Below are 72,089 nucleotides of genomic sequence, written 5' to 3'. Positions count from 1 at the left end.
CACGTTCAGTAGAAGTAGCTGACAGAAACTTTTCTGTGGTTAAGTTGCAATCTTAAGATCACTAGAAACTAAAGATTGGCATCAACTGTCTAATTTTCTAATTCAAATGTCAAATCTGACTTGTGTGGAAAAAAAACAAAGTTTTCTAGTTGCAACACGCTTCGTTTCAAGAAAACCCTTAAATACAGTGTGGAAACAATTTCCACAAAAGTGGTCACAAGAAAGCCCATTTTAAGGGAAAAGAGACAAGAAATATTTCGTGGTTATCAAAAAATTACAGAGAAAAATGGACAACGCTTGGGTAAAACGGAAACAGTTATTCGTTATTGTTTTGTAAGAGGGAAAACACTCGGCTTAGAGAATAATTGTACGTAATACACGTATAAATTTAGGTTTCCGACGGCAAAGTTTTTCACATTTTAAATATGTTATAGCTACCACGCTACCAGAATCAAATTTATAAGGCGGTATCTCCAATTGCGTGATAGTGATGAAGATTTACTTTTCATTTCCTTGGATGAGACATGGATATATCAAAACGGATCTATGGTAAAATTGTGGATCCATGATGATGACATCAAATCTTGTCCTCCTAAAAAAACTAGTGAAGGGAAAAGGTTAACAATTTTACATGCGGGTTCCTCTTTGGGCTTTTAGAGGGATGTGATTTTCTCCTTGATTCAAAAATAGATTCAGCAGATTACCACAAAACCATCACATTTTCGATGTTTGACATTTACTTACTTACATGTCACATTTTTGATACCTACTTTCTGACATCCCAGTTATACATTATACACTAGAACAATTATGTCCGCAGTTACACAGCTTAAAAAAAAAAGTTACCAAATCTAGTTACATCTACCGAACGTGAATTCCTTATATCTAAGTTTCGAAAGTACTCAAACAAAACATATACAACATACAAAACCACATTCAGTCCACATTTTGGAAGGAATATCGGATCCTCTGAAATATACATATCCATAAGATAATCTGCAAATCTTTGTATTTTCGAATTTTGCCGTTGTATTGCAGTAAAATCAAAGGCAAAACAGTCTACAACAGCAACCTAAAGATGGTAGATCAGGACGTAATTTGATCTTCGGCATTATAAAATCTACTCTCCTTGCACCATCGAAGCCAATTTATCTATACTCATTTTTCGACAAAGGATCAAAAACCGACCCTGGAAGCCAACTCGTATATACCTACTCTCTGTGACGACGAACTATCTTCCCAAGTACAACTGCCAGCGACATGTGTCGTTTGCGAATGCCAAAAATTCTGCAGTACTGAGAAGGCTGTTCGATCATTGTCGCTCTAACTGACACTAACGGACCATACAATTTATTGGTATACAAAACCGTCGTCCTTCTTATATCAAGCAAAAGTTATAAATAATAAAAGTGCAAAAGTTATTTGACAAATTTTATATAATAAAACCAAAATAGATATTAATATAATAGTATATTATTACTTAATCTTACTTACAAATCTTATATTATTAATCTTAAATAACCTAAATTGTTATTTCTCTTTAAAAAGTTCATGAAATCTTAAATTAATCAATAGCTAAAATCTAAAATATCTGTGTGTAATTAGATTAATTAAATATGAAATTGTTAAGAATGTGTTCCTGTTACACAATTATCATGGAAAGATGATTATTTTAACCATATATCCATTGTTATTCTAAGAAGGTTAGTCTTGTACTCATTAAAATTTTATTGCCCTATGAAATTGAAAAAACTAGCAACCGTGCGAATGACTCTAAATGACACTGAGCCAGGAGCAAGTAGAATTCTGAAAGGACATACTTTTAAAACTTTTATTTACTTTTTAAACATGTACAACTCGTATTTCAATGTAAAAATATTTGAAAGAGCGGTAGGTATATACAAGTTTGCGCACCAGAACTGGTTATTACACTGAAGAACTAATTATCAAGAATGACAGTCTATTACAATTTTCATGCAGACCACGATTTGGTTGAAAATAGAATACGAAATCACTACAAACCGACAACATTGCATTTTCCTGCGAACAATAATAACTATACAAAAGGTAATGGTGGATGCAATTAATACCAAAACAACGATATATCTAGATGGAGGCAATAATGAAGCTACAATTTTGACATTGTGTGAATTAGACTCACTGTTTTAGTCAAATTGCTTATTAGCAGTAAATTGCAATTGGAAACATAGAAAAATCAAAGAATATTTCTGTCGATTTCCAGTGGTTGTTGAGATCGCGCATGGAACTGGGTATGCGATCAATTTTTGACAGGTTTGTCATGAGTTTTACGAAAAGTAGAGTGCAGGATGGAGAAAATATTTTAATCCCCACATATAAACTGCGGCGGATTTTTTGCAGGGTCCGAGAAAGGTCTAAAATAAAGAGCAGCGTATGCAGGTGCCCAGCTACCGAATTGGATGTGTTAAGTACTGTGTTTAAAGATCTACACGATTTGTCCTTTTTTTCCGAAAAGCATTATTACGTTACACAGTTAGTCCATTGTAAACAATTTTTTTAGATCGTCAACGACAGGAAGAATTTTATTTGTATTACGGTTTAGGAGTGAAATTTGGTTTTATTTAATTTTACCTTAAAATCAAGTACAATTTTTATTTAAAAAAACAACAAGCTCTTAATAACATTTTTCTAATTTCGAAAGCGTAACGTTCTAAAATATCGTTCTAGTAAAGTTTCCGACAGTGTGTTGCGCAAATCTCTCAATATAATGTAATTGCTTCAGAGCAAGTCTTCGCATAATAGATGCTGTAATCTATACCAACGTAAATCTAATAACGATTAATATATAGAAACAAGTTTAGTATATATATATATTAATAAACCTGCGATGAAATGTGAAGTGATTCTTCACATTTTGTTCTTTACAAGAGCAAGCACGTTTTTTTAAATCACAAAAACACCTTATTTCCTCAGTGACGCGAATAAAACGTATTCCGTGTACAGGTGGAGTTCTGGTGTAAGGGAACAAGATTTGTGACCCGGAAGGTCCTATTTTTACTGCGACTCCTTTCAAGTTGGCCCGATAAAAGACTTTTTCTAGTATCTGAAAATGAATCGGCATTACGACTCTTCTGTAAACAACACACGATTCAATTTCGTCTTAAAGAAAAATTATGGTTTCAAATAAACTTGTATGGAAGCTTTTAAAGTTCAGGTTGACTACCTTATTCAAGTATTTTTAGCACTTTCTCAAACTTATGTATGCCTTCTTTTAATTAACGACATAATTAAAGGTAAGCATAAAAGACTCTGAAGTTCATTATAATACTCGCATTTTCGTAATTTTGTTGTGTAGTTTACTTTTACATTACAACATTCAATAGATACAGAGCGTGTTTTCGTGAAGGTATAAACTTAATTAAAGTTTTGGCTTGTAAGACTATATGTGTTACTACTTCTATTACTGTAGGCTTCATTGTTAACATAATGAGGTTAAATATTTAGGTTTTGAAGTGAAGCATCATTACAAGTTCGAAGACTTCTCGAAAGTGGAGTTGAACGTCCAGACATTAAAGCCACGTGGTCTTTATTACCAGATTTACTTTCAGTATTGCAGTTGTTACAGTGTCTTCACCACTTGGTGCAAACAATGCTTGCGCTGTAATAATAATAGTGTCTTCTCACTGCACATGTTTGTTACTAAAATCGCTCCTTCTAAGCACTATTAAATCGGAAAGCAGCAGCTGGAGCAAGTTTGATAGTTGTTTTCAGTCAATTTGTGGTTACACCGCTGTAACAACACTCTAAATAGATTTTCTTCTCAAAATGCTAATATTTTATTACTAAGATAATTACACACGAAAGTAAACTAAAGTACACGAAACAATAATTAAATTAGTTTGTACGGAAGTTTCCTTGCTTGAGGACTTTTCCTCGAATAAACGTAAAAATTTACTCCACAGAGTTTCATTTGTTTTCTCTTGCTCACGTTCTTCATTGTGTAAAATAAGATGGATAAGTGCATTACTTGCTTTGCATTTTCCAGTTTTTGCGTCATGGGTGTGACCCCATTTACAAGCGCATTGAAAACTTCCTGGTAAATTAAGGCACATCTCGTTGTTCGGGTCACAAGAATGGTTTCCTAGCACACATTCGTCAATATCTATGCATATTCCATAAAAGGAGCTCCATTGGAAGCCTTTTTTCGGACAAGAACAGCTCACATTCCATCTATTTAAAATTATATCTCTGAAAATAACTTCATATAAGTGACGCTAATTTATCAAATCCTAAAATCTAGCAACATTGCAACTGCTCTAATATAATAATAAAAAATTATTCACATAGTTATAAACGGTACTTTTATACTTTTATATGTATATATGCAGGCTATTCAGAAAATGGCGCATCAACTCATACTATTGTATTTCAGGGGCGAGTGAAGTTTCGTCGAAACAACCTACGACCATTTTTTATAAATTTGTATAATTTACTGATAAATATAATATAAAGTGCAAAAAATATACTTATTCCCTAATCAATTTTAAGGAAAATCTAATATAGAACAAAAATGTTAATGTTTGCAAAAACACATTTTTTAAAGTACTTAAAATTAATAATAAGATAAAACTAACAATAATTTGAATTACAAGGCATTTTTAAATTGTAGTGTTCATAATCTAAATAAGTACATAATTTAATCAGTAGAAATAATCGCTAAAATTGTTAACCAACATTACAACTTTGCAATGTTTGTTAACAATTTTAGCGATGATTTCTGTTTATTAAATTATGTAATTACGTTTTCGTTCAAATATTTTATAAAATGTGTATACTAATCTAGGCTAACGTATTTTCTTGCCACAGCAGTAAAATTTCCATTGCAAGCTCCCAGAATAGAAAAGATATCACAGCAATCACTGGTGGAATACATTTTTGAAATTAAACGACAGAATTGTTTGTTTCGTTGTTTTGTTTCCATTGTTTGTTTAATATCATTACCATGGTCAGACACCTCCAACAAAGGAAAGTATATCATTATTTTGCAGTGTTGCCATTGGTAGTTTACAGCAAATTTCAAGGATTTTAATTTTTTGTTCTCACCGTGTACAAGCAGATCTAAAAAATATGAATGCAATGATAAATTACAAGTATAGACTTATCACATTTTGCAAATTTTAGATTGGATTTACTCGACAAAACTTTTAGATGACGTCATTAATTTTTTGGGGTTGATACACAGATACATTTTGGTTAAAGAGTTACCAGTACCCATTTAGAAAATATGTACGCAGCCAGTCGCCCGATATGGACTTGATTGCAGTATTTCCTTAGTTTACGATCGAGAAGTAATATCTGTGTTAATTATGAAACAATTTAATATTTACTGTATCGTCGCTAGAATCGTCATATAAGTTTTCGTTGTGAAGTTTTTTTCCTTCGCCACAAAAAAAAAAAAACAAAATTTGTAGTTTTACACCTGCAATAAATTAAATTTTCATTGCTGCTAGAAATAATATAAGGAATGTGTGTGTGTTTTAACTGACCTGTTTTAGTTAAAAGCCTAATTCATGCAAGGAAAAAGAACAGCAGTTGAGTGGACCTCTCAAAAAATTAAAGAAAAGAAGAAAGTTTTCAATGTTTAAATATACAGGGTGATTATTTTATCTGTTCACGGCTCGATAAGTCTGAATAGGCAGCACATTTTACTTTCCATAAACGACTTCCTCTTAAATTTTTTATAAATAATGTTGTGAAATATCCTGTTTAATTGGGGTTGCTGCGGCAGCATGTGCAAGCGTAGTTAGGAAGAAGCGAATTCGAAGTTAAGTTGAGTTGCATTTCCTTTTCCGCGATTGCTAAGTATCGATTCAATCAAAATTAAGGAGGTCATGTCATTACTCCGCAACTATGGCCGGTCACATGACTATAGTTGTCAATATATAACTTTTAGCTCGCAACCTGAAGAGGTAGTAGTTGAAGAAGTAGTTGAAGTAGTAGTTGAAGAGTAGTTGTAGAAGTAGTTGTAGTTGTAGCAGACAAGTGATAATTGTAAGCAACACCCGTACCAGCGACATTTTCTTCCAATAAATTTGGTATACTGCCCAATCTGTTTCAATTGCCAACCCCTACGTGCAACAATAATAAATAACTTGTAGAGAATAATGACTGCACCAAAATTATGACAAAGTAATTCTAGCAGTCAAATTATTTTTTACTTTTGCCAACAATGTTTTTGAATTCCGAAAAAAAACCGATATGCATTTAACTTTAGGAAATATCGATGCTGCCGCTCGTGTATGTGGCAGACGATTCAATTTCTTCTAACTAAGCATTTAGACAACTTAAAAAAACGTTATGAGAAGTTAATCAATTTAAGAAACCTAAGTTAGGCGTTGTACAGTAATAACGCCAGAAAATGAAGCTGCCTTGACTGAAATTATAGAAGAAAATCTTCACGTGAGTTAACGGCACATCACAAGACAATTGCAGATTATTTAGAGTTGGGTTTGTAACATCTGCGGTAAATGGATTTCACCCATGCCATTTCAGGCATTCACGCGAAAGGATCGTGGTGTCATACAGATCTTCACACCCGAGATTCTAATTAGACTACATAGAAATTTTGAACGCAGGATAGCGCTGTGTGAAGAAAGTTAAGGTGAGCAGTTTGAGCACTTACTATAGCATACCTATTTATTTTATTTGTATTCGTTCTAGGATTGAATAAATTGGGCTCTATTGTGTTTGAATTTTGCCATTATTAGTTGCTTGACATCTTTGTTGTCATTTATTACATAATGTGATTTTTGTGTTGTTGCATTTACTAATTAAGTATGATTGCTAATTTAAAAAGAACAATAGGTTGATCAAAGTTGCTTATAATGTGTTGCCTACAGGAAAGTATTCAGGCCTGAACACATAAAATAATCACCCTGTACCTATATGAATAATTTGTCTCATAAATATATAGCTACACTGACATTCTATTTTAAAACAGAAATTGTAGCAAATTTTACGGATCTTGGCTTTTTTATGGAACACTGGTGTTATTAACCACTGGCTATTTTTAAGTCTTTTCAAATATGGGGCATCTGGGTACTGACAGGTGATTTACAAACCTATATATCTCCGAGTCAAGGTAACGACATTAGGACGCAGGAAATCGAATATTTTTTATGTAATTTCCTCGCCCACGTTTCGGCCGTGAAATACGAGAACCTGACTTGACATTTTCGTCTAATTTAGAGCATGAGAAAAACCCGGAAGGTAGATTTAAAAATGAGATAATTCCGGGTGGAGGCAACACCCGCATGTTGTTGTCGCTGGTAATAGTTTAAATACCCACCTAAAGTCCGTATTCTGAGAACGCTTCACGACACATTCTCGCTGACCCATAGGATTAGCTTCAAAGCAGGGGTTATCTGGCATGTTCCAGCAGTTTTCCGGCCTAGTCAGGTGCTCGACGGGACAGCAGGGATCCGGGCAAAAGCTGTAGAGGGCACAGGCGTAAGGGATTGCGTCGTTGGCACGATGATCTTCGTTATTTGGGCCGAAATCGGGGTCCAAACAATTGGCGAAATTATCGCATTTGTCCGAGAGATGTTCGAGGAATGGGTGGGACTTCATCGTGTACCAGCAGAGGTAATAACTTGCCGTGACACGCCATTGAAAGCGCTCGAGAGGACCTGATGGGTGTCTTATTTAATTAAGCAGGAAATGAAGCGAATAGTCTATAATTAAGAGACGATATGTATTATGCTGATAAGATTTGATGATAATAATTAGTAACTTATACTTAGTTACAAAACACTATTTTTTAAAGCACGATGCAAATAAATTGCTCTGATGTTAATAATTTCGTGTTGCTTTTTTAAGTCTAATACTAATATATCACAATTAAATTCATGTCTATGAACTAGCAGACCTAGAAATTGCAACATAAATTAGCTGGACAATTACTTTCTTCGCAGATATCTACAAATGTTAATAGTTAACAACATGCTTTTTATAACAGAGTGCAGTAATAGCATATTGTGATAGGAGTTTTATAAGAAGCATTTTGTCGCAAGCACGGTTTTAGTAAAGGAGTAAGTCCAACAAAATGTCTTATAAACGAGTATCATACAGTATTTTTTCTACTTTGCGCCTTTTTAAACAAAAAAGATGATAGACAGTTATAACAGCTAGCAGATAGCTCCTCCGTGTCGTAATGACAACAGTAAAAACATAAATTTCACTACGTTTAGTGAAATTATTATGGCACCTAGTGTATTTATTACGACACGCGATTGCGTATCGTAATAGAGTAATTTAAACGCAAAGTAGAGAAATAGTGTTACGGTTTCTAATTTTTTTAACAATAATGAGAATAATAATCAAAAAGAAAAAGTGGTATAGGTTTATTAAATTTATATAGCACACACATAAATCTGTTTAGAAGATGATTTTATATAAAAAAAAAAAATGATTTTAACTTGTCATCACATCTACTGATAAGTATTATGTGCTACTAAATTTTGGAATTTCTAATATGACATTCGATACAAAAACAAAAATTCTTTTAACTGATAAATTTTTATTTCGCTTCCTATTTGTTGGATCTGACCTAATGCCATGCCTAGATGAGCGAATATGACAGCGCACTGGAATTAAGGTGCCGAGTTGGTAAACGCCCGACCTAGACAAGAGTTGGTGTTTGGCAATCGAAGCCAGGTTCGTAGATAAATTATAAAATTTGATTATGGTAATTTTATTTTTAGTATGTTAATCCCTGTGTGTCCAAAGCTAAAGTTATGCTGTGTATATGTTTCAATTTTTATTTTTTTTCAAAATTTTGTGATAACGTTATACATTTTTTACTGAGGACAAATATATCACTTTTGATACACATACAACATAACTAACAGCGACAGTACTGTATTTTAAGAATTTATGGTACATTAGAGTATTACCAAAGCTTCAAAAAAGTGTACAAAGTTGAGTTTCAATATAAATCATAAATTTTAGTCTAAATTGTTTACCATAACCCATATGCGTAAAGTTACAAGTTTGGATTCATATTTAAACCACAGATAACGCAACATGTTACATTATAAATTGTTTATTATTATAATTTTTTTTTGCAATGTGTGAGTTTATTCTATACAATTTTTTTGTTTCGTTTTTAAAAGACCTTGTAGACGAAAAATAAATCGTAATGTAAACAAATTTGTCCTAATTTTTTTTGGATTCCTCAAATATTAATTCTGGGTTAAGCGGCCAATCCAAATAGTCTATAATAAATGAAAATCTTTTAGTAGCGTCTCGATGTAGCTTTAAGTTTCGACAAAGCTTCACCAGTTGCAAGTTATGTTTTAAAAAGCAATCTTGCCACTTAACTGAAGTGGTCTGTTCTGTCTCCACACCATCCCTACCTTCGAATGGATTGGCTTGTATGTCGTCTGCTTCCTTCATCTTTATACAGTCTTGGTTCACAATTTCTATTTGTTTCGAGTTATTCCTTACATTCCATTGTTGTTCATGAATAACTGCGGCAGTATCATCGATTCGTTTCAGTCCTGTGTTTTCCACTCGTTTTCTCAAGTAGTTTGCACATTCAATAAGAGATTCATCACAATACTTGTGTACTTCCCAATGTAGAGAACGGAGAGGTGGTCTGGGAAAGCTTCTACAAAATAAAACATAATTTTGCAAGTGGAAGTTAGTTATTTTTTAAAAATTACCAGAAAAGATTTTTACAATTTACGGTTCGATTAAACTAACAGCTAAGGTATGACAAAACTGGGTCCACTGACTAAACATGTAATAAACCGTCGTATTATACTCAAAGCAGTATGTTAGAGAGAATAATAATTTTAGTACCTATCAGTGTTAATAAATATCCTTTTGAAAAGGTATGTTGTAGTTAGAAATTAGAATAATGTTTATTGTTATTAAGCGCTATGCTGTGTAGAGATCATCCACCGTCACGGAATATAAAGTCAGCACTCAGCAGTGTTTTTTCAAATCAAAGAGTGAAATCTCCAACGATTTCGTTCTTGAGTTGCGAGTGTGTTGAGTTTTCGACGGATTGGAAAGGTACGGATGTCGAATCAGTACATATAGAGGGACCTTGAAATATTATAGACCTTGAGTGGATATGAGAAAATATTAATCTTAGCACAGCGAAATTCAGGATGATTTAAATAGCTTAGAAACCATGGAGAAAGGAAATTTATAGCAGGGTAGCAGGCAACGCTTCTAAGAGCGTAAACAGCAGATCTGTTTTAGTATCGATGAACAAAAAAGAAGGTACTTAATATAGGTATTTCATAAGGCCTAAGGTAGGCCTAGTATAATGTAAAACTACTTTTAAGTATGATACTTAGAGAAAATCAAGTTAATTTCATGAGTTTCATATTACAGACTTTCGGTATACAGACTTGTATCATATTTTGGATCAGCCGAGCAAACCTGGCCAACGCTACACAATCATAACAGGGCCATTAGATGACGCTTTATAGAGACTTAGTCGAATCTAATCGCGGTTTTTGATACGCAGTTCAATCTTAGACCAGTTACAACATTTCGGACTCGAATTGGACCGAACCGCTAAAATAAAAAAAAAATTAAACAATCTTGAAATTGAAGTATACTACGTATAAAAACTGGCGCCCGAAATCGATGCTGTTCCCTCTTCAAGGAGTTCTAAAGTGGATCAAGTAATTAACATGCCTTCAGGCCACATCTGGAATGTATAAGCGACGTCTGCCCGGAAAACAGGTGCCGCCAAACCTGCCCGCCACAAGAATAACTGACACGCCGACATGGCGATCAGCTCCGTTCCTGATCCTTCAGTAATGCCTTAAGTATGCATTATCCCTGAGGTGCCCTTCTGTACCTCACACCGGCGACTTCACTTTAGATACGTAGACCCAACTGACTATTGCAAAATTAAAAAAAACTGATATTGTAACGGCAGTTCCAAACTGGAGAAACCATTCTTGAAGTTTAAATTACATAATACTACATAGTTTGTTTACTTCTATATTTAAAGTCTGTCCCTTTTCAATGCTTTAATGCAACATTAGGTGTTTACAGTTTATATAATTTTCGTTTCTTATGTTCAAAGACAAATGGCTTTATTTACACTGCAATCAGGGGGGACTGTGCTGAATAATTGTGAGACTGGAATCAGTTTAAGGTTTCATTTGCTGGCGAAACAGCGTTTGTGTTTTACAGTCATCCGTGGAGTTCGTGTATTTCTTATCGGAAGAATGACCTACTTATAAGGCCATGATGATATGAATTCTACACATCGTATTGGTCACACATAGACGTTTTAAGTAAATGATATATTCATCACGTTCGATATAAATACAATACAAACATAATGGTTTTTTCTATGAATTTATTGTAATAGTTCTTAAAGTTCTGGTTATTGATTTGCTCAGTCGCGCACGGTTTAAGTGATAGTGAAATAGTCGAACACAATGACGTTTATTATATATTGCAGTTTTCTAACATGGGTTGACTGGCTACTTTAATGTTTTCGACGTTTTATGACCCCACAGAGTATGAAAAAAGAAAGAGGTTTCTTCTTTCTGTCTGTTGTCTGTCTGTGTCGATTTTTATTAGACAGATAGATCATTTTCGAAACTACTGGACCGATTGTTGTCAAATTTTGTATGTATTTTCAGAATATCGTGTAGATGGTAAAATGCGTAACTAAAATATGTATCTATAATTATCTCCATCAACAAAGTGATGGAATTTCCTCAAAAATTTGTAATTTTATGAAATAGCATACTCCTATACTAGTGGTTTATGAATTCGCATTGAGCCTTAATCACAAATACTTTACGAGGATATTTGTGCAATGTTTACTGCAGGTTTCATGTAACAATGTCTCAAGCACATGTAATACAAATGCGTCGTAGCTGTGCGAGGTAAGGCCTTGGACATGAGCAACTTGAGGATGAGCCCCACATTTTTCGCGAGTTTTTCGTTAAAGCTTTTGAACTAAATTGTTATATTGTGCAAATAAACTTTTTGTCTACTTATTTTAAAATAATCGAAACAAAGTTCTGGATTTAAGACATTAGATAAAACTTGCGCATACGTTTTAGTTGCGGCGACGACTCTTACGTGTCAATGCAAAAATAAGAACGTGTAATATGTACTTTTTAGATCTGCAGGCAATGTTGTTACTTAGGGAACGAGACTGTTTCACGATTAAGTATAAAAACAATTTCTTTCGGCTTATTATAAATTATTGTTAAAAATATTTTAAACAAGCATTACTCACATTGCACTTACAGTGAAACTTTTTTCATTTTGGGTTTCTTTTGAAGATTTAAAAGTAACTTTGCTTATTGGAATGTAAGCATGTCCAGAAGCTTTGGCTCAAATTGAGTGTGAAATGGTGAATTGATGTAAAACCTCTGCTGACAAGTTGTAACTCAAATTATGTCTAAACTAGTTAAAACTCACTGATTGTGTTCACCTCCAAAGCTATCGGGTTTCTAAAACATTTTTGTTTGTATATTTTCTGCAATTATACTCAAACGTTGTGCTACACAAGTTCAGCATTTGAAACATTTCCATTTATCTTTACTGTGTTATAATTTGAGCTATCAGCCTAGAAAACCTATAAGCAATGCATTTTCCCATCTCTAAAACGTTATTTAGCAGACGTAAAATGCACGGCGCTAAACGATGTTTTAACCATTCTTTCATAATCCGTGACTGTGGCCCTATTAAACACGGGCCGTAGATGCGTTTGGGCTCATTAGTCACGTTCTAAGTGCGTTCGGCAGTTTTCGTGTTCATTAAACACGGATTCAGTAAAAAACTGTCACTACTGTCATTTCAAACCGATATCTGGTATCGCTTAAATAAAGCGATAGTGTTAACACATGCGGATGCAAACATTACCGAAAAAAACATTTTGATAGGAACTCCACTTGAAATCGAAGAGGCAACGATTCCTTTTCGGAAGATGTTTTGTTCGCGTGCTTTCCAACCTTGGATAATTATTATCGTTTTAATTTGAAGTCGTAGAAAAAGCATAGTATATATGTAATACGTTTATAAACTTCTCTAGGCATCTGTTTTTTTTTTTAAATACTCGTTCTGATCGTGATTAAATTAATTATTATTAAATGAATTTTCATAATTTTTAGAACTTAGTTATTACATTCTATGCGTTCAAATTGGAACGAAGTGTAAATGTACTTGTTTTATAGTTGGTCTCTATAAATGATAGAAATAAAAGAGTGGGTAAGTAGTTTAATACTTACCTATAGTATTATAGCGACAAATAATAATAGTATATAAAAATTACCTGCTTTACCTTTTACACAATGGAATCATTCACCAAATATAAAATACATGAAAATATGAAATTTGCGAAAGAGGCAATTAGTGCGATTATTCAATAATAAGTTGTCCTGGCTATGGATTTGCTAAAATCTATCTTCTAATAGTTAAATTAACTGCTATTGATTTGTTGACCTCTGTTCCGCTGACCTAGTCATTAAATTTCTATCACAGTAACTGTTAGGTGTCCACGAAGCAACAAACGGGTTGTTTCCACCCTATCTTTACCTGTAATACTCCCTGCGCGCCAGTTTTGCATCTGGTTCGTATCTCCTGTCGTACTCATTGAATTTGTGTGCCCGTAAGTAATAAGCGATATCTCTGAGAGCTTCAGCCAGCCATAAGGGTGCGGTCGTATTGTCGTCGTGGGAAGTAAATGAGTTTGTTACCGTCGTCGGTGATTGCTGATCTTCAATAGTCGATGGTGTGCTTGTTCCGTGTTGACTTGTTGACGAGGAAACGCAATCAATAACATTAAAACGGAGAACGATCGCGAAAAAAGCACAGCGAGGAATTCCTGCTGACATTTGCACAGCTTTTGACAGTTTAATGCTTCGATTATTGGTTACTTGTTTTCGAGCTGTGGATATAAATGCTGCCGAGCAACATTCAAAATTAAAAAAAAAGTGAGTTTTTCTAGCAGCATAGTTTTGAGTTAAAAATTAGGCTTGATGTGTGTTTTTAATTACAGACTTGCCATAAAAAATGTGGACTTTTAATTACATGTATTGCCAGAGTCATACGTTTTAATTAAAACGAATTTGTAAGCAAATAGTTTACCCACTATCATAGTGAGCAGTAATAAATAATGATCATCGAGGTTAAAAACGTAAACAGATAATTTAGCGAAATTAGGCAAATTGTTATGTTTACCGGTTTCTGTCTGTTAAATACATACATGTTTACATTAATAAAAGTTGGCTGGTAGAAAAATCATATCTGTATCCTGCATGTAAAATCGGTTGGGTAATAATACCGAAACGTCAATTATCAACATTTGTCAAGGAATTGAAAAGCAATGAATGTGAAAAGCAATAATAAGTAACTTTACCGGTTTTATTTGAACTGTTTAATTCTTGAGTGGCTGCATTTTTAACATTTTCGGGCAATACGTCGCCTAAATCCATCATTCTTCTAATTCTGTTAAAAACAATTTTTTGAGTAAACAAAGAAATGTAACTATGACACCGAAATATATCATGCAAACGTGATTAACAAAATTTATTTATTTTTTAATTAATTTTTGGATTATTGGATTAAAATAGGCAGAAACCGATAAAATCTTGAACACATCACGGATATAAACGGTGCCTAACCGCCTTAGCTGTCTTACGGCTGCGGCGGTTATGGCACTATTTACATTCCTAGGTATGTTAATAGCTAATACGCGCAGGAAGTAACACAAAACATGTCTGATCGATTACACCTAATAATTTTAACATATAAGTATTACGTAGAATGCAAAATAGATCCAAAAATATTATACAGGGTTATTCAGCTAAGATGACCCATTTATGTTTTTAAAATAGGCAACCCAAAATACCGATTCCACCTGAACCTGGATTACAAAAAAATTTTTCAAAATTAAATTGTATCAAACTTTGCTAAATGTATAGAAGCGTCAGTCAACGTCAGTGTCAGAAAAACGCCTATGCATTCAACAACGAGAAACCGACATGATCCTTAGTTACGGACACGTTATGGAAAATGACACAAAAATGCTAGGCGTCCAGCACAATTGTATGCCCGAAGATACCCTGACCGTGAGGCCCCAACATCGAAAATTTTCAAGAGGATAGAAAATTCGTTGCGTAAGAAAGTGGTCTGTGGAAACGAAACCAGACTGGGACTAGCTTGGTTAATGAGAATCTCAATTTTATTGAGTGTGTTTTGTTCTGTGATGAAGCCAAAGTCAGCAATTTATTATAGTTGCATGACAGTCTTAAATTTATTGAATGTGTTTCGTTCATCTACCAGGCAATAAAAAAACACAATTTGCCCACAAAAATCTCTTTTAGATTCGGCAAACATCTCGGTTTTCTCGTTATTATAGTAAGAATGCATAGTCAAAGCTCCGGCTACTTTTGAAAGGCCGATGGAGATAGTATTACGAGGGTTAACCTGGAAAACATGTTTGGTAATGGGAAAGACATTTGAGGACCACTTGACCAACTTGGAAGAGGTCTTTAGCCGAATGAAGGAGGCAAATTTGAAGTTGAACCCGAAGAAGTCCCTCCTCTTTCAAAAAGAAGTAGAATTTCTGGGGCATACTGTTTCGGCAAACGGGATCAAGACTACGGGAACAAAGATCAATGCGATTCGCGATTGGCCAAGACCAAGAGATAAACACGAAGTCCGTAGTTTCCTAGGATTGTGCACGTACTACAGAAGGTTTGTCAACGGATTTGCTGATATTGCTGCTCCTCTGCACAGGCTGACGGATTTGAAGTCTCAGTTTAATTGGACTGCTGAATGTGAAGCAGCCTTTAAATGATTGAAGAACGCACTATGCTCTAGTCCTATTCTGTCCTATCCCCAATCATCGGGAATGTTCATCTTGGACACGGACGCTAGCAACATCGGAATAGGTGCTGTATTGTCACAGGTGCAGGACAAGGAAGAAAAAGTTATCGAGTACTTCAGCAGTGTACTTTCGAAACCCGAGAAGAACTACTGTGTTACGAGGAAGGAGTTGCTGGCGATTGTCAGGGCTGTTGAACACTTCCATAAGTATCTCTATGGACGCGAATTCCTGATTAGAACCGATCACGCAGCCCTCACATGGCTCCTTCAGATAAAAAATCCCGAAGAACAAGTGGCTAGATGGCTTGAATGACTCCAACAGTATCACTTCAAAATTCGACACAGGGCTGGTAAGCTCCACAATAATGCGGACTCTTTGTCGAGAAGACCATGTAAGAACTGCAAACACTGCGACAAGATCGAGCAGCGTGAAACGTCAGTCAACTGTGGTAGGACAGCAGTCACCGAAGACGAAGAATGGACTACAGCCCAGCTTAGAAAAGACCAAGAAGAGGACGCGGATATCGGGCCGTTGCTCAAATGGAAAGAAGACGGGCAGAACGGTCAGCTTGGTCGGAAATATCAGACGAGTCACCCTCTTTCGAGGCGTTATGGGCTCAGTGGGACTCCCTGTGTATCGAGAATGGATTGCTTAAGCGAGTTTGGGAGAGTCCGGATGGGAAACATACCATCATGCAGTTGGTTGTTCCGGCCATTAGAACAAAGGAAATACTTCGAGAGATGCACAACGGTGGCCCTGGTGCTCATTTCGGAATCAACAAGACGCTTTCTAAAGTTAGGGAGAGATTTTACTAGGTCCGTTGCCGAGAAGACGTTGAGAGCTGGTGCAAGAGATGTACGAGCTGTGCGGCGGCCAAGGGACCGCGAACTAGAGCGAGAGGGCCGATGCAACAATATAACATTGGTTCGCCTTTCGAAAGAATTGCAGTGGACATAGCAGGTCCTTTCCCGGTGACCGAGGATGGGAATAAGTACATAATGGTCGTCAGCGATTACTTCAGCAAGTGGCCCGAAGCTTATGCCATCCGGAACCAAGAAGCCACGATGGTTGCAACAACGCTGATTGACAACTGGATCAGCAGGTTTGGGGTCCCAATAGAACTCCATTCAGACCAAGGCAAAAACTTCGAGTCAAATCTATTCCAAAGGATCACTGAAGTACTAGGGATACGGAAGACACGGACTACCCCGCTGCACCCCCAGTCCGATGGAATGGTAGAACGGTTCAATCGTACCATGGAAGAACATCTTGCGAAGGTGGTGGCCGAGCATCGGAAAGACTGGGATCGACATCTTCCACTGTTCCTACTGGCTTATCGATCAGCTGTCCATGACACGACGGGTCAGACAGCGGCGCGGATAGTTTTCGGAAGAGAACTTCGTCTGCCTTATGACATCTTGTTCGGCTCTCCGAGTGAAGAACCAAAGGAGGTCATACATTACGTCGATGACTTGAAGGAGCAGCTGTTGAGCGGTCACGAAACGGTGCGCCACAAGATCCGGGTGGCGAGTGACAGAATGAAAACACGCTACGACCTTAAGGGTAACTCAGTAGGATTCCAGGCAGGGGATTTGGTATGGCTTTATAATCCTCGAAGTTGGAAAGGTCGTTGCCCGAAATTATCACCAGACTGGGAAGGTCCATATACTGTCGTGACGAGAATCAACGATGTCGTTTACAGAATTCGACGAGGGCCGAAGACGAAAATGAAGATCGTCCATTTAGACCGCCTCATGAAGGACAACAGGGACACCATCGACGTTTCTGATCGGGACGATCAGAACTAAGGAGGGGGCAATGTTACGAAATAAGCCCATACGCCGCCCCGGTACGACGCCTATGTGTCTTCTAGTATATACGCGTTGTTTCTCGTATGTAGTCTGACTCAGCGGCCGCGCGGATACAGCGGATGTCGGGACGGACCCAGAAGGAGTCTCGAAGCGGCACTCGAAAAGCCTGGAAGCGGAAGTCGCGAATACCCAATTCGAGAAAGAGCTGGATCTCCGAAATATGGATTTGAATAGAGGCCACCGTCGGGAATGACTCATTCATTATTCAGCTAGTGAAGTCAGCCAAGAGCGTCCAGTGAAATTCGCCGGAATAATTTCTGTACATAATCGTTACAATAGTTAGTCGTGTAAATACCAGTTATTAAGAAATAAATCGTTGAGTTTTACCTACGCCCGATTAATTATTCGCCCGTCAAACGTAACAATACAATTCAATTTTGAAACATTTTTTGTAATCCAGGCTCAAGTGGAATCGGTATTATGGGTTGCCTACTTTAAAAACACAAATGGGTCATCTTAGCTGAATAACCCTGTATTGTTCAATGTATCTGAGCAACAAAAAAAATTGCAAAAGAATAGCGTGAGGAAAAAGAACGGCATTATGTTAGACAGGTCTTTAAGGTCGCCCATCCAAATTTTATACTCAAAGAAGGGTTGAAATGACAATTTTCGTAATATAAATTTATCATTTGATCTTGATATAAAACAAATCAACCATTATAAAAAAGTTAAACAGGATCTACAACAAAGATTAACTAACGGGCAATTGATCCAATTACGATATCTCCAATTTCATAATCTTCCAAAACGTCAGAGGACTCCCTTCAAAAATGGATCACTTTTACAATGCTATTTGGTTAAATATGTTTTCTTTCATAGCGCTAACAGAGACCTGGGTCCACAGTAAGTAATATTAATAGTTCAGAACCTTGTCCAGCTTGTTATACATAATTCACCAAGCCAGACACACGAAAATTAATCAAAAATCTAGAGTGGTGCATTACTCGCAATCAGTAATATGTTAATTGCGCGTCCATTGACCACTCTAGAATCACTGATGTCTTTCTAACAATTGATATACAATTGACATAGTTGGTTCGAAAATTTTTAAAACATCTAGAGTTATCATATACCTTTTTGTGGTATACATCCTGCTCTCTACATCTGCAAAAAAATTCGAGTTATTTTTGGATCTCCTAGCTCTTAATGAGGAAATCTATGAGAATAATGTCATACTAATTGGGGATTTTAATCGACCATTTTACGTTCAAAATTTTAATGACTACCTACTTCACAGTATTATGGAACTTTAGTGATCATGTTTTGGATTTGGTGTTCTTCAATACCAAAGTTACGGGATCTAAATCAGACAGTTATCTAATAATAGAAGACAAACATCATTCTATCACCGAAATTCATTTTGATCTGTTTTGTAATAATAATGGTAACTAATTTCGTAGGCTTCCACATTCGGAGTCAATATATGATTGTAACTTATATATATAGAAATGAATCCTGCAGCAGAAATTTTTACTAAGTAGATTTACTCTCACTTCTCTTTACTGTATGAAACAATTTGGATATATTGTAAAACTTCTACGGGAGAAAATAAAATATCTACACGTGATTCCCTCACCGCAGCAGGTAATTTGATCTTCGGCATCGGAGCATCGGAGCCAAAATAATTAATACCTATACTCATTTTTCGGCCGACGTTCAAAAACCAAAGGAGGAAACCAACTCGTATGTACCCTTACGCAGATGCATCTAGCACCGTGCATCATGGACAGTGAGAGTTAAGCGCTTCACTAAGCTTAAAACGACAAAATATGAACAAATTAAAAAAATTACTTGTTTCTTAGAATATTTGTCTGTCAGTACTCTAAGTACATACGTGTATTTTAGGTTTACTTTTTGTATGCAATTTACTGGAAAATGCGACTCCAATTAATTAGCTGATAAAGCAACATCGCGTTTTGCGTGGGTTTACATTAATTTTGATTATGTCAGCCTGTCGGTGAAATCGCCAGATGGCGCTGTTATGGATTAATATAGTTGTATGCAATTCTACTAGAATTTTCCGACAAGACGGCCTTTTTTGTAAAGAATTTTCATTATAATGTTAAAAATGGCTTGTAAATTATTTTGATGAAATGTAAGATATTAAATTCAATCATGAAAATATTTGCATCAAACATTTTTAATTTAAATATGCCTCGTAGTTTTGATTTATTTATAAAAAAAACTACTATTGATTGACATCGCATTTGTCAGTTTCTTTTCACGATCAAAATAAATTAATTTTTGTCACTGATGTGATATGTACGAAATGGATGGGTGTGTATTTCTGGATAGTACCTATTTTCTTTGGGTTTCTAAAGTTAATTGTAATTTACTAATTTGATTGCTCTATCGTCTGATAATAATGGTTCAATAGCTGTAATGTTTTCGTAAGTGCTATCTATGGTCGTAAAGACATTGTCAATACAGTTTTTATTTCTAGTTGGAAAATTGACAACTGAAAATATATTGAATTCAGTCCAAGAAACATATAAACATCGCCGCTGGGTGGGCTATAGATATTAATAAAGACAATATTATAATTTACCAGTGTTACGTCAGATATGTCACAGTACATTTCGGAGGATAAATTGGATAACATTGGCAAGGGTTCACCCTGTATATATCTTTTCTAGCCAAAACGAGGGAGCCTCCATGAATGGACAAATTGCGAGAAAGAAAAGATCTTACTTTGTAGTTATCAATTTTCAGTTCCTCAATTTCGGGTGACCTAAGCCAGTACTCGGTAAGACCAGCTACTGAAATATCCTTTCTTTACTAGGAAATTTTCCAACTAAAGAATTTTTCTGAACATTAAAAATTAGATTTGGTTCATCCCGCAACTCTTTAAGAAGTTCATCTTTTTGCAGAATCTGGTACAAAGTATTTCGTTAGTAATCGGGTAATGGATCATATCGTTGTCCGATGATACGACAGGTCGTGGAATATTTTTTTTGACAGATTCAAGTTCGGGTGTGAAGTGGAACAGATTCCCACGTACTGCCACGCACTAACACGTACTAGGGGTTCAGTATGTTCTTTTAGAACACAACTTTAGGGGGTAGTTGACGAAAATACATAGCTTCATGCACCTTATAGGTCAACTAATCTGAGTGATTTATAACGGGTGTGGAATTGTTTTTGGAACAGGAATTTTACATGTAACAACAGAAATTTGAAAATATTAGCTCCCTTAATTATTTTAGAGCAAAACATTACATACAAAAATTCTAAAAAACAAAAAACCATGTCCAATTCCTTTTGTACTTAATTTATAAAACCTTATGGTATTGAAATAAAAAGAATTCGCATGGTAGAATAATACTATATAGTTATAAAATGTAACAGTTCATTGACAGTTCATTAATTTGTCACTAATTATACACCTTTTTTTCTTGCAAAGTTAATTGGCTAAAATGGTACTATGGCGGCTAGTCAGTTTGGAAAATTTCAGGAACTTTCGTAGCACTGTAGCCAAACTGACAAATTCTAGGATCATCAATAATCGAGAGAGTTCTACAACAATTTGAAGCGCAAGTTTGTGCTGTAAACAAATTCTGCAGGTGTCAACGGAATAATCCTGGTGCTAGTGTTGAAAAAAATTGAAGCTGTTCTTGTGTTTGAACAGTAGACTTTGTGTAATCATTGTAGTTGCATTTAAAGCATTATTTAATGTTTGTTTTAAACCCAAAATCGGAATAATGAATTTAACTAAATAGCCAAAATGTCAAAGTAACGACTAGTGTTACAAATCGTGATTTTTTTTCTTTTTATTTCAATACCATAAGGTGCTAGAAAAATATTAAATATTGATTTAGATACAGTTTTTGATTCTCTATAACTTTTGTATGTAACGTGTTGATGTTAAATAATTAGGGGAACCAATATTTTTAAATTTCTGTTCTGTTTATGTTCCAAAAACTACTCTGTACCTGGCATATCTGCCCATCGAAATTGTGTAGTAAGAGTTTTCTTACATTCCCCAGAATTAAATTTATCTGAACATTTTTTTCACCAAGTAGGTCGCAAAATGCATCATAGTACAGTTTTAGTCTACTCTTGAAATCGTTTTCGAAAAATGATCCATCGTCTATATATGTATCTAAATATGATTCCGATTTTTGACTTCAGCGATATGATTTTTGCTTTCATTTTTCAATTTAGTGGGTATTGTAAAATTTTCTAATACATCACTATTTATGTCAGATAGTGTGCAGTCTAATGGATCAACTTCAGGTTCATAAGTCAATATGATAGTCACTATCGGCTTCACAATCAGACGCGTTCTTCAAGGAGCTAGTGGCAGTTCCCGTAAAAATTGTCCGAAAAACCTTGGGACTAGGATTATAACCAATTTATCTTCACCGGAAAAACTGATTTTTTTTTAAACAATAACTACTATTTTAGTGTTCGTCAAGTTTTATAGTCATCGTAGTTAATTAATTAGTGTTGATTATTATCGGCAACCTTTTTGCACCCATTTTTTAAAAGTAATGGTGATAATATGTGTACAAATAAACCTGTTAGCAGTTGAATCTCCGCTTCTGTAAGTATTTAATAATGTCTTTACAAAGTGACAACGTCTAATAACAAATGCTAATATTTATGAAGTCCTTTACACGTGAAAACAGTTAGTGACCTCTTGTGTTAACGTTGCTAGCATGTCGCTGGCGTCAGTTTTGCCACAGTTAGTGAATTCCTTCTGCTGCATTAGTTAATATTGTTTAATGTAACTAACTTTGTAATAAATGAAAATTACTAATTAATGTATCCCCGAAATTATTACCCACAGAATTTTAGGGTAATCTGCTTAGTGATTTTGCTGCTGAGTTTTTCATTGTGTTCGACTGAAAAGAACTCGCAGCGACATAGAAGGTATGCGCTGCCTTTGTATTATCCAAGGGGTGGTTCATTCAAGGTAAGGTATTAAATACTACATATATCATTCTCACATACCTTTGATTGATCAGTTCACGAACACTTCAGTATACTTTGTTAGTGTGCATTAAATTTAACTGCATAATACATATTTAGATCAAACAAACTATCTACTTTAGTTGAGATTCTGCTTCGAATGTTTACTGCTTTTAGTACAATACAAAATACAAATTTAATAACAGTTTTGGTAAACCTTGACGCGTGATATGATAATATTTTATTAAAATTTGCTCTATTCATAAGGTTTTATTGTGGTGGAGAGTTTCTGGAGTGTTTTACAAATGATTAAATTTACTAAATAAAAATTTACACAGTATACTAACTAGTAAACGTTCCACGATTATTTGTTGTTGTAATATATTTATTGTTTAGATTGTATTTGGTTTTGCAATGCCGATCCCTCTTGGTTTGAAACAATCAATGGCTTGGGGATGGAACTTGCAGTTTCAGTACGTAGCACCCCAATATACTAACAACACCAGCATTTATCCACCTATTGTGGGCAGATCCAGAGAAAAACGTGACAATTTTGTCAGCGACAGATCCTTAGCTTATTCTGGAATCGAAGCTATTTTAAACAGGTGAGATTCTTGTATATTTGTTTATTTTTAAATTATATTAACATCAAAGTCGTAAAATCTTTTATTACTTTATCGGCTTTGGTTAGCGCTTCCTTTGTAATTGTAATTAGGAAGTTGGGTCAAATTACTGTTAAATTTCAGTTTGCTGTCGGTAGTTTAAAGTGCGTTAAAGAAACACTCGGCAAACTTTGTTTAATTGCACGTTTCGATTGGTTTAAGTTCGAGAGGGAAACTCGACTGAAATTACATCAGAATTACATGTCTACGATTAGCTAACATTGAGAGTTTAATTATTAATTTATAATGTAATATTTCCGATTTCTGTATTTGCAAATAAATAGGAAGCTTTATGGAACTCATATTTTGTACTTTTTTTCTATTTCGTACCTTTTTTCTATTTTAAACCAAAGGTTGTAAATTTTAAAATTTGGGGAATTTTGTCGTGGTTGGTACAACAAATGTCAGAGTGTAATATTTGAAGTTCAAATTTTCACGATAATAAATAATTACTAACAATGTGCGAAGCTGCAGAAAATCTTATGCCCCGAACTGCGGAAAATTACTCAAAGTAGCCCCTGATCTATTTGTGCCTGGCATGTCTAAATCTAACATTGTTCAGCTGGTCCAGGTTTCATGGGTCAAGTTAAGTGAATCACATGGCAGTAAGTGATGAGGCTATTTTCAACAAAATACATCGACCCGCGCGAAAAACGAGCCGCCTTATATTTTTTTGAATATAGTGCTTTGTCATGCTTATTTTTGATTTCGTGTCCTGATCAGCATGTTAATTGAGACATCTGGGAGCTGGTCCCCGTAGACAAACAAGTTAAAGAGATCAATTTGGCATTGAGAAATCGCCACACAACTACTGTGGAATTAAAAAAGGAATTGCAGAAATGGATACTATTACAATATTTGCTTAGCTTACATCAGTGGCCGCTCGTGACCTTTTGAAATGGGGGGACACAATTTGAGTGATGAGTTAAATATGAAGATATAAAACAGGTTGTTGTTACCAATTTATAGACGAAATTGTGTGACGGAAATAAATACCAAAATACATTCAATCAAAATAATAAAGTATTTCTTCACATACCTTTTTGCCTTCGGTCACAATTTTACGTTCATGGCATCTAAATGTTCATTTTGGACAGTTATAGACGTTCCTTTAAAAACCGTTGTTTCTTTCAAATGATCCGATAAAGTCCAATTCAGCAATAAAATCAATCAATTTTGTGATTCCCTACTTTTGTCATGTCCACGTAAAGCAAATTCAAACACTCCACAAAATTTTATGGACATTATCAATCGGCGTAATATATGGAGATTTTTGTCGACCCTTGCGTTATGTGCCCGAATATTATTAATACAAGTGGTGTGTAGTTGTTTGCGAATGTCTGTATTACCGAGAGATTATCCAAGAATATTTATCATACGTGTTCGCGCAGAATGAAAATTAAAACCCGCGATAGTAACTCAATGCTGCCGAGCACGGTCGGAACGGGACCGCAGTCCAGGTGAATCAGGCGGCTAAAACGTGAGGTTTCCACATCAGCGTAGTAAACAAAACGTCCAAATCAGCCATAATTCAGTCTCAGTTCCCAGCTTTTATTAGCATTTCATCAGAAATAACATATCATACATCCAAGACACCTCTTTAGATGTAAGTGAATGTAAGTTTTGATACATTTTATACAAGTGGAGCGAGATAAAATAGTTTTGATAATTATGACACAAATTTCCCGATAATTTTTTAAATATTGAAAATTATTATTTTGCTATGTACAGCCGCCCTTGGCTTACATTAAGGAAGTAAAAAGGACAACTAAAATTTTTAAGAATTTTTACTTTGTCAACGATAGCTTTATTTTTGTCTTGACATCTAAAGGATCAATTTCAAGGTGGCCATCTGTCAACTCACGCAACATGCAACAACGCAACTGAAGTTTGCGGCATGGACTTGCGTTAACAGTTTTTGTGCAATTTCAAACTCAAAATTTACGTTAATGCTAAGAGAACGCATTTACGACACCTTAGCTCTCTCGGTAATCTTTCTTCACTCTCACCATCACTTTTACTGGAATTTTCGAATACAGACAGCAATACCCACCAACACTTGCCGGGCGTCCGTCATTTTTTCGAGTTATTGGAGGGAAGTACAGCAACCACTTGCGTCAGCTAGTAGAAGTGCCGCAACTCGATGCTACAATTTGCAGTTGGAAAATTAAGTGTTGGTTGACGCAATGAGGTTGCAAGTCGGTGCTGCAAAGTTGTGTTGCAGCAGTATATCCTGGTAACTTCTTACAAATAGTTTCGTTATATTTTGTATTGCAGATTGTCGATCTTTTATTTTTCCTTGTAACTGTATTATACTCAATTTCAAGAGTGCTGTACCCATTCAATTATAAGTAGCTTCCTCGTTATACCACCTTTTAGTCTTCGCCTTTTTTCTTTTGTATAAATTTGCAACAATTTATATTTCTCTCTTTCTTTTATGGGCACCCTAGAAGGTCAATCAGGTTGACAGTCTAGCGAAAGAATGACAATTTGATTGATCGTGTTAGGGCAAGATTAATGGATTAATGAATGTGACTGAAAGAATGACAATCTGATAGATTCAGTTAGATTGACATTCCGATTGACCGTGTAGGGTGCCCATTAATATTTTTCCTTTGTGTCAACGTCTACCCTTATCTTGTCTACTTTCAATTCTCCCACTGCTATATTCCTAAGATTTCCCGCGCCACTGTTTTAAATTTTCAAAAATTATTTCTTGTGTTCCAAATTAAGTGTCCGCTTTCTAAAAAAAAGCTATTTTTTTAAACAAAGTAAACATTAAGTTTTTATTGAAGAATTCTTACTATTACAATAAATATAACATCTTATAATAAGTTTTAACATAATATTGAAATTTTCTGAAAATTAAATAAATACTTTAAATTAAATAATTGAAATACTAAATTTTGAATTGTATTTTCAATTGTTTTCATTTATTGCGTTGTTGTTCTACATTCCGTAAAGGCAATATAAAGAGAGACTGCTTAGAATCGATTTCTCCAGTTTTTTTTACCTCACATCTGCATTTATTAAATGTTAATAATATAATTAATAGTATTAATAATCCTAATAATATTTATTTATCCAACAGTAGCTTTACACTACACAATTACAGGATAAATGTTATATTCCACAATAAACCAAAAATACATAAATAAAATATAAATTATAAAAATGTTGCAAAAGAAAAGCTGCCGTCTTTCATGCTATTTAAATTCGACTTATTTTTCGTTGAAACCCACTCCTATACCCGCGGATTGCTTAACTCCGGCGCTTAATATTCCGGTTTACACTTACTTCAAAGCTTTTTTTTGTATTAAAATGTTGAATTTGAACTACACCAAGTAAGTTTTGAACAAACCATAAACATCTTCATTCTTCATCTTTAAAAATGTAGGTAATATTTAACAAGATGCAGAAATCGGATACTTATTTTGGGACAGGAGTAATTAAACTGCATGTCATACAACGATGAATGTTGATTGTTCAGTTCATCTAAGTGAATCATTGATAATTATTGTTATAATTAGTACTATTTGGGACTATAATTTCGCAGCAACGTTTATTGATATTCGCTGACATAATTAATGTATTGTAAGTGTTCGTCTTGTTATGTACTCTAGATATTCCCATACATTAGAGCGCTAGTTTGGGATTGAAATTATCGTGTAAGTGAAGTAGATGTACGATTCAAAATAACATCATAAGTAAATTACTTTTGGATATCATTTTTTCAGATATTCTCCATAATACAAAATAGTGCTTATACAGGGTGCTGCATTATTGAACAATGCATTTGTGCAGGTAAACGAGGGATATTGGTCAGTATTGTTTTTCAAATCGTTGCATTGCCCCCATTCAATATAAAACGCTTTAAACATCGTATTTTAAAATTAGGGCTTAGTCCAATTTGTCGCGAGAGATTCCGTCTCAGTTCGACGATCGCGTCCTTGGATTAGCCATGGAAAATTGTACAACTTACTGATTAAATTAGCTTTTGAAGAACATGCAGGCCTTCGCTTTTTCATCTAATCTCAGTAGAAGATTGCATTTTAATGACATTTTAATAATAAAAACTCACTGAAATCGACGGTACTAGCAACATAGTCCCATGAAATATTTTGTGCAATTTGTCCATTTATTCCATTTAATTTATCCTATTTACAATAATCAGCATACTTGTTGTTCAGTGATTTCTGAGTGAGAATCGAGGAATAATTTCTAAATTAAAAACTCATATTTTACATCTTAAGTCAGTTTTATTCGGCAAAATTTTAAAAAAACTTCAGCAATTTTTTTGGAGGAATAAACAGTTATTTTGTTCTAACAATCTACTATGCTTACAATAACTTTAAAACGTCTGCAAGATATTAGAGCATTCGGTTTTGCAGTTTCTGATTTATTCAATAAAATAAATTGGCTCACACATATTTTTTTTGAGTCACCTGTATAAGCCAATCCAAAATATAATATTGAAACGATAAATCACAAGTATGTTATATCATATTTTGCACATTTTAGATAGGATTTATTAGACAAAATTTTGAGGTGACCTCATAAATTTTTTCAGGGGATCAGTGAATATATTTTGATTAAAAATTTGTCATGCTTATGATAACTTTAAAAGATCTGCAGGATTTCAAAGTATTCTGTTTTGCAGCTTTAAAATTAAATTTCAAAATGATGTTATATAAGTAGTTTTGATCTTTTTTTCCAAAAATGTGGAGTCATAAAGTATATGTGTAGGACTGTGTAATTTATTCTGCAAATAGTTCCCGCACTCTACATTAAAAGCTGATATGATCAGAAATCGTGATGAGTCTAAATAATAGCACGCAGACTAATTTTACACAGTTATATTGGGTAGGTTAATACTGCGGTATTACTGCTCTGACACAGCTGATATTACTTAGTAGTAATTTTTGAAAGTAAACTCCATCACTCACTGAATTAAAGTACTTTTTTGTGACTTTTGTTTATGGTATAATGTTAGCGCAATCGAGGAAGGTCATACTACCAACTAGCCTAATTTCCAAATCCATTAAATTTAATACTGAGTAAAATAATTTAGGGTCAGCCATTAAATTCTTGATGGCCACTTCAGCCAGCTTATCTGCCTTCATTTCGTGATATGAAATTAAAATCGTGCACCAAAGCCACAACTTCGTAACATCAAACCAAAATTAACGTAAAGTCAACATTTCAAGATTGAATGTTTGTTTGTGATAACTTAGGTAACGCTGGTCCTAAAAAGACTGTTAGCAGGTCTTCATTATTGCTATAAAATTTAATCATGTTGAAAGAGGCATCAGATTATATTTATTGAGCTAAAGCTAGTTAGTTGAAAGAAAATGAACAATATTGGAAATTTGTTTCATAGTGTATTTTTTTTATACCGCCACATACAAATACAGACAATGGTTTGTGATGTCATTAAAGTGATACTATAAAATGGCGAAGAGAGTTTTCAGACACAAATGGTGAAATAACTTGAAAGGAAAAGCCGTTAAACTGAATTTGTCGAAGGAGAGTAAAGTTATTATTTTAATAAACAACAACTTTAAAAGGCATAGGTAAGAAAATGTTGCACAATTAAAATGTACAATTTTACTAATCATTTTTTTGAAAATATACCAATGAAATCCAGCGATTCCATTTCCCTGCTATATTTTTCTATGTTTACCCTCATGAAAAATTTGAAAAAAGGAAGTGATATTATTAACAACATGCAAAATTTAAGACTAGTTTTAACGTTAGCCATAGAATTTTACGTACTTACTAGAAACTTTGGATCTGTTTTCTGGCAGGAATTTTTAAGTGAAATTTACCAAAATCTTGAATTGTAACACACTTTTAGCAAAGCTCAACTTTGTGGAGGTACTTGTATGTTTTTCTGTATGGTTTATTTATCTAAAACAGTTATAGATATAATAGGTCACATTCTACAGAGTTTAATTCTAATTACAGTTGTTTGAATAATCGTTGCACTTGAAGCACTCGAATAAATCTTATCGTATGCTACCCAATAACACTAATCTGTTCATTCGGAGGGCGGAGTCATTAAATCTTTTAGCGACTTTCGATTGGGCCAATCAATTTGTAGGCCGGGTTTAAGGTGCACATTTTGCATCATCAAGGACATAATCCATATGCGGGACTTCATGTGCGCCTTGCGTCATGCACGATCACGTAATCAATATGTATCAAAATAATTATTTGCAAACAATATGCAACGAGTTTAATGTATTTTTTAATAATTCTGTAACTATTTTCTTCCGTACGATAAATTGAATTGAAATTGTCTGATAAAATACTACGTTAATGTTTTGCCAAAGTTCACTTGAAAAAAAAAAAACGTATTAACACGACCCACAGCTTTTACCACTTAAGTGCCAATGGCCAAGGTTAAAAAACATATGTTTCCAGTGCTCCGAAGACCTGCAGATTGACATGAGTTTAATATGTATCTTGTAATGTTGTATACAGGGTGTTCATTTTATCTGTTCGCGCCCGCATATTTCTGCATAGGCAACCCATTTTACGTTTCATAAACAGCTTTGATTAATTTTTATTTTTACATAATTATGAACGCATAGATAGGAATGATCAGAACCAAAATTATAACAAATTATTTGTTAGGCAAATATTTTCAATTTTCGTTTGCTTTAAAATGTTTTCGAATTCTGAAAAAACAGACATGCTATTAATATTGTGAAAGTGTGCCAAGAATTTTGATGCTGCTGTTTATCTCTCCGCCAGGCAATACCTATCCCAATAGAAGAACTTGAAAATGAGAATTTGGGCAATTCAAAAAAAAAAAAAGTTAGATTTCATCCATACCGAGTGGTAATTGTCCAACATTTAACAGAACGCGATTTTATCCGGTGAATTTGTAAGGGCTCAATTACAAGACAATCTAGATTTTTTATTTAACGTTTTGTTTACGGATGAAGCCACATTTACCAATAACTTGTGTGTAAACAGACACAACTCACATTACTATGCCCAGCAAAATCCCCATTGGTATCAGGAAAAGCAGTTTCAAGAAGTTTTCAAAGATAATGCTTGGTGTGGAATTGTTGGTAACCACGTCATTCGTCCACATTTTTTTAAGGAAATTTAAACGGACCTATGTATCTAAATTTTTTAAAGAATATTTTACCTGACCTGTTGGAAAACGTAGAGCTAGACATACGAAGAATAATTTGGTTTCAAAATGATGGAGCTCCCGCTCATTATCAGAGAGACCTTAGAAACCATTTACACAGAGCGTTTGGACCAAGACTTACTGCTAGACAAGAAGAGTACGCTCGGCCTGATCTAACGCCCTTGGATTTTTTTTCTTTGGGGGTGAAAATAGTATATTACATATCGAGGGTGATAAGAAGCTAATTACGAACGAAGAAGTTTGTACAGGAGCGAGCGTAGCGAGCGAGTGATATATGATGTGAATTGTGTCATATACTGATATACCTGATCCATTAATAAATTGAGTATTAATTTTTTCAATTTTGTCATTATTTGGCATTGACATCTTTGTATTTTTTTTGTGATTGCTATGATTGCTTATTAAAAAAAAATAAATTGGACGAAGTCGTCTGTGGGGAGGGTGTTTCAGAAGCAGAATAAAAATGACTAAAACAAATTTTACAAAAATGTTTTTTGACAGAACGAGTATTGCATAGAAAGTTTTCTCAGAAAATGTAATCGGGCTAAAAGTAAACCTTATAAAAAGTTTTAGCACAAAGTGTTTTTGCGTGAGATGGGAAATCTGTCAAATGTACGAAGACTAAACCGTTTTATCGTAGGATCCATTTGAACGCAGACCGGCCGTTTTCAGAATATCTATAATGACCGATGCACCTCATTGGCTGATGAATGATGGATACATCCCGCCTATCTGTCGCTTGAGAGCGGCAGGGCTTTGACTGTTATATTGCCCGTCCGTGGAAAAGTAATAATCAAAATGAAATTCTTTTGTATTTTTTGAAATAACGACATGAATTATTTTGTTATATTAAAGAAAGATATTGATAAATGTTAGCTTCCACAACAAAGTTTAATATAATAACAGTAGTGACAGTAGTATCATTTATTCGTTAATATGCTTTATAATGGAACCTCAATTCCAATTTCATATCTCAATTTTATATTCAGTTTAATAAAGATACAAATGACAATTCATGTTGGTTGCTATGACGTTTTTTCAAACAATTTCAATGTCTCCTGAAAAATACCTAGTGTTCTATTTTGTTTCCATGAGATCACTTTATGGAACTGTCATCGCCAACTCCATTTATATCCGCTAACGCGTATATCCAATGGAGTTGGCGATGGTACTATAAATCGGGTAATAATGAAATCGTATTGTATTGTAACGGATTATAATAGTACATTATGGAACTAGTGGATGAAGTTGAATTTCAACGGCGAGAGTGATTTTTTCACACGAGCGAGTGCAACGAGTGAGTGCGAAAAAGAAACTCGAGCCGTTGAAATTTCTTCATCCGCGAGTTGCATATACTATTTTTTCTAAGAAATTAGGAAATAAATGTTTGTTTATGGTAGGTATTTTATTTTTGAAATACATTAACTGTAATAGAACAATTTGTGCAATTATCACCAATAATATTTACACTTTTATCGTAAGTATTATTTGAACTTGTATCTTTGTTTAAACTTAGTTGGCTGCTTCCTGTATCAATAACTGCACTTGTATCAGATTCGAAAATGCCGCATTGGCAGCATTCAAAATTTCTTCAGAAACTTCGTCAGTCTCACTCATGTTCATTGTTTTCACTTGTGTAAACTAGCAGTATTAAACGTCAAACACTAACGGGTCGTCCAGCCTAGGCGTCATGATTTTCGAAGCGCGCGAAGCGGACGGTGCGGTCGGTGCAGGCGATACGCGACACGTTTCGCTAGCTGCGAAACGCTCAGGCTGGACGACCCGTTAAAATCGTAGACGGCCGAGTATTTTTCCACTAGAGGGTGAAATGAAATTTCATCCACTGCCAGCGATGGGAAAATGACAAACTTCAACCTTAATGAGTAGAAAAACAAATTTTAGTGTGTCAAAAGGCAATTAGCAGACTACTCGACCACAAAATATGTTTATGTTTTTAAATTAAGTATTAATATACAAGGTGAGTCAATAAGGGCGTTCTTCAATATCTCATACATTATTTATCAATCACAAAATTGACCCATATTTGAAAACACTACGGATTCAACATGAAACGGCGTAATGGTGAAGACTAAGTATAAACAAGGGGTTATTAAAACAGTGTGGAAAAAATCGCCAAACTTATTCAAAATTTATATTATAAAAGGTTTAACAGACCCCTTTAAAGATGTGGAATTTATATCTTCGTGAAATGCTAGAAATATAAAGCGCAAAATATTACAAAATGGTGGCGCTACTGGATATGTAATCCGATTTTTTCGAAAACAACACAACTGACTGAACGACAGCTGAAAAAATTACCAAGTAAGCGGAACAAAAATAAACCGTGCTTTTCATGATACAATGTAGATATAGATAAAAGAATCAGCTGAGAGAATCGGGACGGATAATATCAAAGTTAAAAGGACAAATCAATCTGCAAGATCATCTCTAGTTTCTCATTTTGCCAAGGCAATTATTAATGATAAAATTTAAAAAATCATAGGCTATTAGGTAACAAGTTTCTGAAAAACTGTCGCATTATTTTCAATTTATGCTTACTATCTTCTCATATTAATAATGAAAATTTAAACTTCAAATGTTAGAAACCGACATTTGTCGTACCAACCGGGACAAAATTCCCCAAAACTTTAAAAAATCTAATTTTGTTTTTAAATGAAAAAAAAGTTGTGAAGTAGAAGAAAATTGCATAAAATACGCGTTCCATCGGACATTTTAGCAATTATCCCTTAGGAAACTCATCTGATAATGACTCGTTTTCCAATTTTGGGATTTGGCCTCGAAAATAGCGTCTTATGAAACTTGTTTTTATTCCCGAGCGTAAGCTAAGAAAGTATTGTAATCGAGTCAATCGAGTGGTTGGCTAATTTCATATTTTTTCGATTGGTGATGAACTCGTGAGGCACAGAGTACAAGAAAATAGGTCCCCGTTTCTGTCTCTCTGTCTGTTTGTTTGTTTCTTTGATTGTTGTAAAAGTTCTGTCTTTTTATTAGGAATATCATGTAGATGATAAAATCTTAACCAAAATTTGTCTAATCATCCCCACCAACAATGCGACGACGTCATCTCGATATTGTACATAGTAAATGGGTTTTAAATTGTATAGAACAACGTACTCCAATACGTGTAGTTTACGAATCCCTTAAGTTTTTACCCAAGACACCCAGATTTTTTGGAAAAAACAAATAAAAATTATATAAGTAACATTTTGCAATTTAAGTTTGAATCCACAAAACCGAATGCTTTGAAACTTTGTACACATTTTAAAGTTATCGTAAGCATGGTATTCGAAATTGATACGCATTGTCTTTGCAAAAGTATTGATGACGTCATCACAAAATTTTGTAAATGTGAAACAAACGCGTAGCACGCTTCTTTACATTTACTTAATATTACACACTTTACATCTTTATTTAACTGATAGAGGTTCTCATAAAAAAAAATAAAATTCGTAGAATCAAATTTTGTAATTTTTTGAAAAAGCAGGATATGTTTTAGTGTACTTCAGGGGCGAGGGAAGTTCTGTCGAGATGACGTTCTACCAATTTTTTAATATACTACTTTTAATGTATGCTAAGTACCGTACAAGTTTCGTCTGTAACTTTTTTTCTATCTGTAATAGTAATAATTAATTCATAAGATATCGAAAACTTCGTGACTCACCCTGTATACGCATCTTACTATAACGTAAAATATTTATTAAAATGTAATAATATACGTATTATATTTATACCAAGTTTACAAAAATTTTCAGTTATTAAATTAATATCTAGTGAGTATAAAAAAATTAAACACTTGAAGTTCTTGCTGATTTAGTAAATGATTGATTAATTAACTAGGACCGGCACATGTTAACTAATTAATTGTCGATAAATATGACAAATTATAAAATTCGGTTTACAAAATACTTAAAATGTTATAGAAATTACTCCATTAATTAAGAAAATATCTTTTGTCTATCACTCAGTGATGGATATTAAATATCTGTATATTAGACTAATAACACCTTAGAAGTTATGATCACCCCTTTGTGATCAAAGTGAGGGCTTCCATGCCCATAGCCCTCACATACAGATTAATTAACAGCAGCTAAACAAATTACATACAAATTATAAAACTTGACTTACAAACAGTTACAAATATCATATTGCTTACAAATTATAAAATGTAACAAACACGTAAAGTAAGTTAAAAATGTTCTATAATAAATTCAATTAAATAATTAAGGGTCTGGGGGTTATTACACAGAGATGTTTCGTAGACATACCTATATTAGTACTACAATCGTTATAAAGAATGCGTGTTTTAATTATATACACTGAGCGACAAAAAAAACCGGCCAGACTTAAATACTTATTTTGCAAACCCAGTTTAAAAATCATATTTTAATTAGTGATTGTTTTCATTTGTCTCTTTTTTTAGCTAATTGATACGTCCTGTGTCAACGGTGAATAGTTCTTTAAATAAAATAACAATCACTAGTTAAATTAACTTTCAAGCGATTTTGCGAAATATATCAGGGCGACCTTTTTTTTTTGTCGGTCAGTAAGTATGTAACACATTAATACACTTAGGTATCGGTACCAGTAAAAAAAATGGAAGTGATGGTAGATGCCATATTGTACCAAAACTTATATTTACTAATTAAATATGTATTCATTTTATTTACATCCGAGTAGTGATTATTTGTTTACCAAATGTAATGACAATTTAATTATAATTTTTATTACGTTTACATCCACAATAATAACACTAACACCACTTTATTTGTATGCAATTAAGTATCTGATGTACGATTATTTTAACGCCTAGTTTTGGTGTTTAAAAAGGGGGTGTAGATTTTTACCAAATTACTGGTGTTCCCGTAATATACGGTAGGTACATATATTATTAATTATGATAGACTTAAATAGCAGTTGAAATGAATGTCCGATAAAGAAAACATTTGTGGGTTTAGTTTCATCTTCCTTGAAGGTCGTTACCGTTACCCAGGGTGCATTCCATCCACCCAGTGCTTCGCTATTGTATTCGCTACGCCACGGGATTGGCTGATTACCACCCACTCCTTTTTCCATTTTTGGCCCACTCGGTCCAGGAACTTTTCGACAGCTGGAGCGACGCAAGTTAAAACTTTTTGATCTGTAAACTTTCCATTTTCAGACATTTTAATTTTTTTTACATTCTAACCGATGAACTTTCTAATAAATGTTATTTTACGGAAATACATTTATGGCACAATCCCATTCTACTACAATACTTTTTAGTAAAATTTTATTTAGACAAATATTTTTCGTCCCTACACGGGCCCCCGTCTGGGAGGTGTTTAATATGTTGGCTATGTAAAAATTGTCAGGCGTGAACAGATAAAATGAACACCCTATCTGTTTACATTTTTCTATTTATATATTTCTACATGTTAAGTTATATTATATATATTTCTTTTGACCTTTGGTATAGCAATAAACATGTATTACCCTTAGATCATATAATAAATAGATACCAATAGTCAAACTGAAAGCTGTGACTAGACATGAAGCTATCTGTTGTCGTTTTCTACGTCAAGGGGAGTAGTATAATGCTATCCTTGTGTGATCACCACATCTTCATCTTTGTTATGTGCATTTCATCTGTATATGTCTATTTCACTTCCATCCTTGTACCGCACCAGCGCAACAAATCGCTTTTGACAGATGTTTCTTCTAACCTCTCTTTCGAGTTGTTGTACAAAAACAATTTTAGAATTTAGAACAAATATCCTATTTTAAGTGATGTAATCATAAAGGATCACAATTGCTGCCCAATAATTTACTATTACTTTCATTATCTACTGTGAATTATTTATAAAATCAACATCTTTCGTACGAAGTTAGTTCAGACATACTTCTTAAAATTTAGGCGCGCAAAATTCAAATAGTGATCAGGCAAGGATAGCTTCATTGTAATCCCTCCATGCACGAGAGAGATGTGTGACAGGAGGATGTCGTCACAGGCTCTCCTAGGGAAAGAACACGGCATGGTGGTATCTATTTATTATATAATCTAAGCTATTACCCTATTTGTCCTCGTCGATAATTTTGTTAGAAGTTTTGGGTTTAATACTTAAGATAGTTGTATGTGAAGTTATGTATGAATAGAGATCAGAACTCTTGCTTTGTTTTGATAAGACAAAAGTGGCAATAAAAGGCACTACGGGAGCAATTACTTTTAAATTTAGAAACTCTCCTTCTAACTAGCGCCCTACTAATTAATGCATACAGCTAATCTTGTAAATCTACAGCCTTGCATTTGTGTAACTACAAGCGTGGAAAAGAATGCGAAAACCTAAGAAAAGTAAGCATAATCCAGAAGAGTAAACCGGGGAATATAGGTGCTGCAAATAATTTAAGTTTCTGTACCATTCTAAGATTTTTTTTTCGTCACTACAAGCTGTCTCTTATACAGCGTTTAGGTTTCTAACGCAACCTAATGACTAACGTGTTTGATTAGTGTAAGTCTAGGACAAAATTTTTACTTTTAGATCTTAAAAGCTATTAAATCATGTACGAAAATTTATATCGTGAATTATACTCGTAAGTGATAGTCATTAGGATGCGTTTTAAAATACAGTGGTAGTAATTATGTCAAAAGCGTTGTTAAATAAAAAAAAGAAATAGGTTCCATGCGCGTAGGTTTGCAAATATGTAGACCCTTCTGTTCTAGTCACCTTCGATCTTCCTAAAATTAACTGAGTGTTATATGTATGATGTCTGCACTGATAGAGTTGTTTTTATGTTAAATGAGTAATAAATGACAGAAAGTTGCAGTTCTAAAATTTGTCAATAGGATTAAAAACAGAGACAAAGATTTTTGAAATCTTTGGGGTTTGACACTTTTTCAATTCGGATGAAATTAACTTTCTCTGAATTTTTAATTTTGAAATCCATTAAAGAGATAAAAGCACCAAAGCTTCCTTCGTTTATGTTCATTACAAGATTTACGAAATCTCGCTAGATGTCATAATTATTTGAGAGACATGGGGGATGGAGATGTATATTGCTGTTAGAGATTGTACATACACTGGGGTACGGGTAAATGAAACTGCAAATCGAAAGAAACCTAAACAAATAAGTCCTTAAATTTCATGAAACGTCGCAGAAAAATATAATTTGCAAGTCCAATAAAAGACTGAGAGAGACAATTAACTATCTTTGAACGCCTAAATAAATAAAATAATATACAACTTAAACATGAAAATAATTAACGATGGAAATATAATATTATGGAGATTCTTTAGACAATTGCATCGAAATATCATCGAAATGTAAAACATTATTCCTGTCCTGTGAATAATGTTTTGTCTCCATACGTAATTATTAAATTCGTTCCCAGATTTTTTTTCACAGATTAATAATAATTAAAGTGCTAGAGACGTTTATCCAAACGAATTACAATTTGTATCTAATAAAAATCAGGGAAATCTATGTAGGTACTTATTAATTTTATTTATGAGCAGAACAGTAACTATGCTCTCACAGCTGTAGATCTGGTCTCAGATAAATCATTTTAAGTATCGTAATGCTATTTATGTTATATTCAGTTGTTGTTACCACAATATTACTGTAACAATAAATTAATTTCTGTTTTATCGAAATACTAGGAAACGTCAAAATTAATTTTGTCCATGTTCATTGTTCTTCTTATCTTCTCTTTAGTTGGTGTTCTTGCCACTATTTTGCTTTTTTGAAAAATCTGTCTTCCTTTCTATAGGGAGTTATGGTGGTATGGTTTGCTACTCTTACGTCCTTTTTCGTCTTCTTCACGATTCATCTGGTTTCTTCTCTCTCCTTTCTTACTTATCCTAGTCAGTACTAGGGGGTACTAGTACGGGGTTGTCCCACTTCAACCGTTCGGAGGATTTTCCTCTCTAATTAGGGTTGTAGAGAAAAGGATGTATATCTCCGATTCTGTAAGCAAAAAGCAATTCTTTAATTTTATTTTGGTTAATATGTACATATATGTATATGTATATGCATATATGTATGTAACATATTATTATACTATCCTCAAACATATTTGGCGTTTATGACTTCACACCAATTTGACTCCCATTATAATTCAATAGGCCGTCACAACCGTATGTCTTAAACCCGCTCACCGATACCTACCTGAAAAGACCTTTTCTGGTAAAAGCACAGGGCAGGACTGAGTTTTGCATTTACCGACAACTGCGCCTTTCGAGTTTTTTATTTTAAGTTAAAACAAAGTAACTTTGTACTCAATCATTTTTTATTACAGCACAACTATTTACTTATTAACTACTACTGCTTATTTATTGATCGAAATAGTCACTGTCATCATCACTCGACTCTTCTAAATTAATAATTAACGGTGTTATCAATCGTGCCCTGTACTGGTCTTCTTCTTTTGTGGAATGTCGTACACAATTGGCCCACATTTCGGCAGTTATTTTGGAAGCTTCTTCCCTAATTATGTCAATTGTTGCACTATTAAATTTTGGTGCCGTATTATTCCTTCTTATATTATTTTTCATTTGCGACCAGATTAGTTCGATGGGGTTAAATATACAATGGTACGGCGGAAGTCTAATCACCCTAAATCCACGATCTCGCGCCATAGCATCTATTTTATATTGTTTCTCAAATTTTCGAGTGTATAACACTTCTAATAATTGTGTCTTTGTGTAATTTTCTTCAAAGTATAAATCATGTTCTGTAAGGAAATTTTGAAATTTGAAAATTTTAACAAACAAAATTACTCTGAGTCCGGTCCTTCGCGTCTCGACCGTCCCTGGCACGTCGAAAAGGTCTTTTCAGGTAGGTATCGGTGAGCGGATTTAAGACATCCGGTTGGGACGGCCTATTGAATTATAATGGGAGTCAAATTGGTGTGAAGTCATAAACGCCAAATATGTTTGAGGATAGTATAACACAATATTGTTTGATACTCCTAACATTTTGAGATGATTGTCATAAATTAAATCTACACATTGAGATATTTTGGTGAGGCCAAATCAGCCGTCGTTTTAAAGACATTTCATATTATTTGATACATCCTAGCATTTTCATTGTACATAGATTTACTGATAATCGTTTCCAAGTACCTAGTTTGACCATAATAAGTTAATAAAATGGTGGTCGATAAAATCGCACCATTTAGCAAATGCTTATGTACTTAAGTTGTAAATAATTTCTTAGTTTCGTAACATGAATTTAAATATTAAAGATTTCGATTAACAACTCATCTAATATACAGTGTGATGTTAATTTCTTATTGTTTACAAAGTTATTATTAAAAATCAGACATGAATGTATCGTTTTCAGCTGGTATTTATATTAATATTAACAATGCTAATTGATACTAGCGTTTCGTTTGTTATTTATTAATTAACATTTATTTTGTTAAGAAAGTATGTAGATACCTGTTAGCTGGATCTGGTACAAGACAAGGATCATGATCAGTGGCGTAACAATCAAACTACGGGCCTGTGTTCTACAACACTGTGGGGCCCCTAATGAACAGCGATATAAAAATATTTAAAAATACGAGTATAATGAGTAAAGTATGAGTAGATTGCAATTAGGGCTTACGTTTTATTAAAATCATTCTACCTGAAACACTGAATTAAAATAATTAAATACAATAATTACCCGAATACATATTATTAAAATATATACAATTATACATATTAGAAACTAGCCGACCCGGCAAACGTTGTTTTGGCATTTCTAGTGAATATTTTGGTAGTTAAATTAAATTAAAATAAATACATACAAATATAATTAAACTAAATTATAAATTATAAATAAAAATTTATCGTACGACAATGATTATATCCAATAACCATCTTGCAACCCTATTGCGCATCTATGGATGAAAGCAAAGATACTCATATTGTTATTAAAAAATGGAGCTTGGTGGTAGAAGGGTCAAAATTTAGCGTTATATGTATTTTTTGATGCCAAATCTTAAAAAAATAAAAATAACAAATGTTGTCTAAAAAATAAAAAAAAATTTGGGGGGCCACCCTTATCACTTAGGGGTATAAAAAATAGTTTACTAGACCTACCGAATATACACAAAAAATTTCATAAAAATCGGTCAAGGCGTTTCGGAGGAGTTTGGTTACAAATGCTGGGACACCAGAATTTTATATTAGATTATTTTAGAACAAATTTCATTACCATAAAAAAGGTTATACTGAGTCGACCTTAAAAGATAGACATATGCTGTCGCGGATTTTTTTTTTAGAACTTTTAGAAGGGAACACTTCCATCATACATGATTTTTATGTAACTTTAACCGTTTAAGCAGCGTAATAAGCAACGGAAGCTGTCAAAGGAGGAATAATTTTCCCGTTTTTCCGATTTTTTTTATTGCTGCTCCTCTCCTATTAATCGTAGCGTGATATCTTATGGCCTATAACCTTCTTCGATAAATGGACTATCTAACACAAAAAAAGATTTTTTGAATTCGAACTAGTGGTTTCTGAAATTAGCGCGTTCAACCAAACAAACTCTTCAACTTCATAATATGAGTTAGTATAGAAGTATAGATAATAATGCTCATTTTTTTTAATCTCAAAATTGTTTTCTTCTTGCTTTCCAATGGGCACAAGTTGATACAAAATTTGACACATCTAAGCTTCTAGCAATTTAATTTCCAATTAAGAGATTCAGTGAAGATAATCTGCATTGGCCCATTATGTTTCTTAAAAAATGTTTAGTCATTTTTAATTTCGAAAAATATCTTTCCGCTGAAGCCATCGAAAGTGGTATTGTAAGAAAAGTGAAACATGCTGTGATAATTTCAGTGAAACTAATGTAGGTAGGTCATTCTGTAATAATTTCTCAGTCCAGTTTTTTTTCTACTTAAAAAATTGGTTGTAACATACATCAGATATATTTTATTATTCCCAAAAAGCACCACAAGTACAAAACTAAAATTTTGAAAATACGAAAGTTTTCATAAAACACAACTGAAACAGAATTTTTTTTCACGTCTTATTACAGCAGTTTCACTGTAGATCTGAGGACAACATTTAAGTATTTTGTTGTCTTGCATCATAAATTAGTCATACTTTTGTCGGAAAAAGATTCGTAATTTACTACATGGGGTGTTAGATTTGCCACAATGGGATTGCGACACTGCGACAGGTTTATTAGAAACAGATGCTGCTGCATTTTCGACCGCCGGTGCCGATCGCTAAAACCCTGAGTCTAATGATATTGAGATGCCGCCAAAAGTCCAGCCCTTTCCAGCAAAAAATTCGTAAATAGCAATGAACCATCCATCCTGGGATTACCGCACATTTTCGAATTTTTTAGTTCAGGATGTAATTTGGGCAATAATATAAAAAATCTAATAAAAAAAATGTACCGTGTTTTAATTTTTTTTTGTCTTTGAATGATTTTTGGAAAGATATACGAGTACCAGATAGGATGCTTTTGCATTAACTGCAGAACTGTCTCAAAGATGCCAGGATTGTCTCTTATTTCATTACACCTCTCAATTATCTGATTACTCAAATCTTCTTTTCCACTGAATTAGTGCCCCCTTACGTTTTAAAATGGCCTCATAAATAAAATCCAAAGCATTTAAGTGTTTATTTTTATCGCCTCGTATCTCCGAAACAAAGCGTCTTTCTGAAAATATTTCAAAGAAAAAAATGTTAAAATAAGGAATAAGCCTTTCAATTTTTCTCGCATGTTTTCTAAAGAGCCTATAATATTAAGTGGAAATACTTGCTTCCTTCCTCACGAACTAAACGTCCGATTTCTCTGCCACAAATTAAAAAAGTTGGTTGAAAGTTGTTTCGATAGAACTTCCCTCGCTCCTGAAATACAATGATAATTTTTTTTGAGTGTCCCTGTATACGCAAATCCAAAAAATATTAATGGGATGATAAATTACAAGCACAGACTCATCATATTTTGTACATTTTAGATAGTAATATCTGGTTGACCGAGTTTCACTCGGCTCGTTTGGTAGTATTAGATCAGATTAGGACAGATAAATATGCGTATAGTATGCATTTTGAAATACACGCGCTACTTAAAAATACACATTAAAAAAGAAATTCCATAAGCAGTCTTTGTTTTAAACACTGGTAAGTGACATGTAGAGATTAAAGAACAGAAAACTGGAATTATTGTTTGACATCTCATTTGTTACCCAAGTTTTCTCTCTGTCGTTCTTTTTTTTCCTAATTCTCTCTCTCGACTCTAGAAAAAGGTCACAACCACATTCTTACTGCCAGAAGAGTTTCGCCTCTGGTGTGGTTAACATACTGAGTTACCGTGCTCTTTTGTGTTATTCCTAATTTCTCAATCTCAACCCTGCTCCTGAAGATGCCATTTACGAAAGTGTGCGAAACGTTGAGCCCAAAAACTCAAATAACACGGTCCCATCCCCGAAAACGATCACATTTTGACACTGACCGTGGAACCTCTGAAATGAATGCTTGACAAAATAATCTCAATTCAACACACTTTCGTGTGCCTTTTATCCGCTCACTGTTTAGTTTTTGGTAAATTTTCTCACCTCAGGAGGTGAATTTCAACGTCCTCTATACAGTGGAGTATGTTTCTGTACGTACAATTGAAGATAAAAAGATACGTCAAACGTACTGTCAGACTGTCACCCAAACTTCTCTTATAAAACAATCTCGTGTTCGTGTAGTGTCATCTGATGTTGCCTAGCAACAAATATAATTCACTGCCTGAAAATTGCTGAAAATGCATGAAGCTGTAATTTTCAGAAGTTAAAACTATGATGAATCGATTTCTTGACCCAAAAAACCCCCAACCTGTAAATTTCATCGAAATCGTTAGAGCCGTTTTCGAGAAACCCATTATATATATATATACAAACTTTGCTCGTTTAATATAATAGTATTAGATTTATTCAGCAAAATTTTGGGGTGACGTCATTAATTTTTTAGGGGGGAGGAGCAGATACATTTTGATCAAAAATTTAGCATGCTTATGATAACTTTAAAACATCTCCCAGATTTCAAAGCATTCGGTTTTGTAGTTCCTTATTAAATCAATAAAATAAATTTACGCATTCATTAATTTTTTTGAGTCACCCTGTATATGCAAATCCAAAAAATATGAATGGAATGATAAATGGATGAAAGTGCAGACTCATCATATTTTCTACATTTTAGATAGGATTTATTCGGCAAACTTTTGAGCTTACGTCATCAATTTTTTGGAGGGGACAAGCAAATATATTTTGACTAAAAATTTATTATGCTCTTTATAACCTTAAAACATCTGCAAGATTTCAAAGCATTCGGCTTAGCAGATTCAAAATTAAATTGCAAAATTTTGTTTCATAATTTTGATTTTTTTTCCAAAAATCTGAAGGTTTGGGTAAAAACTCTATTCGGAGTAATGAACTACATGTTTAGGACTATGTTATTTTATACAATTTAAAACCCATTTGCTACGTACAATTTTGAAGTGACGTCATCGCATCAGCGGTGGGGATGATTAGACAAGTTTTGGTTAGCGTTTTACCATCTACATGATATTCCTAATATAAATACAAAATTTCACAACAATCGGCCCAGTACTTTCGGAGATTATCTGTCTAATAAAAATCCGGAACGGACAGACAGACGGACAGACAGACGGAAACGGGAGACCTATTTCTTCGTACTCTAGGAGCCATGAAAGGTCGAGAAAACGTAAAAGTAGAGAGTCGGGCGACGGACTCGATTACAATACTTCCTTTGCTTACGCTCGGGAAATAAAAAATTAGTATGGCTCATTGAGAACATAATAGTACATTATTTAATCCCGAAATAGTGACATTGTTGATATGCACTTCTTATTTACCATAGATATTTTTACTTCCCGAGCGTAAGCAAAGGAAGTATTGTAATCGAGTCCGTCGGCCGACTCTCTACTTTTACGTTTTCTCGATCTTTCATGACCCCTAGAAGACGAAGAAATAGGTCTCCCATTTCCGTCTGTCTGTCCGTCTGTCCGTCTGTCCGTCTGTCCGTCTGTCCGTCTGTTGTCACGGATTTTTATTAGACAGATAATCTCCGAAAGTACTCGACCGATTGTTGTGAAATTTTGTACTTATATTAAGAATATCATGTAGATGGTAAAACGCTAACCAAAATTTGTCGAATCATCCCCACCACTAAAGCGATGACGTCACTTCAAAATTGTACATAGTAAATGGGTTTTCAATTGTATAAAATAACATAGTCCTACACATGTAGTTTACAACTCTGAATCGACTTTTCACCCGAAACGTCCAGATTTTTGGAAAAAAAATCAAAATTATAAAACAGCATTTTGAAATTTAATTTTTAATCTGCTAACCAGAATGCTTTGAAATGTTGCAGATGTTTTAAGGCTATAAAGAGCATCATAAATCTTTAGTCAAAAAATATTTGCTTATCCCCTCCAAAAACTTGATGACGTCAGCTCAAAAGTTTGTGGAATAAATCATATCTAAAATGTACAAAATATGATGAGTCTGTACTTGTGAACTATCACTCCATTAATATTTTTTGGATTTGCATATACAGGGTGACTCAAAAAAATTAATGAATGCGTAAATATATTTTATTGATTTAATCAGGAACTACAAAACCGAATGCTCTGAAATCTTGCAGATGTTTTAAGGTCATAAAGAGCATAATAAATGTTTAGTCAAAATATATTTGCTTATCCCCTCCAAAAACTTGATGACGTCAGCTCGAAAGTTTGCCGAATAAATCATATCTAAAATGTACAAAATATGATGAGCCTGTACTTGTCATTTATCACTCCATTCATATTTTTTGGATTTGCATATACAGAGTGACTCAAAAAAATTAATGAATGCGTAAATTTATTTTATTGATTTAATCAGGAACTACAAAACCGAATGCTTTGAAATCTTGCAGATGTTTTAAGGTTATAAAGAGCATAATAAATTTTTAGTCAAAATATATTTGGTTATCTTCTACAAAAAACTGATGACGTCAGCTCAAAAGTTTTCCGAATAAATCGTATCTAAAATGTACAAAATATGATGAGTCTGTACTTGTGATTTATCATTCCATTCATATTTTTGGATTTGCATATGCAGGGTGACTCAAAAAAATTAATGAAGGCGTGAATTTATTTTATCGATTTAATCAGGAATTACAAAACCGAATGCTTTGAAATCTTGGGAATATTTTAAAGTTATTATAAGCATGGTAAACTTTTGTTCAAAATGTATTTGTTCATCCCTCCTAAAAAAATTGGTCTAAAGAGTTTAGACAGTACTTCCCTCGCTGTCGGAAACTTGACGACTGCATGCCTATTGTGTTTTTTTTCTCATTACATTTTTGTAGTGGGAATTTAAAAAAAAATTGCGATGACGTCATCAACATTTTTGCAAGGACACGTGTATCAGTTGGGATAGATGTAGTGTAATACTAAGAATAAAATTATTATATTCTCAAATTTTCGGGAAAATGAATTGGGTCGTTTGAATATTGATTTGTAATAATCAATAAAATAACGAAACAATTTACTCACGTATACCTACGTATCAGAGGCAACTGAAAATCGTGTATGTATAAACATTGTTAATTTAAGATGACAGGCGTAACAGCATACGTGAGAGCCAAACACAGAAACTGTAAACAAAACGACCGTCGGTTTTATTGCTTCGACTTCCGCTTATTATATAAAACATTGGGTTTTATTTTAATTCTTGACGGTGAAATTCACAATTGGTTGATTATAAACATGTCTATTTCACATTCGCGGAATCAAGTGAACGCATAAAACAAATGCAGGTCTGTAATGTTAAAGTCGATGTAAATAAGCGTGCTACCCTTATGTTTCAACCGAGTTTTTCCTTTAACAAATTTTGTGTCTACCAAATTGGGTTGGTTGGGGTGTAATACTAATAATAAGTGTTGCCTTTAATTTAATCAATAAAATAAATTGACTTCATTAATTTTTTTGAACCACCTCTTAAGAAAATCTAAAAAATATGAATGGAATGATAAATCACAAGTACAAACTCATCGTATTTTTTGCATTTTAGATAGGATTTATTCAGCAAAATTTAAGGGTGACGTCATCAATTTTTTTAGGAGGGATGAACAAATACATTTTGAACAAAAGTTTACCATGCTTATAATAACTTTAAAATATTCCCAAGATTTCAAAGCATTCGGTTTTGTAATTCCTGATTAAATCGATAAAATAAATTCACGCCTTCATTATTTTTTTTGAGTCACCCTGCATATGCAAATCCAAAAATATGAATGGAATGATAAATCACAAGTACAGACTCATCATATTTTGTACATTTTAGATACGATTTATTCGGAAAACTTTTGAGCTGACGTCATCAGTTTTTTGTAGAAGATAACCAAATATATTTTGACTAAAAATTTATTATGCTCTTTATAACCTTAAAACATCTGCAAGATTTCAAAGCATTCGGTTTTGTAGTTCCTGATTAAATCAATAAAATAAATTTACGCATTCATTAATTTTTTTGAGTCACTCTGTATATGCAAATCCAAAAAATATGAATGGAGTGATAAATGACAAGTACAGGTTCATCATATTTTGTACATTTTAGATATGATTTATTCGGCAAACTTTCGAGCTGACGTCATCAAGTTTTTGGAGGGGATAAGCAAATATATTTTGACTAAACATTTATTATGCTCTTTATGACCTTAAAACATCTGCAAGATTTCAGAGCATTCGGTTTTGTAGTTCCTGATTAAATCAATAAAATATATTTACGCATTCATTAATTTTTTTGAGTCACCCTGTATATGCAAATCCAAAAAATATTAATGGAGTGATAGTTCACAAGTACAGACTCATCATATTTTGTACATTTTAGATATGATTTATTCCACAAACTTTTGAGCTGACGTCATCAAGTTTTTGGAGGGGATAAGCAAATATTTTTTGACTAAAGATTTATGATGCTCTTTATAGCCTTAAAACATCTGCAACATTTCAAAGCATTCTGGTTAGCAGATTAAAAATTAAATTTCAAAATGCTGTTTTATAATTTTGATTTTTTTTCCAAAAATCTGGACGTTTCGGGTGAAAAGTCGATTCAGAGTTGTAAACTACATGTGTAGGACTATGTTATTTTATACAATTGAAAACCCATTTACTATGTACAATTTTGAAGTGACGTCATCGCTTTAGTGGTGGGGATGATTCGACAAATTTTGGTTAGCGTTTTACCATCTACATGATATTCTTAATATAAGTACAAAATTTCACAACAATCGGTCGAGTACTTTCGGAGATTATCTGTCTAATAAAAATCCGTGACAACAGACGGACAGACGGACAGACGGACAGACGGACAGACGGACAGACGGACAGACGGACAGACAGACGGAAATGGGAGACCTATTTCTTCGTCTTCTAGGGGTCATGAAAGATCGAGAAAACGTAAAAGTAGAGAGTCGGCCGACGGACTCGATTACAATACTTCCTTTGCTTACGCTCGGGAAGTAAAAATTGATGACGTCACCCTTAAATTTTGCTGAATAAATCCTATCTAAAATGCAAAAAATACGATGAGTTTGTACTTGTGATTTATCATTCCATTCATATTTTTTAGATTTTCTTAAGAGGTGGTTCAAAAAAATTAATGAAGTCAATTTATTTTATTGATTAAATTAAAGGCAACACTTATTATTAGTATTACACCCCAACCAACCCAATTTGGTAGACACAAAATTTGTTAAAGGAAAAACTCGGTTGAAACATAAGGGTAGCACGCTTATTTACATCGACTTTAACATTACAGACCTGCATTTGTTTTATGCGTTCACTTGATTCCGCGAATGTGAAATAGACATGTTTATAATCAACCAATTGTGAATTTCACCGTCAAGAATTAAAATAAAACCCAATGTTTTATATAATAAGCGGAAGTCGAAGCAATAAAACCGACGGTCGTTTTGTTTACAGTTTCTGTGTTTGGCTCTCACGTATGCTGTTACGCCTGTCATCTTAAATTAACAATGTTTATACATACACGATTTTCAGTTGCCTCTGATACGTAGGTATACGTGAGTAAATTGTTTCGTTATTTTATTGATTATTACAAATCAATATTCAAACGACCCAATTCATTTTCCCGAAAATTTGAGAATATAATAATTTTATTCTTAGTATTACACTACATCTATCCCAACTGATACACGTGTCCTTGCAAAAATGTTGATGACGTCATCGCAATTTTTTTTTAAATTCCCACTACAAAAATGTAATGAGAAAAAAAACACAATAGGCATGCAGTCGTCAAGTTTCCGACAGCGAGGGAAGTACTGTCTAAACTCTTTAGACCAATTTTTTCTAATTTAATTCACATCATGTTACGATAACAGCATGTAATAAATATTGTTATTATTAATATTAATATTATTATTATGTTATTTATAAATTTATCTCCCCTATATCCAACAGTTACTCTTAAGCGGCGCATTTACTTGTACAAAACTTTTTTGTTGTACTGTAAGAATAGTTTTCAATTTGTTCTAGAAATGGCCTTAACGGACGTGCATGTCTTCTCCGCAGCATTTGCGAGAACGCGATGGATAGTCTCAATCACGAAGCTAATGGACTCTACGGACATCTCCTTCACATAGCCTTAACGTAAGATCTCGAGTGTTATCGACAAATTTCAAGTAAACTTCAAGTTTGTTACAAATAGGTTTCAATTACAGACCAGACTACGGTGACGGCAAAACGGATCCAGATCTAGATCCGGTATACTTAGAGGCGAAGAAAGCCGGAGAGTATGGTGTTAATTGTGGCTCTTTATATCCAGATTGTGAAGACGGAAATGGGCTGTTGGATATGATTTCCTTATTAGATGAATAAATTAGTTTTACCAAGTCACTAAATTATTCTTTGCTTGTTAAGTAAAAACTGGATTTAATTTCCTTTGAGTTGCTGAAATATTACATCATAACAGTAGCCTCAAAGAATAAAATTTCCATTTAATTTTGCTACAAGAAGTTGGGCGAATTTTTATATTATTTCAATCAAACGCAAATTTCAAAGCTTCAACCATATCCTACACTTTATGAATAACTCACGGCTATAGCCAGCTGCTTTATATATACCTACAACAATATTTGTCTTGAAAAAATTTATAAAAATTATACAAGCAGATGGTGCTTTCTCTTTGTCTTGTAAAGTTTGACTGTGCATTTAGAATGCGAATAAAAATGTTTTTATATCACGCTGCGACGGAGACGAATTGCACTCAAACGTGACTGTGGAAATTTTATAACTATTCTAGGACTTGTAAATTCATTGTAAAGAACTTTGTTTCATCAAAATGAAACAGTTTTTAAAGCTGCTTGTAAAGCAAAAATAATTTAGTAGTAAATAATTCTGCAAACTAACAAGAACCTCTCTTCCTCGAAAGTTCAAGTTTCGTAATAACACTATCAATATTTTCTCGTTATTAAAATTTAATTCCTAGTTAATAGTTTTCTCTTAAATTTTCATGAAACTTAATTAAACAAATTTAAAAGTTTTTACTAAACTTTAATAAGCTGAAATAGCGACTGCAAAGCAATTCATTTTCATAAATAAGCGCTGTTTCCTAGCAAAGTACGTGGATTTTACAGGCGTTTTTTCATGCTTTTCAATTTTCCCCTTCTCAATAAAATCCTCAAATACACTTCGTCGAGGATAGGGTTTAAACCTTTAGAGTGACACTGTGGGAGATACAATAGGACCAACAGCGACCGGACTGGTAAAGGTTTGAATAGGCACCCTTATTCGTAATCGGACATTTCCCACATGTCTTAAGAGGCCTTATCTCTACACAATCCCGATTTTCGCATTCCAAGTTTTATCGATATTGGCACACGAACAAAACAGGCTCAGATTTAGAATTTGCTCCAGTTATTACCGTATAACAGCCCATTGCATCCATGTTTATTTTATTTTGTTGGTTCCTATTAACATGTTCTTTTAAAAATAATATTATAACGGTAGATGTAAATATTTTTGTAGTATCATTTTTCTTTAAAATGAAACACTATGTTTAAAACTGATGTAACGCCGAACGCAGTACAGTTTGCATCCCGTTTGGTGTTCCCATTTTCACTTAAAAAAAATACAAACATTATTGATTCGATATTTTGTGTCCAGCAAAATCTTGACGTGTAAAGATACGAAAATAAGACAGCTTGTTATTATTATTATTAATAATATGCCTTCAATAAATGTATCGGTCTTGGGATACTATAATAATATTGAACATTTACAATTAAAATATTCTTTGGAAGGATGTATATCATACAGAGCTTTGAATAATTTCAACACAGTGATCTGCATGCAGATGGATTATCATCAATTCCAACTGCGTATAAGGTCTGATTGATGCAGGTATCGAAGGTCAATCACGGATTGTTGATACGAGTACAAGTTAGTGGATTTGCTACCATAGTCGACGGTGCTTGAATCGAGAAAGTGGAAGTTGTTGCTTTGTCGGTGAGCTTCTTGTGGTTATACATCGGTGTGTCGACCAATCGTGTACTGGTTAAGCGGTGTATTGCTGGTTGCCTATCACAAGGGCAACATGTTCGCACACAAGTAACTATTATTAATGGAAAACTCTGATATAAAAATTGCAAGAAAAGAAAAGACTAAAAAAGCAAAGAATCTGCTTTCCTCTTACATTTTTTGTCGTCTCAAGGTGGACATATGAACTGAATGTGTATTTTATAATTTAGTGGTAGGTGCGTACGGTGGCAAACAGCTACAATGTGAGTGCAGTAGGCGAGGGAAGGCCTTCAGATAAATCTTGTGAAATGTGATCTACAATATCTGGTATCAGTTGAGCTTATGCAGAATGGTGAGAACTGAACGTTCTATAAGTGTGTTGCAAGGTATGTAACAATTATTTGCAAAACTCAAATTTTGACAAATGTCCCACCAAATGGAAAAAAGCCCGTTGGATCACAACCTCCCACCACAAAGTATACGTTCCCTGATATTTGGTTCAAGGAAATCGGAGGTAAAGGATTTACCCTGCCTTCAGGGATTGAGTCCATCAATTCTACTATGCTTGGCCGGTTGCACTGAGTACGCTAGACTGAGTTAAAAATGAAAAAAGAAAAACTCCGGCCTGTGTCCAAAAACCTAAATATATGATTAAGGAGTAATATGCTTTAGCACAATTACTAATGTTTGGAACTACCAACAGACACTATGCTTTTACAAAAAGTGTAAAAGGAAAAAGGACATTGTGAAGAGATCAATGGTAACCTACCCAGTACCGAGAGACCCTGCTACAATAGAAATTTATATCAAGGCATATAGATCTAACTTTGAATATCCATCGGTTTAAGGATAAGTCCCTTCGATTTCCGTAGGGGAAGATCTGGACGTGTCGTTTGTTAATCAGCTATCCCATTATCAATCTGTGGAGCACCAATCCCCACAAGAGGGCATTTTTAACGTCCCATCTGTTAATTACAGAACACTGTGTTATTCCAGAGGTACCTAACGAAAATACGTTGCAGTTCATGAATCATGAAGGTTACTCTCGGGTCTAAGTAGTTTTTATTTCTCGAGCTTTAGCGAAGGAAATATTGTCATCGAATCCGTTAGCCGACTCTCTACTTTTAAATTTTCTCGACCTTCCATGACCCCAAGAGTAGGAAGAAATAGGTCTTCTGTTTCCGTCTGTCCGACTTTCCGTGTGTCTGTCCGCCTGTCCGTCCGTCTGTCGTCCCTACTTTTATTAGATATATAATCTCCGAAAATACTAGGCCGATTGTTGTCAAATTTTATAAGTATTTGTATTATCATGTAGATGGTAAAACGCTAACCAAAATTTGTTTAATTAACCCCATCAATAATATGATGACGTCACTTCATAGTAAATGGATTTTAAATTGCATAAAATAACATAGTCCTACACATTAGTTTATGACTTCGTGTTGAGCTTTTACACGAAAGATTTTTGGAAAAAAAATCGAACTCATAAAACAACATTTTGCAATTTAATTTTGATTCTGCAAAACTGAATGCTTTGAAATCTTGCAGATGCTTTAAACTTATGATAAGCATGATAAATTTTGAATCAAAATATATTTGCTAATCTCCTCCAAAATATTGATGATGTCATCAACATTTTGCCGAATAAATTCGACCCAAAATGTGCAAAATATAATGTTTTTATTTGTGATTAATCATTACATTCATATTCTTAGATGTACGTAAATAGGTGGCTAAAAAAAATGATGAATAAACGAATGAGGTAAATTAGTTTATTGATTAAATCAGGAACGGTTCACTCCATTTTCCCAGAAAATTTTGGGGTTACGGTACTGTTATTTTTAGTATTATACAGTACCTATCCAAGTTGATATACGTGTCCTTACAAAAATGTCATTGACGTCATCACTTTGTGTAAAGAAAAAACTCAACTCGAAAATCTTGGATATTTATATGTACTTTAGGAGCGAGAGAAGTTCTGTCGAAACAACTTTCTACCAATTTTTTTTGATAAGCTCCAAACAGTGTCACGAAATTAAAATCACATTACACGATAAATATATATGTTTCCAATAAATCTTTTAAAATTAATTATACACAAAAATCCCTGAAATTGTGGCCGCACCATGACAAGTTGGTAAGCGAGGAAGATAAGCAGCCCGTATAGTCTAAGGCACCTGCCGGCAAGTGGGAGACGTGGGTTTGATTCCCACGGCTGCTGCACATTTTTCCTTCGCTCACCACAGTCTTTCCTGGTTGGCAAGATCACGATCTTACTAAAGGATACGAACTAATGTTAGTTACAAATATTTCTCTAATACAATGGTTAATTTTAGTGTACAAACTACTTTAGGCAGAATTGTCGCATCCGAAGTTTAATATTTCTGTTGTACCTACTTATTATTTGTATTATTTCCAGATTACAGGAAAATATTTTGATAAGTTTAGATAGTTTTAGTAAGCGAATCTAATACACAAAATGAACAACTGTGTTCCTGCTAATAACAATAATAATTGTTGGTTACATTGGCGCACACGAACGTCGAGGAGGAAATCGGCATGTTTCGATCACCTAGTAACAGACTATAAAGTAACCAAAACAGAATATTTTTCACTTTTGAAAGTACAAATTTAGATAATTAGTTTTCCGATATCAGGATGACTCGAGTTTCCTATTTGACATTTTACTTGTACATGGAGATCTTTGTAACTGGATATCCAGTTGCAATCTATTACGTTGAGCAAGTCCGGTCATGTGGATCGGATATCCAGTGTAACTCCCGATCTGTACTAGTAATCAGTGCAGGATCAATCATATTAAATCACAAGCCCAGAAGTGTAGTTAATAACAAATACGAATTCTCAATGTGTTCTCTGCAACGCAATGCTAGGTTCGGATCTTATACCGTATCATTTCGATTTTATCTGAATTTTAATTGATGACTTGATGAGACATGTACTTGTTGAAATCTCAACACAAAATTATAAATGAGTATTGAAACACACTTTCGGTTTCTAGATAATTTATTTGCGGGGCATTACTATACGTCTGTCGGTACGTAGTACTTTAATCAGTTATATGAATAAGTTGAGTGTTAAGAAAATTTTGACTAAATTTTGAATACAATTTTTAAACGAAAATATAGATTATTATGGTACATTGTTTAACTCTAAACACAGACTACCCCGACTCTGTCTGTCTGTGTGTCTGGGATTCATATTAATTTTTATTAGACACGTATTCTCTGAAATTGCTGGACGGATTATTGTCAAATTTTGTATGTATATTAGAAATATCATGAGATAATTAAACGCTAACCAAAATTTGGCTGATCATCCCCACCAACAATTTGATGACGTCATCTCAATGCATTGTGCTTTAAAATGATTTGAATGTCACACAAAAATATACTTCTATACTCGTAGTGTACGAATCCGCCTCCAGTTTTTTTGCTCAATGTTCAGATTTACGCAAAAACATCTACAAGTTATAACAACGTTATATTGCCAACATGAGGTACAAGGTTTCGCAGCGTAGGGTATTTTTAGGGGAACGGCGACCTTCAGTTATGGGTTCGATGCTGAACTTGACTTTTTCCTTCTTTTTTCTTGCATTGATAATAATGGATTGTGACTAGTTTTTTGGGGGGTATGACTAGTTTTATCCATGATGATGGCGTTATCACAAATTTTTTATTGGCCAAATTAAGAACGAGTCACCCCATTTCTTGACGTCTTCATATAATAACGATAAAATAAGAATTATAATATTTAGAACATTTTGTTCAATTGCGGTTTAATTAATAATTTTAATCTTTTGTTTTGAGAAGATAAACTCATTCAAACCAAACTAATTTCTACGTAGCACTCTCTTGACCATCAGATTGCTATTATCTAGTGATGAAGAATATTTTATACCGTAAGTTATATGCTGCGGGGGTGGTAATTATGCCGCTGGTTTTTACTTTAGGCAGATTATCACAAAAGGAAAATCGTAAAATCAAATTTTATAATTTTTTTAAAGAGTTGGATTTGTGGAATTATATTTGTGTAAGGGAAGTTCTGTCGAAATAGCCTTCGACCAATTTTTAAAAATGAACATTGGAGCTAAGCATATGGTCTGTGCTCAGAGTTAAAAAAATGTTCTTGTATTAATATGTGTGTAATTAATATTGCAAATCTTGAGTTGACAAGCAGTAATTTGTCGTTATAGAGTTACAATAAGCAAGTGCGTAAATTTGGCAAAGAATTTTTTTACTGTGAATTTAAATCAGATAAATTATCTTACTCATGGCGCAAATTTTTGAAGATGTAGTAATCATATAGGTATTAAATATACTTAGGTCAACTGAAAAGTCTATCAAAAGCAATTTTCAAATACAGAAACGAGAACATATAATTGCACAAGTATACAGCGAGACAATTAAAAACCTAATGACCTTCAAAAAATCACTGTAAAAATGTACGTTTAATAAAGTTAACCTATTTTAGGAATTGAACATTTTCAGTATCTTTACTAAATTTTATGCAAGGATTTAGATGATGACTTCAACAGCACTTATAAAACTATTGCTTATTGTACTATTTAATAAGTTTATATTGTTTTAATTCTATGGGAACAAGATAATACTGCATATCTTAACATTGTATGTGAAATTATAAATAAAAAAATACCCTAAAATTATCTAAACAGAACTTCCTTAACCACGAAGGCATAATTAGTTTAACAAGTCCAGCTTCTACTTCCCAAGGGTAAGCTAAGGAAGCATTGTAATCGAGTCTATCAGGCGACTGGCTACTTTTATGTTTTCTGAACGTTTCATTTCCCCTAAAGAATGAAAACATAGGTTGCACGTTTGCCGTCTGTACTCGTCTGTGTCCATTTTTATAAGACAGATAATCTTTTAAACTACCTATTGTTGTCAAATGTGCGTATATTTCGAATATCGTGTAGATGATAAAACGCTGACAAAAATCTGTCTGATCATCCCCACCACCAATGCGATGACACCATCCTTAAAATTTATAATAGTAAATGTTATTTAAATTTTATAAAATAACATAGTCCTCCACTTATACTTTATTAATCTGTGTTGAGTTTTCACCCTAACCATCCAGATTTTTGTAAAAAAAATCAAAATTTTTTAACAACACTTTACAATTTAACGTTGAAATTGCAAAACTGATTGCTCTGAACCCTTGCAAACGTTTTAAGGTTGTCGGAAATATGGTCAACCGTTAAAAATCAATTATCCGTATACGATCCTCGTAAAAACTGATGACGTTCTCAAAATTTTGCCAACTAGATCCTATCAAAACTGAGCAAAATATGGTGAGTTTATACTTGTGATTTACCATTCCATTCATATTTGTTAGAATTTGTTATAAGTAGGTACATGGTGACTTTTCTGAATGAGTCAAATTATTTTATCAGAAACTGCAAAACCGAATGCATTGAAATATTGCAGTTACTATATAAAACATGCGTTTACGTTTAAGTGATGTAAGTTATAAAAACAAAATTCGCAACAATTTTTTCAACGGAAACGAAAGAAACCCGGACGAAAAAATTGAGCATTAACACCAGTAACACGCATTAATGGCTCCACGTATCATGCCACAATACGCGTTCAGTCGGAAAAGCGCTGCCGACACAAATTCGTTGTAATGTAATTTCTCTGGATACATTTATAACGAATAAAACCCTTTAAAACACGCTACAGTTGTAATGTGGCTGATGAAGTGTTAAACTTTTGTAATTAAAAAGACCTAAAAATACACCTCCTTTAAATTTTATTTATTAACTTAAAAGGAAAAGAAAATAAGGCAGCGACAATTGAGGATCTATCTTTATCTATTCTTAGACATTTTTGCAGGTGAGTTGTGATTTAAACACCGTGAGAATTTTTCCCGTATTAACTATCTGCTAAAGTTGTAATGAAATGGTGGTTTTGTTACTTTTCTCCTGAGAACGTAGGCGTACTGAATTTAGAGGAAAGTTTTATATACATTATTTTCCTTTGTGATAATAGAGCTGGATTTAGAATTGTTAGATGAAATTAAAAAAATTGGTCGAAAGTTGTTTCGACAGAACTTCCGTCGCTCCTGAAGTACAATGAAACAGCTGCAGCATTTTCGAGTTTCTCTTTAAACAATTTTGTGGTGACATCATCAACATTTTTGTAAGGACACGTATGTCAACTTGGATTGGTGCAGTGTTAATATTTAAAATAACAGTACTGTATTCCCAAAATTTTCTGGGAAAATGAAGTGAGTCGTTCCTGATTTAATAAATTTTATTCGACAAAATTATGAAATGAGGTCATCAGGTTTTTGGGGGGAATAAACAGATGTATTTTGATTAACAATTTACCATGCTTAAAATAACTTTAAAACGTCTGCAAAATTTCAAAGTATTCAGTTTTGCAATTCTTGATGTATTCAATAAAATAAATTGACTGATTTATTCGTTGTTTTCAGTCAACCTGTATAAGCAAATTTAAAACATATAAACGAAATGATTAATTACAAGTACAGACTGATCATATTTTGCGCATTTTAGATAGGATAAATTTTTTGGAGGGGATAAGCGGATTTTTTAAAAATTTATTATGCTCTTCATAACTTTAAAACTTCTGCAAGATTTCAAAGCATTCGGTTTGGCAGACTCAAAATTAAATTGCAAAATGTTGCTTTGTAATTTTGATTTTTTTTATTTTCGTTTCGGGTAAAACTCAACACGGACGCATAAACTACATGTGTAGGATTATGTTATTTGAAGTGACGTGATCACATTATTGGTGGGGATGATTAGACAAATTTTGGTAAGCGTTTTTCCATCTACATGATATTTCTAATTTAAATACATAATTTAACAACAATCGGCCTAGTACTTTCAGAGATTATCTGTTTAATAAAAACCAGACTGACAGACGCTAGACGGCCAGACAGACGGAAACGGGAGACCTATTTCTTCATCTTCTAGGGGTCATGAAAGGTCGGGAAACCGTAAAATTAGAAAGTCGACCGACGGACTCAATTACAATAGGTACTTCCGTCGCTTACGCTCAGGAAGTAATAAAAAATCATGTTAAAACATGTAACAGATCGAATCTATTTTAGTTTGATTTGTCAACAGTACCATCAATGCTTTAACTGACAAGAGTCGCAGAAGAATTTGGTTCATATAAATATCGTTGAATGTAATTTTATTTCCGCATATTAATAAAAAAATTCTCTTTTCCACTTTTTCATTATTTTGTGCTGATCTTTCATTGTAGCAACAAATGTCGCTGCTTATTTCTTGAGAGTAATTTTAAAAGTTCGCTTTTGAGAACATTTTGGTATCGGAAGGAAGTTCTGGTGGGTGGTGACTCTTTATGCAATATGCATATATTCACATACCAAGCCCTGCGTGAAAATGATTAATACAATTTTAGGATTAAGTAAATAAATAATAGTTATTTATGTATTGAGGGCATAATTAGAGATTAGGGCGCGAGGGAATGTTTAAAGCCCGAGGGCCACAATCGACAATTATGCATGTGGTACATACAAAATTGTATTCGATTTTAGTTTCTAAAGGTACGTGTTCACTGGAGAGCAACTCTCACGAGAGTTCTGATTTTAATTTTATACCATCCTTAATCTTAAGTTGTCATTTCAAATTTCAGAGGTCTATTATTGCAACGAATTCAGTTATTACGAAAAAAATACACGTAAAACAGTCTTGTGGGAGATCACTGTCGCACTTCGAAATGAGATCGTATTGTGGGAGTCACTCAGAAACTCGGAGAAACCAGGTAAAAACGATACGCTGGCCCGGCAATTATTTCTCGCAAGCGCCCTCTCAAGTGGACACGTACCTTAATCGTTATTTGTACAATTAGTTTTGAAATTTATACTTTTTTTTACGAATTTGCAATTTGACTAACGAGTGCGAAGCCCGAGTTAATCAATTAGCTGAGTGAAAAGCAGACACTTTCAAAACGTGTTGTACACGAAATTTTTTTGCATAATGATCCTCACAAACTCAAAGTAAAAATATTTTTTCATTGACATTTCGCGATTTTACTGTCACTAAAAATTGTTGCTATTATTCTTAGAAAAACAATTGTAGGTAATAAGACTAAACGCCAGGGAGACGCATTTGTTTTTTACAAACATTAATCATTTTGTGGTGCATTTGAGTGCATGAGTTATGAAGTTAATTTCGAGGAAAAAATGGTAGATACTCCTCGTCACGTTAAAAATCTTACGAATGCGACTTAAATGATCTATAACCTTTGCCATTTCTAGATCGTAAATTTGGCAACGTTCATATTCAGACAATTTTCTAACTAAAAGCCGTTGTCAATCAACCGAAAACTGTTAGCAATTGCTAAACTTTAGGCAAAATCAACAGGTGATGTTTCAATAGAAATGGCAAGGACTATAGTCCCACCTTTTGGTGGGACCGTTAGCAAACACTGTTAATAAAATTCTTAAAAAGTATAAATAGTGAAAAAAACTAAAAATAGTGAAAAAAGCAATACTTTCCATACGAGTTTTTGACAAGAAAAGTCCGATAATTTGTTCACTATGCAAAAAATATTTTTGTAAAATTCGGTTGTTAATTGTTCAAGTTTTCCACATTCATTTGGGTTTGGAAAAGTGAAATTTTTCCTAACTAGAGTGGAAAAATGAAACAAAATAAAATCAAAATCTAATTTTTACATATGTTAACTACAAAATTAGAATAATTTCTAATTAAATTAACAGGTGAATTATCGTTCGCATCGAAGACATTTCCATCATGTTCTTGTAGTGATACTTCTGATACCTTCTTAAATGTTTCACCAGTTCTCGAACTCCTTGTACGCGTTTTTATATCTTTCCTTTGATTTCTCGGGCAATAGTGAATTGGGTGCCAATGTGGCTCATTGTTCAATATCAAAAGACACTGATGCATCATCATCTTCCAACATTTTTACCGCAGGAAACACCCAAAACTTTTCAAACGTTAAAAAATTACAAAATTTTCCGTTGTTTGTTTGTATTTTCCATGACAACAAATTTATTGCAATTGAAAGGGACTTGATATTAACGAAATATAGAGTATTTCCGGCAAGATTGTGTGAATTATTAATATTATTATTATTATTATTATTATTAATAAAAGATAAAGGGCAGAGGGCAAGCCCTGTTATGCCCACGGAACTGTACAATTATAACAATATGTGAACAATCTATAAATTGTGTGAATACTACGTTGTTTATTTGTTAAATAATTGGATTTTCAAAATGCAAACTGAAGAAGCGGAAAACGTTTATTCAAAAGAAATTTTAGATGAATAGGAGAATTTGAAGTCGGCCAGGGAATGAAGAAACATTATTTTCCCAACTTTAATAAAAATGTTGAATATCGAAGTTTGTTTGAATAATTGGGTAATTAATGTAAATGAATAATCAATCGTTGCAATTTTTGAGTGATTTGTGCCATAAAGGTCAATTTATGCCCGCATTTGGGTGCTTATAAACATTTGAACGAATGTTACTTCTCATGCATCTTTAGCTATCGCAGCTTTTTCCGTATTTGTTGAAGGTTAAACACATGTTATATACAGGCGATTTCTTCATTAATTTTGTTCTAGCTGTAGACAGATAAAACGTATCTGTACTCTGTATTTTCCAATCGCGCGACATTCTTAACATACGTATAAATTTGGCAGTAATCAGTTCGGCAGTGTCGAAGATTATCTGACTTATAAAAATCAACATATAGGGAGACGACAGACAGAGGACAGACAGACGGAAACGGGAGACCTGTTTTTTCATACTCTAGGAGTTATGAAATGTCGAGAAAACATGAAAGTGGTCATATGCCGGATTTGCCTTAGCTTAAGCTTGGAAAGTAAAAATTGAAAATTTTAATGTAAAAATGTGTTTCAGGTATACGCGGCAATCTAAAGTTTACAGATCTAAATATTATTTGTTACAGTATTACATAATTATTATAGGAGTAGCTTACAATATTTCTAATATTTGATATATACACCTCCACTCTCGACTAGATTCCAATCTTCTCATTAGTGAAATCGTACTTATTATTTTGAGCAGATTGCATCAGTGTTTTGTGTTTTTTGTGGTAAGAAGATATTTCTAATACAAAAAAAAATCAAATAAGTTTCAAGATTATACCAACGTGTTCAGAACTCATATTACAGGTTATATTATATTTCATAAGAACAGCAAATATAATTCTACTGTAAACTGTTTTGTAGTCTGTGATGTCCAAATATTATCAGGAAAGCAACGTCTTATGCTGTACAGCTTTCTTGCGGTTATTTTAAGAGTGTGAATATAACATCCAATTAACCGTTTTCCAAGGGTCGGATATCTCACTTACGGATCTTGTCAATATGTACAAAGTCCTTTAGAATCAACCTTATTTAAATTAGTAATTATTTTGTGGGAGAGTTTGATAATTATAGCAAGATTATACAGAATAGTTAATCTAAGGGAGGTTAAAGTGGATTAACGGCTCGATGTGAACAATATAGGCGGTTTGAGCAAAAACATGTTTTGTGGAAGCAAAACAGGGAAAAGGGTGCAAGCACCCCTTTGCTTTAGGCGATTGGAGTTGATTAAATTTTCCTGATTTGGAAACATTTCCGGACATCTTCGGATCGCTTAAAAAAACCTGTAGAATTTTGATTAGTTTAGTTCGAACAGATTTGCATCGGCCTGACCGTTGTTTTCGAAACGTTGTGTTTTGCATTGCAAATGTTGCCATAAATTGGCACTTTGTTAATAATAGCTTCTAGTCTGTGATGATACTTTTTGTCGTGTTTCAGAAGCGTCAGATACCATATGTTCTTTTGAAAATTTGTGTAATTTTGTAGTTAAATATTAATTTTAGGTTGCAGCAGAAGCGATGTAATTTACATTCCATGTGATTATCATTGAAACAAAGTTATGACTAATTATTATTATTATTTACATAAATGGTAGCTTGTGAGTTATCGACCAAACAGCAACTTCTTGACAACACTTTTAGTTAATAAATAATTCAAATGCAAGGTAGAACATAACTATTTATACTGGTATTGGAAACTTGGTTTTCTAATTTATGTAATGCAATTTCACTGAAAACAAACATCGTTTAAAGTTGTTCACATGCCATCACATCGAATCTTCAGTTAGAGTGCACGTTTAGAACAACCAAATTTCTTCTTTTTTTCTCGGTATCTACTTGTACACAGGTATACCCGTGTGTATTATGAACCGCTATAGAATCGAGATCATTTTCAGTACTTCTTTTGGAATATTACGGAGGACATCGTTTATAATGTTTCCTTATTAATGTCCAATGATTTGGTATAAAATTATACTAGTCTCCGACTTCGTTTGAGTTCTCGTTCTATAGCAACAGCATCCCTTATGTTCGATAAAAATAATCAGTATAGTAACATTGATATTAAATAATGCAGAAAGATTCAAAAAGTGTTTGATCCATATAGTGGGCCGGTATTTGGACGAGGTCCGTTCTTAAGGTTAAGGGTAGCCGTAATGTAAACCTGATGGTAGGAGGTACAAAATTTAACCACTTTATCTGATATGAAATGAGGACAGTAGATATAGTTATTCGGAATAGAATGACATGTCTGAGGAGAACATCAGTCTGGCAGCAGCTAGTGTTGGGAGTCGAGGCTCAGGAACCACAACGGATACAACCCGAAACAGCTGCTGTGCAAGGAACATCTTCACTAGGCTAGGAACCATAGTTTGGCTCTATAACCAAGCGAGACTGCTGTGGTACGATCGCGCGGTAATGGATTCGAGCAACCATAAGTGCAGAAGGCAAGTTATTCCAACGCGAGCTGAAGTTTTAAACACGAGCCGTTATAGCGACGAGTATCTGAATGAACAAACGTTGGCATCGTCTTCTGCCCTTATTTACATTAATTTAGATTTTAAACAATAAAAACTGCAAACAGGTTACACTTGGGGACTTTTTTTTGGTAAAATAGTTATCGTTGGTGTCAATGGCCATTGACATGGCGTCCAATTTTAACAAATGAATAAACGTTTATTGTTAACTCTTATGCAAGTTTTTAGCAGAAAATTGAAAATTTTGTAGGATATACCTAGGTAAAAACAAAATGTTGCTAATAACATAAACTGTAGGTGATCTCAAATAAAAACAGACCAGAGACACCCCTGATTTGGTTCCATCGGCAACAAACGATATGGTGCCAGCCGAATCAAAAACGGTGTATGAAAAAGAATGTGGTAAATTCATGTTTTTTTGCTAAGAGAAAATGTAGGTAGTAATTGTATCCGAAAATTTCATATTTCAATATTTTAAACAAGAATTACAAAAGCTCCACTTTGTGGAAAATTTACTCCAATCTACGCCTAATGTTAAATCTTGAAAAAAAGTTGACATTTCTAAATTTAATAAACTGCAAGCCCCGCTAAAAAACCGAAAAGTCCAAAATATTGGAACACCAAGAAATCAACAAATTCATCACCGAGATACCTAACTGAGATTTTCTTGCCATAAATGTGAGTGAATTAGCCTTCTAAAAATGCATTAGATTAACAGAATTTTCAAGTTGCACTAATAATGGGTTATTGTATGGCATGCAGGCGTAAAGAAATAACAGATATGAAAATTGACGATCTAGACATTAAAACTGATTCAATTTTTGTCTCTGTACCAAAAACGAAAACAAATAATTCAAGGTTATTTGCCGTAATAAATCCGGTTTGGATAAACTTAATCACCAACTATATTATTAGTCTAATAAGACCTACACACATAAGCTCCCGAAAATTAGAGACATGCCGATGGTTATATTGCTAAATATTTGAATTAGAAAATCTTGAACATTTCTCTGTCTAGTGTTTCAGGGGGTTGCCCGCTCGCAGCTGGCAAATGTTGGAGGCGACCTAATCACCCTTAAATGACAGGGGGGGTGGAAAAGTTCTGATTCTGAAGGGTACGTAGAAGCTGCAAAGAAGAAGAGACTTGAAGTGGCAGAACTTTTATCCGATCCCGAACCTAAAGCTGGCTCATCCACTAATGATAAAAAAAAATCTCATGCTATTCTCCACTAATCGGGAAAATCTTCAAGTGGTGAATCTTGATTTATAATTTTGTTTGTAGTTACTGCTGGAGTTATTAGTTGTGTTATGCCTAATTTTAAAAATAGTTAATTGGACATATGTCTTTATTTGGTCAAATGAAAGAAGAGATGAACAGCCGATAAACCCGATAACTGTTTAAAGTGTCATCTGGTGGCGAAGAAAGGCTATCGTACCAGTTAAACAAAACCGAAAATTAAATTGGAACAGAGTCTCTTACTATATGAATTTGCGTGGTGGAAACTGCCATTCTAACGTCAAAACAGAGAAATGAATATAGAGATCAGGAGATACTTCTATTTTGCAATCCAAGGATAGTGGCTGTAGGCAGAAAATACATAATCTTTAGAAACAACAAATTCCACAATCACAATAAATAATCGAACAAAGACTAATAGACCTAAAGCGCTTTATTATAGCGAAAAATCTGTTAAGTGAAGTGGAACTGTAACTAATTAAAACACGTTAGTAGGCAAGCAGAAACAAATGGGCATATATATAATTAGCAATTGCTAGCTCTTCAGAAAAATCATAGAAACGGTGTTCACGGCTAAGGAAAGACGAAAGATGTTTTCTCTTTTTTTTCTCGTCTGTACAAGTACCAAGCGTTTATGCGCATGCACACAATATAGACGCGGGTAGATTGAACTTGAAAATAACATCGTCGTGATTAAAAGCAATGTTGACTAGAAAGATAATAATCTCCATTATAGATTCTGCGACGTAATTTCTGAACACATATGATATAAGGGATAAAAAATTCATGGACGATAAATTTTGTTATATTTATTATTGAGAACAAATTAAATGCACAGTTTTATTTTTAAACGCTCTGTGTTTTTGTTCGGCAAAAATGATAAATGCTAAGTCATAGAATAAATGGTCAGTTAAAAAATAAATTCTCAGCAAAAATAATATATGTTTGGTGAAATAATAGCTGCCCAATTAAATTAATAACTGTCGGTTAAATAAGGAATGTTTAGTAACAACCCTACTTGATAAGTATAAAAATTGTAAATGTTGATGAAATAAATACATGCTCAGTATTTTTACAAATACCACCTAATTTCCTTTGACGTATAGAAATTACACTATCTTAAATGCGGGCATTAGTTACTGTTTAATAAATTTTCTTTCATAATGCTAATTATTATTAAACACAAATAGGTATAGTTTTGGAAATTTCATTGTACCCTATAAAATTTTATTAGTAATAACGAGACGGGCAGTAGTACAATAGTAGGAGATATTTACAACTTAAAGTTGTCGCGTGCCGGTAATCTCCAGATGGAAGAAAGCGGAATAATCCAGGTCTGGACACGGCCCATCGTTACTCACGAACGAAAATGAGCATTATTTTATTAATTCAACTACCTGCTAAATGTTTTCCGACAAATTCGGGTGAATTGGTGTGAGCCATAAATATTTCTTACCATTGTACTACTGTCCGTTGCGGTATTGTCAATAAAATTTTATAGGGTTGAATGAAATTTCCAAAACTATACCTACTTAATATCTAATCTGTAGATACTGCAAAAAGCAGAGGCTTTGCTAGGCTTACCTTAGTTTTTTGGTTATACCAACTTATTTTCAAATGTCATCCTTTGTTGTGATTCAGATTAACTTCAAGTTGGAAAAAATGTGGGTAAGGGACTTAATTAAATTCAAAATATTTTATACAAGCGACATCAAGAAGTGGTGAAACCTACCCCACCTACTTTGCAAAATGAAGAAAGAGTGCGTTTATTATTTTAAACTGAATATCGAAAATTGTGCAATAAATTAAAAAATACTGTGCAATTTTAACTGATCACGACTCATTTTATAACTGTGCAAATTACATTTATTTATAAATCAATTTCTTTTTTAAACTGTGTGAAAATTCGTTAAATACTGATCATAAATTTTTTTTTCTGAGCAGATCTCAAATAAATACCGGGCGTTTTATTACTACCCTTTATTATTTACAATCAAAAAATTACAAGTACTATAATTATAAGTAATATTTACAACATATTTTTTTTTATAATACGAGTAGTTATGATAATATACAATTACATTTTTTTAATTTACTGATTCTTGAAGAGAATTAATTTGGTGTATTTTTGCCACACACTGTTTTCACCACTGGTTGCCATTCTGGATTTCTGGCTTCGTGGAACATTCTGGTGTTCACATGTGTTTCAATTATTCTTTTACGTAAGTCAATTATGTGGTCACCAGAATGTCCATCTGTGACACAATTTTGAAAAGGAACACAGTTATTGAAAATATCTTCATAAAGTTGCATCCTTTTGGGAGGAAACGGTTATGTGTTCCTCGCAATTTTCTAATTGCCATTTCAATGTTTTGGCTAATTAAGATAACGTCTTCAGATGGGGCTATATATAGCCCCCTGTTTTTTAACTGTGTCAACAGTGACACCATTTCTGCTTTTTGTACATATTCTTTGCAGACGTGAGATTCTTTGACACCTTATTGGCAACAAATCCAGCCATGTATTTTACAATGTTGTCGTCTACAAATGGTGTCAACTCGCAAGAACTATGTACTTCATCACTATGCAAATGACTACTTGTTCCTGGATATGTATCACTCGCTGCATCCTTTTTTCGTCTAGATGACACATGCAAAATATTTATGTCATTGATTGGCAATTCCCATTTTCGATCTCTTTGATTTCATGTCTAACAATTAGACAAGCGTTTTAATTTTCTCAAATAAATTAAACATATTGTTCAAATTAATAATTAGCCCTAAAAAGCCAGTTTTACGCCCTATTCGCAATATGGGCTTTGAATCAATATCTTTCACATTTGACAGGTAGTTTTCAAATCTAATTGCTTCTTCTTTCAGGCTTTCAAAATTACTAATACTAAGGGGGGCCTTGTATATACTTTTTCCTTTACTAAATAAATGTTTACCATTTAACATGTCTGTTATATTGTTAATTAGTAAACAAAAACGAGCGGTTGTACCGCACCACTGAATCTCTCATTCGTTACTGCATCATTGAGACATTCCACGAATTGTAACGAATTGTATACACTGTCACTGAATGTTTGCATAGCCAGTTTTACATTCATTTTAGTATCTTCATAATAAACGTGTTTGTTTGTCAACTTGTTCGCTGCCTTAAGTCCCTGTTGTGCTTGGTACTCAGAGGTTTTCTATATGCTGCCACTCGATGGACCCACCGACCTCATTTAATAAAACTTTTTTGTCTCCAAGTGTATTTCTCACAAGTTTAACCATGTGGGATAGGTCAAAGAAGGCCCATATGTAAATTCAGCGCCTAAATGGGTACACATATTTATGTTACTAGGCGCACCATCAAATGTCAATGAAAACACTTTAGCACCTACTTACATCATGTAACAGTTGCAATGCCCGTATCAATGAATTTGCTCTTTCTATTCCACTTAACCCCCTGATTAGAAAATATCCTATGGGTACTTTCCAGCTCTCATTCAGGGCAACTACTTTTGGCTATTAGACATATGCAAATGAGGAACAGGACAATGAAAACAACAAAAAAGAAGAAAAAATTACTGTACACAATGGACATCGTGATGACCAAAAGGTAACGAGCATCACAAAAATGAGAAAGCTGATGAGGAAGAATTTTAGGAAACCTATAAATGGAACAAATTTGTATCTACAGGAACAGGTCCACATTTAAGGACAAAATTACGAAAACTTAAGCTAAACATAAAATTAGCTACATTATAAAAAAGTCAAGAAAATAATAATAAAAGATCTGCAAGTAACAAAAACTATGAAGGAATTACAAACCAAACGCATCAAAGAAGCGGTTGATCCGAAACCAAAAGTTACTTTATAATACATTGAACAACCAAGTTTTAAAAGAAGTAGAAGACATACCAAAAAAATCAGACATAAAGAAATATTGGGGCAGTCTTTGTACATAGAGTAACGAATTAAAACTTAATGAAACTGACCAAAAAAAAGATCATAATAAAAAAACATTAGAAGGGATACTTGAAAACAAGTCACACAGAAAAAGGTCCAAGATGTGTCAAAAAACTCTTAAGAACTGGAAAGCTGCAGGACCTGACTCAATACAAAATTATTGGTGGAAATATCTGACGATTTTAAGCTAATTAACGAATTATTAGAAGACCCACGAAAAACATCTAGTTTTTAAATAAAAGGAAGCACATACCGGGTATAGAATCGTTTTTGGAATATAGGGATTTCACATGTAATACCTAATAGAAACTTGGAAATATTGGCTCCCTTAATTAATTTAGAGCAAAACATTACATACAAAATTTGTATAGAATAAAAAAACTACATCTACAGCCTTTTTTCTTCATTTTGTAACACCTTGTGGTATTGAAATAAAAAGAAAAAAGAACCTGCGATTTGTGATAATTGATAAAATAATACTATATATATATATATATACGTATCCAACCGTCGTTACCAAACCCGACATATTAAACAGACGTTACCAAGCCCGGCTGTTTTTCCGAGTATAATATAATAAATTTAATGGTTTTTGCAATAACAAACTTAAAAAAAAGTAGAGGGGTAAAATTATTCCTTGAAAAAAGTTAACACCATATTCATCCGACGTTACCAGACCCACTATGTCCAACAGCTTTCTCAGTCCCATTTCAGTATAAATAACACAGTTAACCGACGTTATCAATCCCGACATTGTTGCCACATTAAATTTATAGAAAATCGCTTCACATTGTATTGATCTGTAAAATTTCTTGTGTATCTTTTGTGTGTCACAAAAGAAAATAAGGAAAACCAAAAATATATCTTATCTGCCTGTCTTTTTGACGCCATGAGTGCCATGACAAACGGATAACTCATTAATAAAATAAACGCCAAGACGATTTTTTTATTAACAGATATGCAAGTTTGATAGACATTAGTAACATTTTCTTTTTACTAGTTGTACATGTCTATCGAGTTAGTTCAACCAAAATTTGGACACCTATTCCCACCTAAAATTTTAAGAAAATTTATAAAATAACATAATTTTACACTTGCGATTTATTAATGCAATTTTTATTTGACCTTAGGCTTACAGATTTGTAAAAAAAATGATATGTTATCTAAGCTTTTCTTACACATAACATAAATCACAAATTAAGATTTTTTAATATTAACATCCTAAAAAAATCGAAATTTTTACCACAAAATGGTACAATATGTGTTAGAAACTTTAAGATTGATTTAGAGATCTAAAATTGCATATTCTTTAAGAGTAACTTTAATATTTCAAATTATTAATTAAAAAATTTAAGAACGCTAAACTAGTATTAAAAAGACCCTCTTCAAAATAGTTACAATGCTCCATAGCAATCATTTAATCAATACTTGTTAATAAGGGTGATTAATAATCGCCTATTAACAAACGAGTTGGTTGCAATACTTCTCCGGTGATTGCAATTTCATACACGAAACTGCTAAAAATCAGTTCCAAATTTCATGATATTTATAACATTTAAATAAAAAATTTCACATCAAGTGCGCGGGGGTATATCTGATTGCTGTATTAACCCATTAATATATAAATCGTTTATTAATAGCCGTAATTAGTGAATGATTTCGAGACAGAATCACCAAAAAATGTTGTAAGCCTAGCTGGCAGCTTTAGAAGCACAACAAAATTCTCTATAATTTTCTGCAATTTTAAGCTTGTCTCTGTCTATATTGTTAAATAGAAAAAAATAATTTCATGAATTGTCGGTAATCTTAGTGTCAAAACTCAATGCATAAAACGTTTGCAAATTTACAGGCCCTCGAAGGATCTCGATCCCTTAATAATACTTAGCGTGGCAAACGCTACAATGAAATTAGTACATGTGAAGTCCATGTGTCATTTTTAGTTTTCGTGTAGATATTTTGTCTGAACCATATGAATTCTGCAAAATAATCCTTATGCTTGCTGAGGCACATTTTAAGACTTTCATCTTTCTCTAGATTGTCTGTCATCTAAGTATACCGGGTGTCCCACGTAACACTTTCGGGCACAATAACTCTGGTATTTTTGAACGGATGTTATGAACTTTGAAATGTAGGTATTTTGATAGATGAGGATTAATATGAACCGGTGAGAATAATCATTATCTTGAAAAAGTAAATTTTCCATGCCTTAATTTAATTTTGAAATAATTAACTTTAATTAATTTGCATCACTTGATTAAACATGAAAAATAAATACTGTATGCAAAATTTCATCTCCGAAATACGTCTGGTTAGCCAAACCGATAAATTATTGCGAAAATAATTCCAAAAATTATTAAAGGATAGGTTACTATGGAACAAGAAACTGCTATCCTCGCATTTTGGACACCCTTGCGGGAATTTGATACCTGTTTGCCAAGCGTTATTTTTTGAATTTTAAGAAAATACTAATTTTCAGTCATTAATTTTTTTGAGACAGTTGTATAACCAAATCTAAAAAATATTAATGCAGTGATAAATCACAAGTATAAAGTCATCATATTTTGCATATTTAAGATAGGATTTATTTAGCAAAATTTTGAGGTGATGTCATCAATTGTTTTTTAGGGTGGATGAGCAAATACATTCTGATCAAAGATTTACTATGTTTATGATAATCTTAAACATCTCCATGATTTTAAAACATTCGGTTTTGCAGTTCCTGATTAAATTAATAAAATAAATCACGCATTCAATAATTTTTTTGTGTCATCCTGTTTATGCAAATTCAAAAAATGTGAATAAAATTTATACCGCAAAATTTTGATGTTTCATAATTTTGATTTTTTTCCAAAATTCTGCACTTTTCGGATAAAACTCAATACGAAGTCATAAACTACATGTGTAGGACTATGTTATTTCATACAATTTAAAACCCATTTACTATGTGCAATTTTAAAGTGACGTCATCACATTGTTGGTGAGGACGATTAGACAAATTTTGGTTAGCGTTTTACCATCTACATGATATTCCTAATATACTCGTAAATACAAAATTTGACAACAATCGCCCCGTACTTTCGGAGATTATCTGCCTAATAAAAATCCAGGTCTGCAGACAGACGGACAGACGGAAATGGGAGACCTATTTCTTCGTCCTGTAGGGGTAATGAAAGGTCGAGAAAACGTAGAAGTAGAGAGTCGGCCGATGGACTTGATTACAATACTTCCTTTACTTACGCTCAGTAAGTAAAAAATTAACTAAATGCGAAATTCTAACGAACAGAAATAAATAAAACATTTGCCGACAAATATATTCATTAAAAAAAAATTGAATAAAAACTAAATGTTGCTTTAAAAAGATTGTTGTCGAAATCTACCAATAGATGTACAAATTAGATGTAGTTAAAAAATGATTTCTGTCAATTAATATTAAGTGAGAATCAATTAATTTAGAATATAATCAAGTTCCTATCTTCAAATAAAAATTAAGTAAAATATGGATACGTAGATCATTATAGCGAATTTGAAAATAAGAGAGGATTAAAAAAAAACTACACTTACAGAAGTATACAATTTTGCACTTTTCAAATTACATTCAGTTAAACGCTTTGGTGACCTAACCTGACCACGTTCATTATAACTATAAATGCTCATTCACAATGGGCATAAAGCATAAGGATGTCATAAGGATTAATGCATAAGAATTTATGTTTAGTGCTCTATTATGCTTCTATTCGTTTACAATGAGCATAATGCTTAGGACATCCTTATGCTTTATGCCTATTGTGAATGAGCACTTATGCTCATTGTGAACGAATACAACCATAGAGCACTAAACATAAATTAATATGCATTAATGCTTATGACACCTTATGCTTTATGCCCTTTGTGAATGAGCACTAAGGCATAATTATGCAAAATTTTGCGGAGTCGTTTTCTAATTTCTGAAATTAGGTAATTGTCAAATGTTGTATAATTTTTATATATTTTTCAAAAAATTGACATAT

The 72,089-nt window shown here is 33.5% G+C and overlaps 2 protein-coding genes across 4 annotated transcripts in view; one reads left to right on the top strand and one right to left on the bottom strand.

Moving 5' to 3' along the window:
• LOC135127294 (uncharacterized) overlaps positions 1–13,973 on the bottom strand; it is a 15,055-nt gene extending 1,082 nt beyond the window's left edge. Inside the window, exons 1-5 of the mRNA XM_064053738.1 lie at positions 13,570–13,973; positions 9,396–9,649; positions 7,328–7,667; positions 3,885–4,227; positions 2,940–3,082 (exon numbers count right to left, since the gene is read on the bottom strand). Coding sequence (XP_063909808.1) covers positions 2,940–3,082; positions 3,885–4,227; positions 7,328–7,667; positions 9,396–9,649; positions 13,570–13,868 — 1,379 coding nt within the window. The 5' untranslated portion in view covers positions 13,869–13,973. The remainder of the gene's footprint in view (positions 1–2,939; positions 3,083–3,884; positions 4,228–7,327; positions 7,668–9,395; positions 9,650–13,569) is intronic.
• An 8,063-nt stretch (positions 13,974–22,036) lies between these two features.
• On the top strand, positions 22,037–49,391 carry LOC135127418 (uncharacterized). 3 transcript variants are annotated; one of them, XM_064053855.1, is made up of 5 exons: positions 22,037–22,282; positions 22,537–22,654; positions 23,047–23,255; positions 49,036–49,149; positions 49,208–49,391. In XM_064053855.1, the coding sequence occupies exons 1-5, from the start codon at positions 22,230–22,232 to the stop codon at positions 49,233–49,235; spliced, it is 522 nt and encodes a 173-aa protein (XP_063909925.1). In that variant the 5' UTR covers positions 22,037–22,229; the 3' UTR covers positions 49,236–49,391. The 3 variants fall into 3 exon arrangements, with proteins under 3 accessions (XP_063909925.1, XP_063909923.1, XP_063909924.1); XM_064053853.1 differs by having other exon boundaries at positions 22,040–22,282; positions 49,221–49,391; XM_064053854.1 differs by lacking the exon at positions 22,037–22,282 and adding an exon at positions 22,290–22,465 and having other exon boundaries at positions 49,221–49,391.
• The last annotated feature ends 22,698 nt before the right edge of the window (positions 49,392–72,089 follow it).

This window comes from Zophobas morio, unplaced genomic scaffold, assembly GCF_036711695.1.
Source record: "Zophobas morio isolate AGI-343-1 ecotype UQ-CSIRO unplaced genomic scaffold, CSIRO_AGI_Zmor_V1 ptg000011l, whole genome shotgun sequence".
In the NCBI taxonomy this organism is placed as follows: Eukaryota; Metazoa; Arthropoda; class Insecta; order Coleoptera; family Tenebrionidae; genus Zophobas; species Zophobas morio.
Note: the sequence above shows the minus strand (reverse complement) of the source record. Positions and strands in the feature narration are given on the sequence as shown.

What these genes read in the sequence shown, in the direction of transcription:
- LOC135127418 (XM_064053853.1), top strand. Translation starts at nt 22,230, where the DNA reads ATGGTGATAATATGTGTACAAATAAACCTGTTAGCAGTTGAATCTCCG. An exon ending in GCAGTTGAATCTCCGCTTCT is followed by an intron (nt 22,283 to 22,536) that starts GTAAGTATTTAA and finishes ACAGAATTTTAG; the next exon opens with GGTAATCTGCTTAGTGATTT. An exon ending in CAAGGGGTGGTTCATTCAAG is followed by an intron (nt 22,655 to 23,046) that starts GTAAGGTATTAA and finishes TTTATTGTTTAG; the next exon opens with ATTGTATTTGGTTTTGCAAT.